The sequence below is a fragment of the Zalophus californianus genome, chromosome 10 (genome assembly GCF_009762305.2).
Source record: "Zalophus californianus isolate mZalCal1 chromosome 10, mZalCal1.pri.v2, whole genome shotgun sequence".
Taxonomy (NCBI): domain Eukaryota; kingdom Metazoa; phylum Chordata; class Mammalia; order Carnivora; family Otariidae; genus Zalophus; species Zalophus californianus.
In genome coordinates, this window is record NC_045604.1 from 17,341,285 (window position 1) to 17,413,373 (window position 72,089).

The 72,089-nt window shown below is 34.2% G+C and overlaps 1 pseudogene; it reads left to right on the top strand.

Moving 5' to 3' along the window:
* Positions 1-6,022: 6,022 nt before the first annotated feature.
* Positions 6,023-44,329, top strand: LOC113932640 (annotated as a pseudogene).
* The last annotated feature ends 27,760 nt before the right edge of the window (positions 44,330-72,089 follow it).

A 72,089-nucleotide genomic window follows, 5' to 3' on the forward strand; every position in this document is an offset into this window, starting at 1 on the left:
AAAATTATGTTTCCTAATGGTAAAGAGGAAATTCACCAAGAGGACATAGCAATCTTAAAAGTTAATGTACCTAATAAGAAACAGAACTTAGAAATAAATGAAGAAAAAAAGTCAATACTTAAAGGAGAAATAAACAAACAAATTATAGTTGAAGATTTTGATAACTCTTTTCCAATAATTGATAAATCAAGTAGACAGAAAATCAGTAAAAATATGTAAATATTCATCAATGCTATTAGCCAATGTGAACTAATTGACATTTATGGAATAATCCACTCAACAACAACATAATATATATTATTCTCAAGTTGTACATGGAACATTTACCTAATAGACTTTTTGTGGGCCATAAAACAAGTCTCAATAAATGTAAAAAGAATCAATACATACAAAATATATCCTTTGACCATGATGAAATTGAATTAGAAATCAATAATAAAAAGATGTATGAATATTCTATAACACATGTGTGGGGCTTTTTTAATTATTTTTTTCTAATTTTATCCTGAAAGCACACAGGAAGTATTCTGTATCAGAGACAGATTTTTTACTAATTACCTACAGTAAAAACCTATAGTTCATCAGCTTCTCCATATGACTTAAAGCAACTCAATGAAAAGCAGGTCAAATGTCCTACATGACTAGCCAGACAGTCTATAGGTAAGGAATGGAAAAAAATAAATCTTTTCCATTTATATGCAGGAGAGAAGCAGCTCACTTTCCTTCCATAAAGGAAAGAAAAAAATGGTTTTTCTCTTTCGATATGGGATGGAAATATGTCTTTCCAAGGGCCGGATAAACCCTCAGCATCTGTAGCTTTTATGACATAAAGATGTCTTTAAGTTCCTGGAAGATCTTACCTAGGAAGACAACACTCTGATACTAGGAGCTAACTTTGGTGTCTATCAGGAATGTAGCCATTTATCTTTTGAATAGCTAAGGTGAGTTTTATTATTCTTTTGGAGCAGAGCATTTAACTAGATAAATGGCTACAAATCTAATTCCCGTAGTATGTGAGGAGTCTCAAAAGGCTAGAATTTTTTACAGGAGCATTGAAAAATCCCAAGAGGTTTTATTTTCCCTATATTATGAAAATTAAATAACAACATTTTAAAATACCTCATGAGTCAAAAATAGGTTGAAAGAAAAATTTAAAATATCTTAATTGATTACAAAAATTCCCCACAACATATTAATATTTGCTTGAAACTGGTGAACAAGAAAATATAAAAAAAATAAAGAAAATTTAGGGCACCAAACAACTGTTACAGAAGAATAAAGGTTCCAAACTAGGAATACAGCTCTATATTCAAAAGATATACCAATAAGAACAAATTAAATCCAACAAAAGTGGATGAAAGGAAATAATAAAGATCAGAGTAGACATCAACAAAATATAAAACAGATTAAAAAAATTTAAAAGTCAATGAAACCAAAACTGCTTCTTTGGAATCAATATCAGGGATAAAACTAACCAGACTGATCAGGAAAAAAAGAAGAGAAAAATATACAAACTGCCAATATCAGCTATAGAAAAGATGATATTAGTATAGATTCTACAGAAATTAAAAGATAAAAAGGGGGTAGTATCAACAAATTTATGACAATAAATTTAAAAACTTAGATGTGACAGACAAATCCCTTATAAGACACAAACTACCAGAATTCACTCAAGAAGGCAGAACATAATATAAATAACCCTATAACTATTACAGAAATTGAAAAGAAAACTTTAGCCCCAGATAGCTTCACTACTAAATTCTACCGAACATTTAAAGGAAAAATAATGCCAATTATATAAAAATGCTTCCAGAATGTTGGAGAGGAGAGAATAATATCCAACATATTCTGTTACACCAGGATTATCCTGATACTAAACAAGACAAAAAGATTTAAAGAAAAGATAACTACAAAATAATATCCTGTGTGAATATAGATGCAAAAAAATTCTTTTTTTTAAAGATTTTATTTATTTATTTGAGAGAGAGAGAATGAGAGACAGAGAGCACAAGAGGGAAGAGGGTCAGAGGGAGAAGCAGACTCCCTGCTGAGCAGGGAAGCCTGATGCAGGACTCGATCCCGGGGACTCCAGGATCATGACCTGAGTGGAAGGCAGTTGCTTAACCAACTGAGCCACCCAGGCGCCCAGATGCAAAAAATTCTTAACAACATTTAACTATTTGAATTCAACAATATGTGAAAAGGGTAATATAGCATGGCCAAGTAGAGTTTTTCCCAGGAAATTAAAACCTATATCCCTTATAAAGACTTGCATATGAACGCTCAAAGCAGCTTTATTTTTAATATCTAAAAACTTAAAATAGTCCAAATGTCCATCGACTCACAGATAACGTACAATGTCGTGTATGCATATAGTAGAACATTAGTCACAATCAGAAGTAAGGGATTACTGATAAACACAGAACATAGAAGAATCTCAAAGTAATTATCATGATTGAAGGAATTTGGACAACAGCAACAAAAAAGAGTGCATACTGTATGATTCCACTTGCATAAAATCTAGAGATTATAACTAGTCTATAATGAGAGAGTAGATCTATAGTTGCCTGAGAGAAAGTTAGACAGTAAGGGTAAAATGTGAAGGATAAAAATGGTCATGAGAAAACTTTTGGGGTGATGGATTTGCTCATTATCTTCTTTGTGGTGATGGTTGCAAGGGTGTATACATATTTCATACATATAAAATTTACACTTTTGGTAGATGTAGTATATTATATTATACAGCATGGCTGTTTACAAAAATATGGCCATAGGTTGGGAATGCATCTGAACTAGTGTCTATAAAGTTTAACTAAAGTTGATGGAAACTAGTTTGTAGATGGAACAGAATACGAGTGAGGAATATGTATGGATGTATGGACTTGGATGAATGAAATGTGTATGCCAATAGAAAAAAAATCATTAAGAATGTGAAAGTGGAACATATAGTAATAAAATAGATAAGAAGAGAAAGAATATCTTGAGAGATGAAATCCAGAGCAAAACCAAAATTAGCTTTGAACAGAACTATGGAAACCACTACCTGAAAATGTTAGAATAGTAGGAAAATGGTGTTAAAAAAAAAGTCTCTGGCAGATGATCAGGGGTGATAAAAATTAAGGCCTGACAAAGACTTTTTTCTGACATCTATTTTTCCTATGGCCCCTGTTAGAATAGATTGCTTATTAGATTGCACACAAACACAAACAAAAAATATGCTACCAGTACAAATAAAATCTTATTTATCTTTTGCTTTCTATATTGTCTATCATGCCTTAAGATGATGTTAAAAATAATTTTTGCAATTAATTATTTGGGCTCAAATATAGCTATTATGTGTATGAATGATCACCAGAAAAAAAGATGACTACTTTCTAGAAAAATACAACCTAGAAATTATCTGTAACATTTATTTCTAGCTTTATCATCTGTCTAAAAAAATCACATGAAAGGAATGTTTGGTCTACTGTTGGCTCTCATCAACAGTTTGAAAAGACAAATTTAATTTTTAAAAATAATTTTCTATTTTCTGTCTAAGATGAAACTCAGGTTATATGTAGCCAAAACTTTTTTAATTCATTTTTAAAAATACAATTTAATTCAATCCACCAGGATTCCTTATAGGTGGAAGGGGGCAGGACTGCTGTGCCCTCCTAGAAATACCAAATTAGGTACCGTGGAAAAACATATTTAAGTTACTTCTATAAAAAGATCTTTAAAAGTTGTAAATATCTGAAGATCAGAAAAAATGCCTTGCACAAGTTTATGGGTTAGTAACTACAAGAGTTTTTCCAAAGATGATCCAGATGTTGGAAATATATTTGAATACAATATTCAAAAAATAAATAATCTCATATTCACCAAAACTTTTGTAAGAATACAGATACAAGCAAACACATTTACATGATAAAAAATCTATTTTCCATTACATTTCATGTCAGTTGGAAATATTCAACCACAACAAAAGGAAAAGATGTCATCTTATCTTTTATGATAGTTAAGCATCTTTTTATGTTTAACATATCATATTATTCTAGCACAAATAGTCTCTTTTCTGAAATATCAGTTATCCACTTACTTTTTTAAGCATTGTTTATTGAGAATATGTTGGCTGCTTTGCTTTGTTCTGGATCTAGGGATACAAAAAAGAAAATGAGATATAATCCCTGCCTACAGGAATACAATTGACTGAACATTCATATCAGTTATTTGACTCATATACACATTCTTGTAGTATGGCTGTTTTATATTATTTGACATACATATGCACTTGTATTATTGTTATTTTTATGTATAAAATATATAGATATATATTTCCATGTTTATATAATGTAGATTATATGATATAGAGGTGTATAGGTTAATATTTATATATTTATATATTTATTTATTTGTTTATGTATGTATTTCAAGGTGCCTAAAGACTGTTCATTAAAGTTTATTCTTCTTTCCCACTCCTATTCTGGTACAAAAATATAAATATTATAAATATTTGCTAAGTGATGCAATTTGTAAATCCATATGCTGAAACTGTCTTTCTACAACATGGTAATCTAATATATAAAAGCCTGCATTCTTTAATCACTATGGCCAGTTGTGTGGTGTGATGATTTTCCCTTTGACTTAGACTGCTGATGCTGAGCACACCAGATGAAAGGTAAACCTGAGATGGTGGTGGTGCCCATATTGGGGACATTGGTGGTAGAAGGTGGGGGGGAGTACTGTATTATCCCCAACAGCTGTTTAATGAGCATTAGAGATGCTTGGCTGATGTGAAGCAAAAGCAGTACCCCCCTTCTAAATCAATAGATGGTATCTACCATGTACACTCGGCTAAGTGAAGAAAACTTTTTTCCAGAAATATAAAGTTCAGCTCCTGAGTTGATGGTTTATTTTAACTTAGTGTTTTACAAGTCAAACCACTGTTTGGCTCAAGCCAATGCTCCTGTGTTTTCATATCTGTTGCACATATTTTAGTGTCTAGTAGTACTATTTAATCATTACTTATAGAAATTTATATCAATTAAAAAATTCCCCATTTAGAAGACTATTCAAATTCCTACATATTGGCATTGCAGGCACACATGCTGATAAATCTTTTGGCAGTCTTTCAAATATTTATTATTTACTATGTTCTGGGTATAGTGCTAGGCACTGGGGATAAGTATAACATTAAACAAGTAGATATGGGCCTCTAGTCTTGAAGTTTACAATGTAAAAAAAGGGGAAGAAATATTATAGAAATGAATAATACTGGCTAATTAGGATCATGAAGTCAAATGTGGGAGAGCTGAAGTTTGATTTACACCAAAGTTACAATCATAAGAATAATACTACACTTGAAATAGCAGAGGAGCCTCACAAATACAGTGATTGTCCTATATCTCCGAGGGGTAATACTTAATAAGTCACTGTTCAATCTCTTCCTCCTCAACATCTCAGTACTAATTGCCTTTAACTATGAACATCAGAGGAAGGAGTGGAATTGACCCACACAGTACATAGTGGGGAAAAATAGATGCTATGTAAATAAGAAATAGAATGAAGAAGACAGAGATATAAGGAAAGTACATATTTAATTTTTTCTTTCTAATCAAACAACTTGAATCCACCCGTCTCCTTATTAAAACCTGAATGCAGTACACTAACATTCACTTAAGTGCAAAGCTTTTAATTAGGACCAAGCCAGTCAGAAATGGGGCAGATGACAGTGTCCTGGTCAACAGAGAGAATGGTCGTACTGATTTAGGTGACAAAGCTGCTACTGCAGTGTCACCTTTGAATAGAGTGACATTGGTGACAACTGGGGGGAGACACCTATCCCACAGTCAGGGCAGTGACTTTGATGAACACCAGCAGGAAGACATAACCTGAAATGAATTAAAAGGAGGGAAAGAGAGAGCTACTAAATTGTGGTTTCAGAATAGTTTCTGGGAAGAATAAGCAAACTATTTTCCTAAAATTAGCATTGATCTTTGTTGTTGGGCCAAATGGACTCCACTAAAAAATGACAGCTTAAAGGATGATCAAGTATCACATTGCTGCAATTAAACAGATAACTATGAAGGTAATTCTTTAAATCTGGTGTTTGATGGTTTTATCTTTCAATCACATCAGTAGCATAGTCACAGTCCCCGTGATACGTTTAAGCTGCTCAGAATTCTGTACGAGATGATGACACATAGGAAGTATTTTCCTCTATGGCTTTCTTCAACCACAGAACATCAATGCCTGCACTGAATTTTCACTCTGCCATTGCTTTTCATTTGTAAGTACCAGTTTAAAAATGCATTTCATGTTTTCTCTCAATAGGAATCCCATTTTATATGTCTTTTATTTATTTTCTTCATTTCAATTTATTACTGCATACCATCTCATGTGGGCCTAACAGATTGTGGTGACAAACACAGCCAGATACAAAAATAGAAGGAAAAATAAAACTTTATATTTATTGAGGTATTTTCTGTTACTATCACTTCTTGACACAAAACCGTGAGGAACATAAGGCAGGAATTATTATCCCTGTTTTATAAATGAAGGCACAGATGCTGAAAGAAGTATTATATCCTACACAAAGGGACACTGGTAAACTTTGCTACATTTTAACACAAAATGTTAATGGAATCCATAAGAGTTTCAACCTAAATTTTGCCAGAGCCCACTCATGGAACTTTATGGTCCTTCTCTCTAATTATGACCTGCTTTTGCTTCTCAGGTGTGCACATGGCAAATGCAAACTTCCTTTAACATTGCCTTGTATTAGTACTTACATTCATTTCATATGAGCAGCTAGGTCAAGTGAATGCTTGGTTTCATGGACATAACCCTTACCTTGGAGAAGACAGAATTGCTGACCCGTAAAGAAATGTGTGTGTATGAATATACACACACACACACCCATATTACAAATATATAAATATATATTTTAATACCACCACACACCTACATATATGAAATACTTGTTGGAGTTTTCCAAAAAGTACCTGCAGAGAGAAATTTAAGACTTTATTTCATTAGTACAGGACAGTTTTTTTTTAAAGATTTTATTTATTTATTTGAGAGAGAGAGAGTGAGTGAGAGAGAGCACAAGCAGGGTGAAGGGCAGAGGGAGAAGCAGACTCCTCCCTGAGTGGGGGGCCCGATGTGAGACTTGTTGCGGGACTTGATGCAGGACTTGATCCTGGGACTCTGGATTCGTGACCTGAGCCAAAGGCAGTGGCCTACCCAACTGAGCCACCCAGGTGCCCAGTACAGGACAGTTTTATACTGTAACAGTATAACAGCTCTGATTCTCTCTCCCTCCCGGGTGTGTGTGTCTGTGTGTCTGGTAACGAGGCATAATTAAAGTTTAATTGTGAGAAATTTCCCCGATAATTTCTGATTTATCTAAGTTCATCCAAAATACAATTCCTACACATTAACAGTGTCAGTCCTTTTGGATTTAGCCTGATTGGAGAAGTCATTTCTAATAACCAGAGGAAATATGTTTCTTTGGAGATTTGAAAAGACCCTGGTAAAATTTGGAAAGAAATGTAATAAATGAAATTTTCATTATACTATTTATATTTCGTTTTCTATAAATGTCCTTTTTAGAAGTAGTATATGTATTCCAGATACACCATAAAATTCCTAACATCCATTGCTGAATTAAATCAAAGCCAAACGACCATATGGTTAAATTATTCACAATGGAATACTCCTTTTTAAAATTCTTTTTACTTTGGCTGCAGCAGTCCCCAGCCAATCCTGATGCATTAAGAATGTCTGACACATTAGCATATTTTATAATTGAGCTGAGAAATGATGCTACTATTAATTTATTTTTGAAATATTAACTTGCTTTTAAAGTAAGTATAATGAATATACGTCAGAAATATTTATGACAACACATTGTTATATCAGGTATGCCCTTGAAATTCTAAGCTACATTAACATGAAGATTACTGTGCCTTTGAAGAAAGTTCTCATTGTATTCAGGTAAATTGTGGTTTGAATCATGTTATGGAGCAGTCCAATATGAGTAAATAATGAATGACATGGACTCAAAATAATTAGCCACTATTATATTAGTAAGAATGATTCAAAAGAATTGGTAAATATTGACATTTGTACTGATACTGATTTTCTTTGAAACTGTAGTACACTTCTAGTTTATAGAATGATGCTTAGCATTTAGTTATGCAGTGTAATTTTTGTGGTCTCATAATTTCACATAAATCTTGTTTTTCTCCAAAATTTCGAGGTATTCCTGTAAGAAAATGTTATATTCTACACATTCCTCATAGCATTTATGTTTGTTAAATATTTAAACGAAATTCTCTTTTAGTCACTTAAATAAATTTTAAAGTGGCTTAGATAATAGCAGTTGATTATCTGACTATAACTACAAAAATACTGGTGCCTTGCCAAAGTCTATACCAATAAGTAATTGGTCAATTAATATAAGTATTTATATTAACTATAGGCAAGCATGTGGACTTAATATATAATTGTCATACTTGAGTTATTGGATTACATATATAGAGTGTACAGAAGAATGGTATTTGAGATAGTAAGACTTATGTCCTTAATGAGATTTGCTTGAACTCTAATATCTGAGAACCAACAGCAGCACTTTCCAAAGTGTAGAGAACTTATTATATATTTTTACACATACATATTTATAAATCCTTGGTAAAATAAGTCAGAGGAATACAAAATAAAACAACATGTAAGAAGAAAATTAAGATTTATTAAAACAGGCGTTCACATTTACATTGTGGATACATAAACAAGAACTGGGATAAGTGATGTGGGAGGAAATACAGCATGTCCTGTAGTCTCTTACTTCACTCAGTTTTAAGAGCTGTGCAAGGACTAGTGTTTCCACAGAGTATAATTTAGGAAATAATGACCAAGAGGATCTCTAGTGTTTCTCTGTCGTTTGGAAAAATCCATACTTCTACTTCTTCTGCTTCTTCAGTGATATATTTAATGCTTGCCACAAAATAAATAAATAAATAAATAAATAAATAAATAAATAAATAAACGAGGAGCTTACTACTTTACAAATGAGATGGTCACTAGATAGATGATCAGTGGAGAGGTGGTTAGATAGATAGACCTTGGAAAGTTATGTGTCCATCAGAGGACCTTACCTTGTTTTAGCTATAGTACTTTTTATACGTTTTATTTTTTCCATTTATCAGAGATCATTCTAATGATATCAAATGATTTTTAAAAAGATAATAGCAACTGATAATACTGTAAAGTTGAATGCAAAGTGTATTCAGTTTATTTCACTTCAATTTTTAAATCATAAAAACACCATTTAAAAATCAGAACTTTTTTTTCCCCTTCTTCAGAGGCTTACAATACTTTTAAAAAAGTATCAAAGGTCACGTCTGTATTTAGGAGGGTGTCTGACATGCCACAAGGTGTCTTAATTTGGATTATTGGAGAAGCTATCTGTACGACAAGAATTCCAGTGAAAACATTTTATTATTTTTATTTTTTTTAAGATTTGATTTATTTATTTGTCAGAGAGAGAGAGAACAAGCAAGCACCGCAGGGAGAGTGGCAGGCAGTGGGAGAAGCAGGCTTCCTGCTGAGGAGGGAACTCGATGTGGGACTCGATCCCAGGACCCTGGGACCATGACTTGAGCTGAAGGCAGACGCTTAACCGATTGAGCCACCCAGGCACCCAAAAACATTTTATTTGAGAGAGCAAGAAACAATGGCAGGGACCTTTGAAAGAAGGGAAGAAGTCGTCAAAGGATGTCTTATTCAGTCACCATCCATAGTGTTTGACCGGAATTTAAACTCATAGGAAAACTTCAGGAAATGGTGTAAATTATATTGCATCAGAATTATCCCACTGGATGGATGAAGAAGCTAACTTGTATACACCAATCCCTCTCAGTCAACAGTTGAGGATGATCCCATGCTATTCATTTCCAGGCACTTAATGTCTGCCATGAGCTGATAGTGGTCTTCAATAGTTGACAAAAGCCCTAGGACACAGAGAAAAAGACCCTGGAACTTGGAAATCTGCTAAAGCATGTTGAAATTTGTGAGGGGTTTGAGTCTGGCACTATCAGCCTCTGGTATGGTAGACTTTTTCATCACTCAGATCCATTTGTGCTCCATATTAAATTCCTTCCATATTAATTATGCAGCCAGGAGAGTAACTCTTTCCTTTGCCTTTTTTTTTTTTTTTTTTTTTTTTTACTTGTATGAGGATCCACCACATTCCTTCTCAGAAGCCATACTTTTAGGTTTAGTAAAATCCTTACAGTGTCCATTGTAGAGCTATTTCTCCCATTGGAAACAGGACTTCTGGACCGGTTTTGATTAAAGTTGAGGTGACAGGAAGAACAAATTCCCCAGATGAGTCACTGGGATTAATGGTGAGAGAAGACATTCCAATTTCCACTCCTTGGTTCCCAGACACATGCATTCTGTTGTTGAGAATACATATGATGGTTCAAGCATATATTGTATCTCATAGGACAGCATGTCAATCCCATAGTAGGCCATTTTAACCTTTATCCTTAGGGAGGTGTCTTCATCAGCTCAGGCTGCTATAACAAAATACCATAGAGTGGGTGGCCTGAACAACAGATATTTATTTCTCCTAGTTCTAGAGGCTGGGAAGTCTGAGTTCTAGAGGTAGGATTTCAAGATGATAAATCAGACACTAGGGTGAGTCTTCAGAGGATTTTCTGGCTGAGACATTACAAGCAAGAGAGGCCTACTTATACTCAGAATGTTTGATTCCAATAAACATGTATGCCTTCATCCTCTCTGGTGGAAGGGCTGTAATATAATCGTGTTACCACCCAGTGTGCTGGTCCAGTATCATAGGCTTAGTCTCTATATGTTTCGTAGGGTTTGGGCATTCAGTAACATTTGTGCTACATATTTTGTGAGAGGAAACTCAATGTTGTTAGATCCATGAATAGCCTCTTTTCCCACCACTAGGACTACTCCATTCATGAATAATTGTGCCATCACTAGGGTATTAGTGTTAAATCAGGCCATGTATCCAGAAGCTTTAGAAATAGCTGGAAATTTTATTTTCTCCAGTGAATTACTCTCCGATAAATGGCTATAGGTTTCTTTGGGTGAAATATCTGGGAAATTTCTGCTCTGTATTCTTCCTACGGTATTATGGGATTCTTCTTCAAGATGATCTTCACTCTACTTAATTTGTAGAGTTCAAGGTGTGAAATTAGTTCAGGTCTGGAAACTTGCTAAGGTGCCATGATTTCTTATTTAGTTGGCATTGGATTTAGGTTATATAGGTCAATATGTATCCTTGTTGGCTGCCCATCTATTCTGCCACTAGAAACACCAAGGCATATTAGTCACAGGTACAAATTACTGGGATTCATTGTTCCTGGCTTCCTATTTGCTTCTTATAGCACTATGTCCATCTTCCTTCTGAAAATAAAATGTCACCACTTGGCCTCTGCTATTGCAGAATCCTATTATCCAAAGTAATTTTAATTCAGTAATTCAAAATAAGTTCTTGTAACAATACTCCTACCATCAACCTTGGCTTCTCAGTGATGTCCATGCCCCTATAGCATAGCCATTATTATATGTTTTATGGAAAAGAATGTCTCTAGTGCTTCTTGGGAGACATAGCTATCTGTTCCCTGGTCTTATGTAATATACTCATACTGGCATGTTTACCTCATTGAGTCTTTTGATTTCCTTTTAATACTCTACCCAAGTTAATATTATAATTTTTACTTCATTAATTATACGCCATTGATTTTTCAATGTGTCAAGTAGCAATTCCAGTTGTGAATTAGTACTAGCTCCAGGCATATTTGTCAGTGTGTAAAATCCTGAGACACATGAGCGTATGCCTCATCAAGAAATTCTCTAACCTTTACTTTATTAAAGCCTTAGATAAGTAACTCCTAAAGAGTTGTGTATGCTGTGGTGAGTGCTGTGAATTGTGTAGAACTGTTGGATCACAGACCTGTACCCCTGAAACAAATAATATATTATATGTTAAAAGAAAAAAGAAAGAAGATAGCAGGAGGGGAAGAATGAAGGGGGCGGAAATCGGAGGGGGAGATGAACCATGAGAGACTATGGACTCTGAAAAAAAACTGAGGGTTCTAGAGGGGAGGGGGTGGGGGATAGGTTAGCCTGGTGATGGGGGCACGTTCTGCATGGAGCACTGGGTGTTACACACAAACAATGAATCATGGAACACTACATCAAAAACTAATGATGTAATGTATGGTGATTAACATAACATAATAATAAAAACAAAAGATAAAAAAAGAGTTGTGTATTTTCAAATATCCAATCCTGTGTAACTGATGCAAGAGAATACCATTACAGTGAAAAGATGAGTTCCAGATGGAAGGAAACTGTAACGCATATATCCAATAAAAGTCTCATATTCAGAATATATAAATCAATAAGGATAAAAAAACAGAAAAAAATAGTCAAAGGACTTGAATGGGAATTTCACATTATTGATTTTACAATGGCTAATAGTCATGAAAAGGTGATTAATTTCATTACATATTATGGAAATTAAAAAATTAAAAATAACACCAAATACAGTACTGATTCCTACTCACTAAGATTGCTTAAATAAAGGTTTCAGATAAGACCAAATGTATGTCAAGGATGGGGAGCAACCAGGACTATCATGCCTTGCTGATGGGAATAACATTGGTTAAAAAAACAAAAGAAAAAGAAATTATTATCTATTCCTCCCTATTTCATCCTCTCTCTCATCCAGCTCCCTCAAAATCCATTCTTAGGCATGTTCTGTTGGCTCTGGAAACTTACATGAGGTGTAACAGCTTCTCTTTTATTGCTATCATACTGTAAAATAACAAAAATTCAACGAAGTAAATTTTAAAGATTTAATTGGTTTTATTAATCAATTCATGATTTGGGCAGCATCCTGTCTAACAAGTAGAGGGGAGCTTCAAAGGACTACAGAAAAGGAAAGGTTTTTAAAGGAAGTAAAGGAGTGGAAAAAAGAAAACTGTTAGCAAATAATCCATTGTTTTAGACAAGGTCACCCTACTAAGGGGAAAGGAAGAGGTCTATTAGTAAATTTTCTAGTGCTGACCAGGAAATTCCCATGTTGCCTGGTTAAAGGTTACTTTTCTTGGGGATGGAAACTGCAGTTAGGTCCTAACTGAACCTCGTTTACTGATTTGGTTTACTGACACCATTTTGGAGCTATGGTTTTCTTTTTAATAGTCAGATTCTGGAACTGGTTATTCAGGCCAATCTGCTTTCTAATTGCAGGAGATAAAGAGTCTTATATGCTATCATAAAGGCTTTGTGACATTTACACCACACTCTGATATGACTGTGGGGGTGACTTAGACCTTAATGTTCTTTTTTCAGGGCATTAATGATACTTAACAACAACCAACTACACATCCTTATAATTACCATTGCCAGCTTATTTCTTAAATATGAGTAATGGTACCTATATCTGTTACATCTAATAAGTTCTGGTGTAGATTTTCACCATATCACCATACTGCAGAACATTCGAGATTCTTGGTTATTATAAAATTATAGCATGTTAGAGATCCCATGATCCGAGGATATTCGTTAACAATACCATCCTTTTTATCATTAGGTTAGTAAATTATTCAACCTTATACAATGATATGTGTAAACGACTTGGAAGGTGCAAGGAACATAAGTTACGGAGTAGGTAATTGATAAAGGAAGGAAAAAATAGACAATTAGAGACAATAAAGTGTTAATTACTAAGCCAACTGACACAAGTGACTGAAATTTATTCCTGTAGGGAGACATTGGGAAACAGTTTAAAATATATGGTTCAGAATCCTCCTTCTCAGAGAAAATGGAGGTAGAGGACGTGTGTGTGTGTGTGTGTGTGTGTGTGTGTGTGTGTGTGTGTACACATATACTTACACATACACACACTATATATATTCTTATAGCCTTTGGTTGAAAGTCCCCAGGGGTTGTTAATACTAGTACTTTAAGCTTCCTGTACTCACAAAAGCAAAGTGGCTTTCCATGGTGTTGGAAAATACCTCAGGCACAGAGATGCAGATTCTGACGACTGAATGTTGTTATTTCTAATTCTAAATAACTTCTTGAAAACATAGCCCACTGCTGCTTATAAACTGACTTGTGTGGAAAAAAAAATGTTTTTCTTTATAAAAGTATCATGTAACATATATATTTTTCTCTAAAACCACTATCCTGGGTGCCTGGCTGGCTCAGTCACTGGAACATGTGACTCTTAATCCTGGGGTTGTAAGTTTGAGCCCCCCCCATTAGGTGTAGAGATTACTTAAAAATAGAATCTTTAGGGGCACCTGGAGGGCTCAGTTGGTTAAGCCTCAGACTCTTGATTTCAGCTCAGGTCATTATCTCAGGATTGAGATAGAGCTCCATGTGGGGCACTGCACTGGGTGGGGAGCCTACTTGAGATTCTCTCTCTCCCTCTGCCCCTCCCTACCTCTGAAAATAAATAAATAAATAAATAAATAAATAAATAAATAAATAAATAAATAAAATCTTTAAAAACAACAACAATTTATTCTCAAAAATTATTTCTTGTTAAATTTAAGTGGTAGGTAGGTAGATATATCTATCTTACAGTTTTCATAAAGAATATATACAATTTTGGGGCACCTGGGTGGCTCAGTTGTTAAGCGGCTGCCTTCGGCTCAGGTCATTATTGCAGGGTCCTGGGATGGAGCCCTGCATTGGGCTCCCTGCTCAGCGGGAAGCCTGCTTCTCCCTCTCCCACTCCCCCTGCTTGTGTTCCTGCTCTCGCTATCTCTCTCCCTGTCAAATAAATAAATAAAATCTTAAAAAATATATATATACAATTTCATAAAGAATATATATATTTCGTAAAGAATATATACATTTTGTAAAGAATATATTTTGTAAAGAATATAAAGGAGTACCTGGGTGGCGCAGTTGGTTAAGCATCCAACTCTTGGTTGGATCTCACCGTCATGAGACTGAGCCCCATGTCGGGCTCCATGCTCAGAAAGGAGTCTCCTTCAGATTCTTTCTCCCTCTGTCCCTACCCCCATGTTCTCTTTCTAAAATAAATAAATAAATAAATCTTAAAAAAAAGATTAAAAAAAGAATATATACATATGTAATCTTAGAAAACAATACTATTTTCAACAATCATTTTTATAAGGAGATATATTTACCTATAAAATTATATAAGTATTACACTTATAATTACAAAGTAGAGATTGAATACAATTTCTGAGATTTCTTTTACAAAGCTTTACAACACACACAAAAACACTATGCATTTATGGATACTTTGCTCTAATCTTTTTTTTTAATTTAATTTAATTTTATTATGTTATATTAGTCACCATACATTACATCATTAGTTTTTTTTAATTTTCTTATTGTTATGTTAATCACCATACATTACATCATTAATTTTGGGTGTAGTGTTCCATGATTCATTGTTTTCGTATAACACCCAGTGCTCTAATCTTTATTTACTTTATGGTGAAGTAAAATTAGAATAAAATTCATTCACATTTTTAAAAACAGACACATTAAAAAAGAAGCACTTATTATATCCAAATTTTTAATTATATCAAGATTTCTCAGAACAGAAACTAAAACTTTTCTAACCCTTGCCATATTCAGAAGTCTTACATTATGTCATTTAAAAACACAATTTCTAAGTCCTAGGCACTCTTTTGTTTCAAATTTCAGTTCTTTAAGATACAATATCTGGGAACATTTTGAAGATAAAAACACAGGCAACTGAATGATTGTGACTCCTTTTTACACAGTGGAACCATCTTTCAAAGATTTATTCTAAAATGCCTTCTTTATTGATGTCCTTAAGCATTTCAGTTCTGGTAAGGTTTAGATTCTTATTTTAAGAAATGAAGAAATGCTGTTGACCTTGAGCTTATTCTACTGTTGCAATAGACAAATACCATTTTTAGAAATTTTAATACCTTTTAAGGCAAAATGACCTTGGGACAAATCTTTTGAGTGTTCACATTTCTTTTCTTTTTTTGGAATGTTCACATTTCTACTACCATGCTCATCTACCAGGTAATGTTGGCTTCCAAGGAATTCATACAAAAAGTCATAAACATGATATGTTACTCTGATATCTTCTACTATATAGGATTTGTATTGCAATTTAATAAAGAAAAATAATTTCTTAGATTCCATATCTGTATATTACTTATTGTTATATATTTCAGTCCTCTCCAAGGATGAATGTATGTTTCCTGAATATACAGTTATTAGGTTTCTGTGTAAAGCTTTCAGAGAGGAGAGAATAACAAGTTGTAGGAAAATTTAAAAAAAACATACAAAAGTTAATATTTTTAAAACTGAGAGATTTCTATAGAAAAGGAAAATCTTGAATATATAAAAGGAGCATACTCTTTCTATATGTTCTAGAGTTAAAATGATATTAGAGAATTTGTTGTTGTTTTTCCTGATATAATAAGTCAAATTTTCTGTTGAATTTCCTTGGATAATTATTACCTACATACATATGTAATATGTTACATATATATAAATATTGCATATATATAATTTATATATACATACAACAAATGACTATTACCATCTTGTGAAGATATTGATTCACCAGTCAGAGGTCTATGTTCACATCCCTGTCCTTCATGACATCAAACATTCTTTGATATTTGATTCTGAGTAGGATCTGACTAGGAAGCATTCATAAGATGTTTGAAAGCAGAAGGGAGGGAAAGTCCTTCTGGCTGTGGGCAACTCCAGCAGTGTCAACGACGGTGGCCCCAGTATCATTTTTCATAAGGCCACAGCAATGTTACCAATGATGGCAGTGGCTCAAAGAGCAGTAATTTTAATTTCATCAGTCTAGCCTAGGGGGAAGTAGCAGCTTCTTATATTCTGGATAACATCATGTTTCCACTTTTGCCCCTTTGTGACCATTTTTTAAATTAACTTTCCCTCTTTTTTCTTGACACTGACTGAACAGGGAGGTTGAGAAAAAATTTAATGGTTGTTTTAAACGAATAAAGTTTTCTTCTTTCTTTCCTTCCTTCCTCCTTTCCTTCTAAGTTGGCTGAATATCATATATGTTTCATATATATATATATATATATATGCTAGGAAACATACTAGCTTTCAAAGAAAAAAATGAACAATGTGTGGTCCATTTTTCTAAGTACATAGTCCATATTGAGAAACAGTTCTTTATCCAAATACTTTTCACACAGTTACATAGCAAATATCATAGTAGGTATAGAAGTAAAATGACAAATGAAGAAATAATGGAACAGATTTATAGGTGAGTGCTAGAAATAAATCTGAAAGAACAAGTTCAATTAACAATTAATTGGGCAGTGTACTATTTTTACACTGTTTTGCAGATCTCTGTTCTTCCCAGAAATACTGAAAGATAGGCTTAAAAGAAATATTCTTGTGGAGGTTCCGGTTTATAAAATTAACATGAGTCACTTAGCTCTACGTTTATGACAGGTGTTATTGATCTTTGTCATTCTCTAGATGTTCTTACTGCTTATTCCCTTCAGTTTGACAAAAGTCATTTAAACAAAATTTTTGTATGGATATATTTTTATAATTGTATATTAAATACACATTATATGTAGGTACATAACATATACATATATAATGTATTATATGTGTGTTTGTGAATATATAGTGAGATCACATTTTCTCTTTAAAGATATGTCGCTTTTTGCACACATTACTGTGATGAAACTTAAAAAATATATATTGTAGTATATTTTAGTGTTATTTTATTCAAAAAACCTTTAAATAACTATTTTTCTTTTTAAATATTAGTTTTAAACAAAAATTTTTAGGAAACTATTTCCTCTTAGTTTTTTTTTTTTATAAAAGTAATCTAGTTTATTTTTTAGATCAGTTTTAGTTAACAGAAAAATTGAGCAGAAAATGCAGGGTTTATGTAAGAATGTTATACTAAGTTTTGGGCCATCTATCAAACTGAAGTTGGTTTCAAGGGTGCTATATACAATTCAGAGCAGGGTTTCTCAACTTTGACACTGTTGATGTTTTGTTGTAGGCAGCTGTCCTGTACTACCTATAATGTAGAATGTTTAACAGCATTTCTGGCCTCTACCAACTCTAGAGTAGAGTGTACCAACCCCCTCCAAGTTGTAACAACAAACTATGTCTTTAGATATTGCCAAATATCCCCTGGGAAGCAAAATCTTCCCTGGTTGAAGAAAACTAATTTAGAAAACTTCTGTAAATCTCAACAATTTTTAATGAATTCTAAAACTATAGATTATATATATCAGGAGATTCAGATGTAAATAAATGTAAATACATATACTATTTCTCTAACATATTACCCTCAAGTAAAGTAAAATTAGTACAAATTAAATTTAATGTATAAGCAAAGCAGTTTTGTCTTTGAATAATACATTGTTGCTTCTGGAAAAATATTCATTCTATCGTATGCATGTAAATTCATTTCAAATTCATTAAGATATTATCCTTTCAGAACAGATCTAAAATGCCTGGGATCTCCAATCTGATATCCAAATTACTTTTAAGTGTTTGTCTATAAATGGAACCTATAAACCTTAAGGAACTATTTTAATAACTGGTTGATAAACTCACATTGAGTCAAAATACACATTAAATGTTAATGATTCTCTGCCTTTACCTAATTTGGTCAACCAAAATGAGACAGCAGGCAATTTAACAAAGCTTCCAATAAAATAATACATCAGCTTGCTCTGCTTTCTCAAATCTTCTTTACTGCCTCTAACATTTCTGCAGCAATAAGCTACTCCTCCTATAAGCATGCACATGTCAATGAATTAATAAATCGGCAAAAAAATCAAAATAATCGTTCATGTATATAATAAACGGATAGTTATTAAATTGAAATAAAGGGATATAAATTAAGAAATGGCGAGAGTTCTATACCTTAAAACCTGAACAACCACTCCTACAATTCCTACCAGAGAAAATCCCAGGAGTAATATGTATCTTGAGATAAAAGTTAAGCAAGCAGGGGTGCCTGGGTGGCTCAGCCGGCTAAGCTCCCAACTCTTGATTTCTGCTCAGGTCATGATCTCAGGGTCATGATTTCAGGTTAAGGGATGGCCTCTGTGCTCAATGGGGAGTATGCTTCCCTTCCTATCCCTCTGCCCCCCTCCCTGCTCACACTCTCTCTTTCCCTAAAGTAAATTACTGGATCTTTAAAAAAAAAAGTTAAGCAAGCATACTAGAAAACTGTTATTTACAAACTTCAGTGGTGAACCTTAATAAGCAGGGCTGAATGAATGAAAAATCACTGCCTGAGCTAGAGCTTAGCCTTGCACCTGGTATTAAAGCGAATTCTACCTGTTCCTGTCCTTGCTTCTTGATTGTCTTTGTTTTGCTACCCAGAAAGATGAGAAAACAAACAAAAAGGTCCAGCCAAAGATGCGAAACAATATATAAAAATTCACTTGGTTATAAGCTGCTTTCCCAACACACTACAGACTGACTCCTTAAGAAATGTGTCATTGCCATTAATAACATTTCCCTATTTATGCCTACGAAAAGTTTTTTTTCTTTTTTTATGAAAGTCTATACAGTGTCATGTTAGTATAACCGTTCCAGGCTTGTTATGGTTGTTATTTGCATAATATATCTTTTCCCATCCTGGTAACATATAATTTGCTTGATTAAATTTTGCCTAAAGAGAGAAAAACTTTAAAAGAGAGGAACATTAATTTGAGGAAAAAATAATGTCTTTAGAGATCTAGAACAGACTGAGTTGCAAAAGATTCTGGAGATTACAGGTAAAAGGATTACTTTGGAGAACAAATAGGTAAAAAAAAAGGAAGGGTTTTTATTCAGGAAGGTAGGAGTGGTCTCTCAGTCAGGCATAAGCACCATTTCCTTTTTGTTTTTTTACTTAAGAGGTGCCAAAATCTACATCATGGACAGGACCAAAGAAGGGGGCATCCTGATGTGTGGAGTTTTAAATGAAGGTAGAATAGGGAAAGATACGGGAATGTTACACTTTTCATGTAGTATCAGGAACAGGTCATTGCCTTGCATGTTAATAACTGACTTTACTTCTCTGACAGCTTTGGTGGCAGGAAGTACACTCAACAAGAACAGGGGTTTTGTGTCCTACACATCTTATTTCCAACAGCTAGTATGGTCAATGCTTACTACATATTGGGATGCGACAAAACTTGAGATTGTAGAAAAAGAAAGGAAGAAAAAAGAAAAGCATAAGAGAGGAGATACATTAAATTTAAAATTACATGTATAAACATTTCTGAAGGAAAAAAGCACAAGCTTCTTAAACATTTTATACAGGTGACCCATGACTATGACTCATTATGTGGCAAAAATATATTTAATCTTTCTGGGCTTAAGTTTCCTTATCAGTAAAATGAGGAGGTTGGACTGGATGATCTTTAAGTTTTCTTCAGCTCGAAGGCATTCTGTCTCCATAATTCATTTTCAACATCCCACTTCAATGATTCTGAAATTTAATCATGTTTAGTGAAGTTTTTTTTCTCCACAAAAGGCAAATTTCTGTGTATTCATGCCTAATCTTAAAAGTTGTGTGAATGAATGAGCACTCTGGATACGTTCTGGAAACCTAATGCACAGTGTTGTGATTATAGCCAACAATACTGTATTATATACTTCAAAGTTGCTAAGAGACTGGATCTCAAATGTTCCCAACACAAAATAAAATGATAATTATGTGATGTGACGGAGGTGTCAGCTAATGCTATGGTGGTAATCATAACTGCAATACATAAATGTATCAAATCAACACTTTGTACACCTTAAACTTACACAGTGTTATAAGTCAATTATATTTCAATAAAAATAATTCCATTTATAATGGCATCAAAAAGAATAAATACTTAGGAATAAATTTAATCAGGGAGGGAAAAGACTTGTATACTGAATGCTATAAAACATCGCGAAAAGAAATTAAGAAGACACAAAAAAATGGAAAGGCATCCTGTATTCATGAATTGGAAGATGTAATAATGTTAAAATATAGATACTACCCATAGTGATCTAAAATTTAATGCAATCCCCATCAAAATCCCAATGACTTCTTTTTTGAGAAATAGATAGAAATAGGATAGAAAGGGAAATGGGGAGCGTGGATGGCTAAAAGGGAGGTACAGACCTCTAGTTATAAAATGAGTCATGAGGATGAAATATACAGCATGGAGAATATAGACCAATAGTATTGTAATAGCACTGTATGGTGACAGTTGGTAGTTATACTTGTGAGCACAGCATAATGTGTAGAGTTGTTGAATCACTATGTTGTATAACTGAAACTAATGTAACATTGTGTGTCAATTATACTTCAATTAAAAAATGTCAACTGAAAAAAAATAGAGTGAAATAGATTCACTCAAATTCATATAGAATCTCAGAAATAGCCAAAACAATTTTGAAAAAAAAGTTGATATCTCACATTCACGATTTAAAAACTCATTGTAAAGTTACAGTCATCAAAACACTGTGGTACTGGCATAAACACAGACCTCTAGACCAAAGCAATAGAAGAGAGAACTCAGAAGTAAGCCTTTGCATATATAGTCAAATGATTTTTGACAAGGTGCCAAGACCATTCAGTGGGGAAAGAATGGTCTTTTAAACAAATAGTGTTGGGGAAACTGGAAATCCACACGCAAAAGAATGAAGTTGGACCCTTATCTTATACCATATACAAAAATTAACTCAAAATGGATCAAAAACCTAAATGTATGAGCTGAAGTATACACGAAAACATAGGAGAGATGCTTCATGAATTTGGATTTCAATGATTTCTTGAATATGACACCAAAAGCACAGCCAACAAAAGAAAACATAGATAAATTGGACTACATTAAAAACAAAACAAAACAAAACCTCCATACATTAAAGAACAATCAACAGAGTATCAAGGCAACCTATGGAATGGGAGAAAATATCTGCAAATCATATATTTGATAAGGGGTTAATATCCAGGATATATAAAGAAATCCTGTAACTCTACAACAAAATAAACAACCTGTTTCAGAAATAGGCAAAGAACTTTAATAGACATTTCTACAAAGAAAATACACAGTCAACAAACATGAAAAGATACTCAACATCACTAATCATTAGGGAAAAGCAAATCAAAACCACAAGATAACACCTCACTCCCATTAGTAGAGCAACTATAAAACAAACAAACAAACAAAAACCCAAAAAACAAAAAAACCAAAACCCCAGAAAATATCAAGTGTTGTGATGATGTGGAGAAATTGGAACCCTTGTGCCCTGTTGGTGGGAGTGTATGATGGTCCAGCCGCTATGGAAAATAGTATTAATCCTTCCTCAAAAATTTAGATATAGAATTACCATATGGTAATTCTACTTCTGAATATACTCAAAAAAAGTAACAGCAGAGTCTCAAAGAGATATTTCTACACCTGTGTACAGGGTAGCACTTATTCACAATAGCCAAAGGGTGAAAACAACCCAAGTGTTCATTGATGGCAGAATGGATAAACAAAATATGGTATATACCCTATAATAGTATTCACCATAAAATAGTATTCAGCCTTAAAAAGGAAGGAAATTCTGACACATGCTACAACATAGATGAACCTGAATTTATGATGAGTGAAACAAAGCCAGTAACAAAAAGATAAATACTGACCACTAATGATTCGACTAATATGTTATGAACCCACTATATGAATTCACCCTTCAAATGGGAAAAGTGATTGAACAGATCAGCATGGGAGGAAAAAAAGTAGAATGGTGATTGCCAAGGACTAGCTGGAGAAGAGAATGGGGAGTTGTTTGATGAATATTGAGTTTCAATTTTGCATAATAGAGAGTTCTTGAAATTGGTTGCACAATAATGTGAATGAATTTAATGCTATTGAACTGTGTACTTAAAAATGGTTCAGATTTAAATTTTATGTTCTGTGCATTTTATCACACTTAGAAATATTCTTTAAAGACTTAATTTAAAAAAGAAAGTTGTGTGAACATTTTTTCTACCTTTTCCTATTAGTTTCACATACTTTTACCAAATCCAAACTTAATTTAAAATGAGTGAGATATTTTCTACTTACAGCTTTGTGCAAATGGCAATCTGCTCACTGTTCTGCCCTTTTCCTAATTTATGCCTTGAACAGTATGTGCTAGCTTAAGTTGAGGGTAAATTTCACTGATTTGTTCAGTTTTCTCGTTGGAAAGGTGAGTTCATATAGAGGGGAGAGGCACAAACACTGGTGGTATATGTTTGCTCATTTATTTTGCCGAGGGGAAACACTGGTGTCTCCTCTACCAGTACAGAACTGAGACTGGACGATCCGGTTCTCTGGAGGTTCAAAGAACATCAAAGGCAAAGCATTTTCTTATGTCTTGGATTGACAGTTGAAACACATGACATAGAGAAGCTGGAGAAGCTGTGATTCCAGCTGAAACTCCTCAAAAGACTTCACTGAGGAGAGAATTTAGATCCCTCTCACCACTTTCACTTGACTTGTGTTATTGATAAGGTTTTATTCTGATCAGCTTCTTGGGTAAGGACTAAGGCAGCTCTGTCCTTCCTCTTCATCTGTACTTTCTTTATGAGTTTTTGGTCTTGAAAACAGCACCACTAGCAACTGGTTTGATTTTCTCTTCCTTAAGATGTAAGTTGCTCACTACTTGGCTGCAATTCCTGCTCATCTACTTCCAGGGCTCAAAAGTAGATGGCTTTGGTAGAGGTTGCAGGGTTGCTGATGGGACATTCCCCTCTGTGAACTTGCCACCTGACTCTGTAAGATGAAGGGCTCCAGGAGTCAATGAAAAGACTCAACAAAATAATTTTTAACATTAGATCTCTAATAATGTGTATTGTTTCCACTTATAAGTTAATAGATTTTTTTTTTTTTCTTGGCTGACTGTAAAGAACTTTTCCCTCTGAGGTTTTCAAAGGAAAGAGCTGCTAACGAGTAGTCCCTGTAGGGGACATGTTTTCTAGTAGGGTCTTCCCTCTTCTCATCTACCTCCCAGGGCCACCTTAGCATCTTTAAATGAGTAATTAGCACTCTTCCTGCTGACTTGGAATAATGAAAATCTCAGCTAAAGAAGGCCAAAATTTCAGAACAGATCATATTAGTTTCTAACCTTTTTTGGGAAAAGTTTATTCTTTAATTTACACTAGCCTATGAAGAAATTAATCACTCTCATTTCCAGTGTGCACACATCAGTATACAATAGGACTAAAAGAAGATTAAATTCACAATTAATTTTCTTTGAATAGTGGAATTTGTTGCAAAATTTAGCACACTCTCCAATTTTCAAGCCTTAACTTAGATACTTGTGTAAATAATATTTAAATCAAACATCATACATGATTTTCTTAATATAGTTTTCTATGATTTCTTATTACAGTAAAATCTGTATCTGATTTTCATTGAAAAGTATTTTTGTATACATTTAAGAATGTTAACATTTGTTGTATATATTACATATAAATCCAGAAAAATATGACTGTCTTATATTATGAAACCAAGGATGATACACAATTTATTTACTTGAAATGTATTAACATGTTAGCATACTTTCATCAACCAGATGTAAAAGTACTGAGCAACTCATTTACTCCTTCATTTAAGTTTTTTTCCAAGTACTGATCATGTATAGAAATGTACCCTGAAAGAAAAATAAAACTGATCTTTTGATGGTCAGCCAGGATTCTCTATAGTATCTTATACTGACATATCATAGAACATATTTGTAATTCTTTTCATTTTTCTAACAATAAATTAATGATTACTATTTACTGACATATTTCTTATATCTAATATGTATTTAATGTTTTTATAAAATATATACCAAAATATATGTTAGGACTTTAGATTGCTGTGACATGTAATGATATATTTTTTTATTAAGTCTTTTCTTGGGGCGCCTGGGTGGCTCAGTTGGTTAAGCGACTGCCTTCGGCTCAGGTCATCGTCCTGGAGTCCCGGGATCGAGTCCCGCATCGGGCTCCCCGCTCAGCAGGGAGTCTGCTTCTCCCTCTGACCCTCTTCCCTCTCGTGCTCTCTATCTCTCATTCTCTCTCTCTCTCAAATAAATAAATAAATAAAATCTTTAAAAAAAGTCTTTTCTTAAACCAATATAAATGCTAATTTTGTTTCAGTAAAATCTTAAAGCATATAGTCCTATAACGACCAAAGAGGCACATATTATTTTCCTCATCTTACAGATATAGAGACCAATACATTGATTGGTGAAGTAACTTAACCAAGATTATAACATGATAGAACTCAGCTCCAGAAACTGCTTTTCCTCTTTGTGTTGTCTTGCTTCTACAAGCAAAAGTTGGGAAGGTTAAGGATATAGACAATAGTCATCTAGATAAAATAAAAAGCAAACTAGAAGTTCTGGACATGGGAAAATCATTATTCCTTAAGTCAGGTTAGTAAGTAATGTGAAAAGGAACAACAAATTGAACCCAGTTTCAGAATACAGACATTGTAAAGTACTTTAAGAAGACTTGATTTCAGTGTTACAGCAGTGGAGGTTGGAGGGAGGAAACATTTTCTTTGGCAGTAGGAAAGGAAATGTCACATTAGTTACATTTATTAAAAAACAAAAGGACTATGAACAGGGGGCAAGTTTCGTAAAATATAGTTCAGGTATCCAGGTGTGACAGGATGGTGGCTTTGACCCTGGAAATTGCAGTGAAAAGGGAGGAAGTAAATGGATGTGAGATCTTGATGAGGTGGAATTTAGGGGCTTGATAAGTTGGATATAGGGATGGAGGGAGGAGCAGTAAAAGGTGATTCCGCTTTACTACTTAGTGAAGGGTAGAGAAGGGATGCGGGAGGAGAAACAGGTTGGCAGAGTTCGGGAAACAGTCTATTAAATAGTTTAGCTTTATGTTGAATGAGGTATCTAGCTCATTCATTAAACTGAAGAGTTTAAGTATGTAGTTTGGTGTATGAGTCTCTCTTTCTCTCTCTGCACATACACACACACACACACACACACACACACACACACACACACACACACACACACACACACGACAGGTAAGGTATTGCTGTTTTATGACCAGTATTGCTATGGTAAAAGTTTAAAGCAGACATTAAGAATTCATTCTCTGGTTAATTCAGATCTGAGTTCTAATCACAGGTAAGTTACTTTGGCAAGTTACTCAAATTCTCATCTGTATGATGCTATGTTACTAAGGATGATATAGTGTTAAAGTGAGAATTGAAATAGATGATCTATGTAAAGTACAAGATTTGGTATGATTTGTACAGTGAATGACAGTGATATCATTATGATTATTATTTTATAGAAAAAAACAAAATTAAGGCTTAGCAAGTTACCAGATTCATGCAAAAGTTAGTTGCAAAGCAAATACTTGAATTCATATCTGTCTGAAATCAGTGCATAAATTCTAACTATTGTTCTGTCTTGACAAATGCTAGTTTAAGATCAAATATAATGCAAGCCCTTGGAACTGATGTGATTGTTAAAAATGCACTATATAGTGAAAATTGAATGAATGAGGGCCTAGGACAGAAACCTGAAGAAAACCAAAATTGGGAGATGAGAAGAAAATAAAATACAAAGCAAATTAATGTGTATTCAGCTATGTATAAGGAAATCTAGACTCTTCATAGATTCTGAAACAAACAATGTTCCATGAGGAAGAATCATCAGTGTCAAAGGTGACCAGGATGACAAGATAAGGTATGAAAAATGTCCATTGGGCTTAAGAAAGGCCTCGATAATTTTGGGGAAAATACTATAAGATATGAAAAAATGGGTACAAAATGCTTTCTGAGTAATAATGTAGTACTCAAAAGCAATGGTGTCTATTATTCAGAGACCGGGTTTTTGTCAAGTAGACAATCTTTAATTATAATGGAGAAAGAGCACTTGAGAAATGATTGTGTCCATGTCCAAGAGCAAGTGCAACAACAATTTTATTCACAAAAGCATTAAAATGCTAATGTTTCATCCTTATTATAAAGCTTCTAATGAAAAACTGAAAATGAAATAATAAGACTTCATTCCAATTATAATGACTGAAGCTAGAATGAGACATAGTGATATCACTTTTCCAATTCGTTTCTACAAATTAATATTACACTTTTGCAGCGTTCTGCAGGAGTTGAGTAGCTTAACTTAATAGACTTCATTGTAATACGTTGTACATATTCATAAATTCAGCTAACCATTTCACTATACTTAAACATTGTTGTCAAAATATAGAATATTTTTACAAATTCCATTTATTAAATTAATTTTCCAGGACTTACATATGGTTAGAGATTGGCATTCTTGGAGATAGGTATTATTATTTATTTACTGAATTTTCACAGCTTTGTTAGTCTTAGTGTGTTCCTCTTTGTTTCCTCCTCAAAGTTTATTTTCTCCTAACCAAGGCTGTCAGGTCTAGTTGAATATTATTCTTTCTCACTAGATATTTAAATTCTAAATGAAATACTGTCCTGTTTTATGATATTCTAGCTGACTACGTTTCTTCTGTGAACCAGAGTCTGGGACTCTTCTTGTGAAGATAATTCAGTATAAAGTTTTTTAAAAGCTACTAGGTGGACTTGGTCTGGTCTCAGGAATTCAGGTGGATAGGGATCAAACCATTCTGAACACCTACAAACTCAACGGGAGATCGAAGAAAAGAATAGCAACAACTCTGAACAGAAAAGCGACCACTTTCTGGAAGGTAGGACAAGCGGAGAAGTGAATCCAAGGCAATATTCAGGAGGGTAGATGGCGGGGGAGGGGGCCTCCATCAGCCACTTCTGGCAAATGATAGAGCAGCGGAGCAGAAAATCAGAACTTTAGAAGTTGGCTCTGCTGAGGGACGTCGCTCCAGTGGCTAAGCGGGGGATGGAACCCTTGCGGGACAGTGTGGTCTCAGGACCCTCGGAGTCACAGAAAGACCGGGGTGCCTGAGTGCGGCAGAGCTCCCAGGTATCGGAGCGGGGAGGCCAGCTGCAGAGACAGAGCCAGCGATCGGGCTCTCAGCTCAGGGTTGCCATAAACTGTGATCGGCGACACAGTCGGGCCACTGCTCCTCCAGCAGGGACCCAACAAGCACCAGATCCAGGGAGACTCCCTTTCCTCCCCTGGGAGGAGCGACGCGGGAACGCACCACAGGGATCTGCTGGGTTTGGAGACTCCACACCGAGTCGGGTGCCAGAGATAGAAATGATCGGGCACAGGCTGGGTGAGCACGGAGTGCGGCCAGAGACCGGGGAGATGGGAGTGACTGCTTTTCTCTGGGGGCGCACTGAGGAGCGGGGCCCCGAGTTCTCAGCTTCTCCAGGGTAGAGATTGGGAGGCCGCCATTTTCACTCTCGTCCTCCAAACCTGTACCAAAAGCTTGCAAGGAACAAAAGCTCCGGAGAGCAAACCTGAGCAGATTACTTAGCCTGGACTGACAAGGTCGGGGCAATTCTGCCTCCGGCAAAGACATTTGGGAACCACGGCAACGGCCCCTCCCCCAGAAGATCATCAAGAACAGCCAGCCAAGACCAAGTTTACCAATCAATGAGAACGGGAGAACTCCAGCGCTAGGGGAATACTGCACACAGAATTCATGGCTTTTTTACCATGATTCATTAGTCTTTCAAAGTTAATTTTTTTAACTTTCTTTTTTTTTTGATTTTTTTCTTCTTCCCTTTTTCAACCAAAATCTTATGAATCCCTTTTATAAAAAAACATTTTTATTTTAAATTTTTAGAGTCATATTCTAACCCTGCATAGTAGTTACCCTTATTTTTGGCATATATATATATATATATATATATATATATATATATATATATATATATAGTTCTCTCTTTAAAATTTTAAGATACAGTTTCTCTTAACAGATTAAAATATACCCTGAATCTCTAGTGTATGGCTTTGTTCTAGTCTCCTGCCTGATCACATTCTCTCCCCCTTTTTTTTTCTTTCATTCTTTTTTTTTAATCCTCTTCTTTCTTTTTTCAAACAAATTCTTATCAATTCCGTCTATAAAATTTTTTATAATTTTCATCTTTACAGTCATATTCCATCCCTTCATCATATCAACCCTTATATGTATATATATAAGTCTTTCTTTCTTTAAAACTTTGGGAGGCACTTTCTTCTAACAGACCAAAATACACCCAAAATCTAGTGTGTGGCACTGATCTATGCATCAGCCTGATCATATTTGATCATATTTTGTTTTTTTTGTTTTGTTCTGTTTTTGTTTGTTTTTATCTTTTACTTTTTCTTTTTTTTTCTCTCTCTTTTTTCTTTTTTTCCCTCTCTTTTCCCCTGGTTTCAGTTCCTTTCTGATTTGTTTAGAGTATATTTTCTGGGGACATTGTTACCCTGTTAGCATTTTGTTCTCTCATTCATCTATTCTCCTCTGGACAAAATGACAAGATGGAAAAAATCACCTCAACAAAAAGAACAATAAGTAGTACTGTCTGCCAGGGACCTACTCAATGCAGACATTAGTACGATGTCAGACCTAGAGTTCAGAATCATGATTTTAAAGCTACTAGCTGGGCTTGAAAAAAGCATGGAAGTTACTAGAGAAACCCTTTCTGAAGAAATAAAAGAACTAAAATCTAACCAAGTCAAAATCAAAAAGGCTATTAATGAGGTGCAATAAAAAATGGGGACACTAACTGCTAGGATAAATGAGGCAGAAGAGAGAATCAGTGATATAGAAGACCAAATGATGGAAAATAAAGAGGCTGAGAAAAAGAGAGATAAACAACTACTGGATCACAAGGGCAGAATTCGAGAGATAAGCGATACCATAGACGAAACAACATTAGAATAATTGGGATCCTGGAAGAAGAAGAAAGAGAGAGAGGGGCAGAGGGTATATTGGAGCAAATTATAACAGAGAACTTCCCTAATGTGGGGAAGGAAACAGGCATACAAATCTAGGAGGCACAGAGAACCCCTCTCAAAATCAATAAAAATAAGTCAACACCCCGACATCTAATAGTAAAACTTACTAGTCTCAGAGACAAAGAGAAAATCCTGAAAGCAGCTTGGGAGAAGAGATATGTAACCTATAGTGGTAGAAATATTAGACTGGCAACAGACCTATCCACAGAGACCTGGCAGGCCAGAAAAGACTGGCATGATATATTCAGAGCACTAAACAAGAAAAATATGCAGCCAAGAATACTATATCCAGCTAGGCTGTCATTGGAAATAGAAGGAGAGATAAAAAGCTTCCAGGACAAACAAAAACTAAAGGAATTTGCAAACACAAAACCAACCCTCCAAGAAATATTGAAAGGGGTCCTCTAAGCAAAGAGAGAGCCTAAAAGCAGCATAGCCCAGAAAGGAACACAGACAATATACAGTAACAGTCACCTACAGGCAATACAATGGCACTAATTCATATCTTTCAATAGTTACCCTGAATGTAAATGGGCTAAATGCACCAATCAAGACACAGGCTATCAGATTGGATTAAAAAACAAGACCCATCTATATGCTGTCTGCAAGAGACTCATTTTAGACCCAAAGACACCTCCAGATTGAAAATGAGGGGGTAGAAAACGATTTACCATGCTATGGACACCAAAAGGAAGCTGGGGTGGCAATCCTTCTATCAGACATATTAGATTTTAAACCAAAGACTGTAATAAGAGATGAGGAAAGACACTCTATCCTACTTAAAGGGTCTATGCAACAAGAAGATCCAACTGTAAATATCTATGCCCCTAACATGGGAGCAGCCAATTATATAAGGCAATTAATAACAAAAGCAAAGAATCACATTGACAACAATACAATAAGAGTGGGGGACTTTAACACTCCCCTCGCTGAAATGGACAGATCATCTAAGCAAATGATGAACAAGGAAATAAATACTTTAAATGACACACTGGACCAAATGGACTTCACAGACATATACAGAACATTCCATCCCAAAGCAACAGGATACACATTCTTCTCTAGTGCCCATGCAACATTCTCCAGGATAGATCACATCCTAAGTCACAAATCAGGTCTCAACTGGTACCAAAAGTTTGGGATTATTTCCTGCCTATTTTCAGACCACAATGCTTTGAAACTAGAACTCAATCACAAGAGGAAAGTCGGAAAGAACTCAAATACATGGAGGCTAAAGAGCATCCTACTAAAGAATGAATGGGTCAAACAGGAAATTAAAGAAGAATTAAAATTCATGGAAACTAATGAAAATGAAAACACAACTGTTCAAAATCTTTGGGATACAGCAAAGGCAGTCCTAAGAGGAAAGTATATAGCAATACAAGCCTTTCTCAAGAAACAAGAATGGTCTCAAATACACAACCTAACCCTACACCTAAAGGAGTTGGAGAAAGAATAGCAAATAAAGCCTGAACCCAGCAGGAGAAGAGAAATAATAAATATCAGAGCAGAAATCAATGAAATAGACACCAAAAGAACAGTAGAACAGATCAACGAAACTAGGAACTGGTTCTTTGAAAGAATTAACAAGATTGATAAACCCCTGGCCAGACTCATCAAAAAGAAAAGAGAAATGACCCAAATCAACAAAATCATGAATGAAAGAGGAGAGATCACAACCAACACCAAAGAAATACAAACAATTATAAGAACATATTATGAGCAACTGTATGCCAGCAAATTAGATAACCTGGAAGAAATGGATGCATTGTATCAACTACCAAAACTGAACCAGGAAGAAATAGAAAACCTGAACAGACTGATAACCACTCAGGAAATTGAAGCAGTCATCAAAAATCTCCCAACAAACAAAAGCCCAGGGCCAGATGGCTACCCAGCGGAATTCTACCAAACATTTCAAGAAGAATTAATACCTATTCTCCTGAAACTGTTCCAAAAAATAGAAATGGGAGGAAAACTTCCAAACTCATTTTATGAGGCCACCATTAACTTCATCCCAAAACTAGACAAAGACTCCATCAAAAAGGAGAATTACAGACCAATATCCTTGATGAACATGGATGTAAAAATTCTCACCAAAATACTAGCCAATAGGATACAACAGTATTTTAAAGGGTCATCCACCATGACCAAGTGGGATTTATCCCTGGGCTTCAAGGTTGGTTCAACATCCACAAATCAATCAACGTGATACAATACATTAACAAAAGAAAGAACAAGAATCATATGATCCTCTCAATAGATGTAGAAAAAGCATTTGACAAAGTACAGCATCCTTTCTTGATCAAAACTCTTCAGAGTATAGGGATACAGGGTACATACCTCAGTATCATAAAAGCCATCTATGAAAAGCCTACCGCGAATATCATTCTCAATGGGGAAAAGCTGAGAGCTTTCCCCCTAAGGTCAGGAATGCGGCAGGGATGTTCCCTATCACCTCTGCTATTCAACATAGTATTAGAAGTCCTAGACACAGCAATCAGACAACAAAAAGAAATCAAAGGCATCCAAATTGGAAAAGAAGAAGTCAAACTCTCACTGTTTGCAGATGATATACTTTATGTGGAAAACCCAAAAGACTCCACCCCAAAACGGCTAGAACTCATACAGGAATTCAGTCAAGTGGCAGGATATAAAATCAATGCACAGAAACCAGTGGCACCCTATACACCAACAACAAGACAGAAGAGAGACAAATTAAGGAGTCAATCCCATTTACAATTGCATCCAAAACCATAAGATACCTAGGAATAAATTTAACCAAAGAGGCAAAGGATCTGTACTCAGAAAACTATAAAATACTCAGGAAAGAAATTGAGGAAGACTCAAAGAAATGGAGAAACATTCCATGCTCATGGATTGGAAGAACAAACATTGTGAAGATGTCAAAGTTACCTAGAACAATCTACACACTCAATGCAATCCCCATCAAAATACCATCCACTTTTCTCAAAGAAATGGAACAAATAATCCTAAAATTTGTATGGAACCAGAAAAGACCCTGAATAGCCAGAGGAATGTTGAAAAAGAAAAGCATAGCTGGCGGCATCACAATTCCGGACTTCCAGTGCTATTACAAAGCTGTCATCATCAAGACAGTATTGTACTGACACAAAAACAGACACATAGATCATTGGAACAGAATAGAGAGCCCAGAAATGGACCCTCAACTCTATGACCAACTAATCTTTAACAAAGCAGGAAAGAAGGTCCAATGGAAAAAAAAGACAGTCTCTTCAACAAATGGTGTTGGGAAAATTGGACAGCCACATGCAGAAGAATGAAACTGGACCATTTCCTTACAGCACACACACAATAGACTCCAAATGGTTGATAGACCTAAATGTGAGACAGGATTCCATCAAAATCCAAGATGTCCATCGAGAGATGAATGGAATAAGAAGAAGTGGTATATATACACAATGGAATATTATGCAGCCATCAAAAGGAATGAGATCTTGCCATTTGCAACGATGTAGATGGAACTGGAGGGTTTTATGCTGAGTGAAATAAGTCAATCAGAGAAAGATATGTATCATATGACCTGACTGATATGAGGAATTCTTAATCTCAGAACACAAACTGAGGGTTGCTGGAGTGGGGGTGGGGTGGGAGGGATGGGGTGGCTGGGTGATAGACATTGGGGAGGGTATGTGCTATGGTGACTGCTGTGAATTGTGCAAGACAATTGAATCACAGACTGTACATCTGAAACAAATAATGTAATATATGTTAAGAAAAAAAAAAGAAGATAGCAGGAGGGGAAGAATGAAGGGGGTGGAAATCGGATGGGGATACAAACCATGAGAGACGATGGACTCTGAAAAACAAACTGAGGGTTCTAGAGGGGAGGCGTTGGGGTTTGGTTTAGCCTGGTGATGGGTGTTAAGGAGGGCACGTTCTACGTGGAGCACTGGGTGTCATACACAAACAATGAATCATGGAACCCTACATCAAAAAATAATGATGTAATGTATGGTGATTAACATAACAATAAAAAATTTAAAGTAGATAAAGAAAAAAAAAGAAATATAGTCTTGGGGCATCTGGTTGGCACATTAGTTGAGAGTCTGACTCTTGGTTTCGGCTCAGGTCATAATCTCAGGATCATGAGATTGAGCCCTTTGTCAGTCTCCGTGCTCAGTGCAGAATTGGCTTGGGTTTCTTTTTCCCTCTCCCTCTGCCCCTCCTCCCTCTCTCTGTGTCTCTAAAATAAATATATAAATACATCTTAAATAAAAAAAGCTATTAGGCGGACTTACTTCTGAACAACTATGGTTAGACCAATAAAGACTGGTATGATGCAGATGTTAAAAATCAAGTCAGGTTACCATTATGAAAATAAATGTTATTATTAGAACTGTTTTCAGTTTTCAGAACTATTGAAAAGATAGTACAGAAAGTTCCCTTCTGCCCCACACCCAGTTACTTCCATTAGTATCTTTTAACATGGTGCAGTTGTTATTCTTAGACAATGTTGATACATTATTATTAACAAAAGTTCATAATTCATTCAAATGTATTTGATATTTACCTGTGGTTCATTTTCTGCTTCAGGAGATGCCTTCCAGGAAACTATTACATTACATTGATCATTATGCTTCCATAAGCTCTTCTTGACTATGACAGTTTCTCAGACTTTTTTTTTTTTTTGCTTTTGATAAACTTGACAACTTTTAGGAATAGCAGTCAGGTATTTTACAGAATGTCCTAAATTGGCATGTGTCTAACGTCTTTCTCATGATTATACTGAGGTTATGGGGTTTAGGGAGGAAAACCATAAAGTGCCATTTTCACCACGTATCACTTGTATATGCCAACATGATATCACTGTTGATGTTGACCTTGAGATAATGTTGCCATATTTCTCCATTGTAAATTTACTCTTTTCTACCCCTTTCCCATGCTGTATTCTCTGGAAGTAAATTACTATGAGCAGCCCAAACTTAAAGAAGTTATGTTTGAACTCCTTGAGTGTTGAATATCTACATCAGTTATTTGGAATCTTCCATGGTAGAAATTTGTCTTGTCTTTTCCATTCATTCATTCATTTGTTTATTTATTTATGATTTTATTTATTCATCTGCGAGAGAGAGAGAGAGACAGAGAGAGCACAAGCAGAGGGAGAGGCAGAAGGAGAGGCTGAGCTGGGAGCCCGACGTGGGGCTCAATCCCAGGACCCTGAGATTATGAGCTGAGCCAAAGGCAGATGCTTAACCATCTAAGCCATCCAGGCGTTCTTCCACGTATTTATTTATTGAATCATTTACTTATATCAATATAGACTCATATGTATTTATTTAATATTTTAGATTATAATCTAGTACTACTTAATTATTTCATGATTCAAGTTGTTCTAGCTTTGGCTACCTCTGTCAGAGTTGGTCCCTTGATCCCATTGGCATATAACACTGTGATTTTTTTTTAATATTTCCTCACATTCTGGCTTATGCTGTATATTTTCTACCCCAGTCCTATAATCACCCATTTTTCCAAAAAGCATTGTCTCCTTTTATTGGAGAATGCTATTGGAAACCTAGATCTGAGTACCAGGTGTTTTCATTTCTCTGGGCTTTTGTTGTTTCTAAGCTCTTTCAGTTGACAGAAGAAGCAAATACACATGTGTATGCTAACCCATTTACATACACATTCCTGTATATACTTCTAGATGTTATCACACGTATCTTAATAATCTAAAACATGGTTTTGTAGAGATATCAATTTGGTTAACCAAATAATAATCCATTATTACATGGATCATTCTAGCCTCCTACCCTTGTTTGTCTATAGACACCTCCAACAGTGAGAAGCCTGTTTGCAACCATCTATCATCCATTTACCTAATTTTTTAATTCAAGTATACAGGCAGGGTTATCATAATTGATAGCCAGTACTCCCATGGAAAACAACTTGATCAACTAGAATAGAATGCTTCTGTATAGCTTCTTTTAACATTAATCTTCCATACATCACTAATTTCCAAAGTTAATTAGGTCAGCACTTCTTTCTCCCAACCCCTTGCTGAGACAGTTTTGTATGTACATTTATAATACAGTTAGATTATAACTCACATTCTGCATTCCATCTTGGGATCCCTTGACCTCCTAAATGATTTTTTATACATTAAGAGTCACTCTTCATTCAGTAAAGTTCTATGGGCTTCGACAAATGCCTTGCGTCATGTATCTACTAACTACTACAGTATCATGAGAATAGTTTCCCCAAACTAAAATGTTCCCTGTGCTTCATTTATTTAAACTTTCCCCCTCCCCCTGAGTCTCTGTCAAAATATGATCTTTTCTACATCCCTTCGTCTTTTGCAAAATGTCATATAATTAGAATTATACAATAAGTATAACTCAGACTTGCTTCTTTCACTTAGCTATACATATTTGTTTTACCTATGTATCTTTGCAAACTGATGGTTTATTTTCTTTTACTGAAGAATAATATCCTATTGTATGGATGTGCACAATTTATCCATTCCTCTATCAAAGAGCATTTTGTTATTTTTCCAGTTTGGGTGATTATAAATAAAGCTACTTTAAACATTGATATGCATGTTTATGTGAGGACATATGTTTTCAAAGCAGTGGATAAAGTTGATATTTTTCTTCAGAGATATTTTAAGATAATAAAAACTTCAATAGAAACCAACTAATGAGAAATCTGTGCTTGAAAACAGCCCGTGGAATAGGTTCTTTTAGCCAAGAATCATATTCTGGTTACGGGTGCCCTCAATGAACCTGAGATAAGGTGTCTGAGATCCAAGAAACAAATAAAAATAAAAACAAAACAGGAGCAAGCCAGGGAAAAACCATCTGGTAATTCTTTAAGCAATATTGTATGAAACCACTGGATTTGATACTTCTCTCTCTCCACTGTTAAACAAAGCAAAGCAAAACAAACACAAAGGGAGGGAAAAAAAGCGTAGAGATTTTTGAATGGTAGCCAAAATTTGTGAATTACTTTCTAAAATAATGCATGATCTTAATGGAAGGCAGGTAGATACCCATAAAAAGGACCTTTTATGATGTGAAATATACTATACTACTTCCAGAGAAAACCTATCCTTTCATGAAAATTTTGTCCTTAGCAAAGTTTCAATTTTCCAAATAAAGCCTTAGACATGCTTGCCTTCAAAGCACATCCAGATACCTACCATTAAAGTGAGGTGCCCTCTGGGAGAAGACCTACACAAAGACAAAGAAAATAAACCATAGCTGACTATACTTAAAAAGAACTCTCTTTCATGTATAAGTTTGTAACAATTACATCCATGGGGAAAAAAGAGACTTTATATGTCTGTAGTGTAAGCTCTGACAGTTGGCTTTTCTTTTTGTAATGCAAGTGCCTTGTTTAAGCTTTGATAGTGGAAGCATCTACTTCAAAGACTCATCCATTTCAAAGAGACCTCTGCTTCACCAAAGGGTATCTAAAATAAACATTTTGTCAACCACACTACTAGATAAAGATTCAAGCCACTTTCTCCCCCTGAGTTTCCTTTGTTTTAGATATCTTGGTTGATTTCTATAACTGACCATTTGGTCCACTCGATTTTCCTCTTCCCATGTTTCAAATTCCTGCTCTTACGTTTTTAATTCACTAATAGTGAGCCTGTGAAATACTAGCCCCTCACACTTGACCCCAATAAACACAGAAACCCAGGCCAGTCTGTATGTTTTATTTCTCTCTTTCTCTCTCCTCTGTCTTCTCTTTCTCTCCTTGCCCCCTTCCAAATTTCTCTCCACCTGTGACTTTTCAGTGTGTATACCCTGGTAAGCCTTTTACTCTCCAGGGCTTATAAGTAATAAATTCTATTTTTTCTTCAAAGTTTCCTAATGGTTATGGCTGAAGGACATCTTGCAATCATAAAAAGAACCACAAAGGTTAGTTCAGTTGTAACACTGGCTTAGAAGGGGAAGTGTCTGAATGAAGTTCGCTTTATCTAGTTCTTTTTCTTCCAAATTGCCCAGGCATTTCTAGTCCATAGCATTACTACTGATAGGCTCAGACCAGCACAAAACAATGTATAATTAGATTTCTAAATAGTTTCAAAAGAATTTTGTATTTAGAAAAAGAAACATCTGTCAAAAGTACTCAGAGAACCATAAGTTTAAACTTGTACACTATAAAATAAAACCAGTTGATACATTAAATAAGATAACATGATTAAACACACATTTTTGATTTGTTACAAATCTCCAAAAAATATTTCCAACATATTTATTGAAAAAAATCCACATATAAATGCACCCATGCAGTTCAAACCTATGTTATTCAAGTGTCAGCCATATAAGACATTCTTGGGAAGGCAAAAATATGGACAGTAAAAAGATCAGTGGTTGCCAGGGGTATGTGGGGGAGCGGGGCAGGAGATGAATAGGCAGAGCATAAAGGATGCTTATGGCAGGGAAAATACTCTATATGATCTTAAAATGATGGATATATGTCATTATACTTTTGTCCAAAGCCATGGAATGTACAACATAAAGGGTGAACTGAATGTAAACTATGGACTTTGGGTGATTATGATATGTGAATGTAATTTCATCCTTGGTAAAAAATACCCCATCTGGCTGACTGTTGTTGATACTGGGGGATGTTCTGCAGATATGCGAAAAATCTCCCTATCTTCCTCCCAATTTTGTTATAAACATAAAACTGCTTTTAAAAATAAAGTGTTAAAAAATAAAACAAGACTAACATGGTATTATTCTTTTCTTCCAAATTGCTTTGGATATTCTTGGTTATTTGTATTTCTGTATAAATTTTTGAATCAACATACAATATCAACAGAAATACACTCTGGATTATTAATTCATAACACATGGAACCTATCAATTAGTTTGGGGAAAATTCACTTCTTCCCAAGATAAATATTTCCAATCCATGAAAATATATATTCCACATCAACAATAATGCGATGAGCAAACAAATAAAATTATTTTCCCTTTCTATTTCTTATTTTATTTCTTTAAATTTTATTTATTATCTTTTTGTGGTGGGAGGGAGGGGTAGAGGGAGAGAGAGAAAATCTTAAGCAGGCTCCACACCCAGCACAGAGCCTGACATGGAGTTCAATCTCACAACCCTGAGATCATGACCTGAGCCGAAATCAAGAGTCCGACACTTAACCAACTGAGCCACCCAGGCACCCTGCTATGTCTTATTTTTGAGATTTATTGTTCCAATCTTTTAAAATAGATTTATTATTATTTTAAAGATTTTATTCATTTATTTGAAAGGGTGAGACACAGAGAGAGAGGGAACACAAGCAGGGGAAGTGGGAGAGGGAGAAGCAGGCTTTCCTGTGGAGCAGGGAGTCCAATGAGGGGCTCGATCCCAGAACCCTGGGATCATGACCTGAGCTGAAATCAGATGCTTAAGGACTGAGCCACCCAGGTGCCCCCAAAATAGACTTATTATTTTATTAAAGTGTACAACTCACTGATGTTTAGTGTAGCTACAGATTTGTGAAACTATCACTTCAATCTAATTTTTTAGTATTACATTATCTATTAGCAATCACTCCCTATTCCTCCCACTTCCTACTCAGTCCTACGTAATCTAATCTACTTTCCCTATAGATTTGCCCATTTTACACATTTCCTATCAATGCAATGACAGAAAATGTGTTCTTTTTGATTACTTCTTCCATTTGAGTTAGTACTTTCAAGGTTCATCTATATTTGTGTGTATCTCTACTTCATTTTTATAATTCCTAAATAATATTTCATCATATGATATACAACATTTTACTTTTCCATTCATCAGTTGCTGGGAATTTGGGTTGTTTCCATTTAGGGGCTCTTATAAATAATGTTGCTATATACTTTATGTGGGCACATTTTTAATTTCCCTTGATTACATAACTAGGAAGAGAACTCTTGTGTCTTAAAGAAACTCTGTGTTTAAGAAGTTTGCCATTTTGATTTCCAAAATTACTGTTATCATTTTATATTCCTACAAGCAGTATATGTGGGTTCTAATTTCTCTAATTAACTCTTAGTTAATCAATATATCTTTATGTCAGTACTATATTGTCTTGATTACTATACCTTTATAGTAAATTGTGAATTTTTGTAATTTTTATAGTAAATTATGAAGTTAGGAAAGTTCTCTAACTTTTTTCTTTTTCAAAATAGTTTTGTCTAATATAAGTCTCATCTTCCCATATAAAATTTTAAGATTTGATTGTGAATTTCTACAAAACAGCCAGCTTTGATTTTGATAGCAGTCAAACTAACTTTCATAGTATCTTTACAGAATTCTAACTCACCTCTGAAGTAACTTTATAGTAGCCAAAATCTTCGTTAACAATCATGTTATTAAAATGCATAAATTAAATATGCTTATATTATGCTGGAAGTCATGGTTAAAAAGCATTAGTTCAAAAAAAAAAAAAAACCCAAACAAAAGAAAACACATTAGTTCCATTTAAAACATATCAACAAATCTAATGGCCAGGCAATAAAATTTAATGTTTTTGGGTCTCTAAGTAGGATAAGTCTTAAGTTACTTAAGTGTAAATGAATATGGATGTTAACCAATCTTTAATTTAGAGTAGTAGGAATAGAGTTTCCATCCAATTTGAATAAGAAAATGTCACAAAGTTCCACATGTAGAGAAGGCAGGTATTCTACTCGTGATATCAATTATTTTATATCTTTTGTGAGAGACCCGAGAATAGAAATATCATCAGAACTGAGGGTGAGTTTATCGGTAAAATATAGGAACCCAAAAGTATGTGGATATTTAAAACATATTTCAATCAGTGTACTTCTCCCATTCATTCTTTTTTTTTAAAGATTTTTATTTATTTATTTGAGAGAGAGGGAATGAGAGATAGAGAGCACGAGAGGGAAGAGGGTCAGAGGTAGAAGCCGACTCCCTGCTGAGCAGGGAGCCCGATGTGGGACTCGATCCTGGGACTCCAGGATCATGACCTGAGCCGAAGGCAGTCGCTTAACCAACTGAGCCACCCAGGTGCCCTCCCATTCATTCTTTATGATATTCCTCGTACTGGTGCGTCACAATAGTCTGCATTTTCAGCTGTGGTTGGAGCCATGATTCTTTTATTATGTTCCCTGATCAGGACCAGCAGCCTTAGAACCAAAGGTGAAAGAGAAATGCAAATTCTCAGGCCCCAGCCACACCTACTAAATCAGAGTATTTGATGGGTTGGATCCTTCAATTTGTGTATTAACAAGCTTTCAAGATGACTCTGATGGAGATTAAAGTTTGGTAACCTCTGAGAAATGGTTTGAGAAAAGGATATTATAAATTTACCATATCTGATTTAACACATGCTTTGCTTTATTTTCTCGTTTCCTCTCCTGGATTTTGTGCTTATAATGTTATTTTAAAATTCTGCTTAGCACCTATTGTAACATCCTGCATGCCTTTATCTATGGTTAGTGTTTTACTACTTAAGAGGCTTTTGTAGAGAGGGTAATTACATGTTGTATTCAGAGCACAGTTAAATAGTTAATGTTTTATCCTTTTAAAAATTTTACCCGTTATTATGTAGTTTTCATTTCTAGTAAGATTTGTTTAGTATTTATTACTTGCAAGGCATTACAAACAAGAACTTAATGTACATAAACACACATGCACACACATATGTACAAACATATACACACAGAACATTATATGTGTATGTATATTAGACATGTATACATTTACATATATACACACATGCATATATATGTATTAAGCAATTTACATACATACATACATATTATTTTAATCCTAATGGTCAACTCAGGAAATAAAATTATTAATATCCCCACTATACAAATGAGGACACAGAACAACAGAGAAGTTAAAGAACTTGCCCAAAATTTGGATCTGTTAAGAAGGCAGAGGGATTTAAAAAAAGGCAGTTTGGCTCCAATTCATGATGCATGCTGGCTAATATACACTGAGTAAGCAGCACATGTTTGCTTTTTCCATTAGGCATGATGTAAAATATTGGCATAGAACATATCTGTGGCAAATGAATTTGGATTCATAAACCACCCTTTAACTATGTGGGAGTGATTTCCTACACACTGGTTCCTTCTAAGCCAGTGAAGTTGCCCCTTGTAAAGAAAACAATCCTAGATATGTGGTGAATACACTTTTAGCAAAATATGGCCATGGTTATATTTCTTACAGAATAAGATCAAAATCAGATAATAGTAAGAGTATACCTCATAACCAAGATACGCTGTGATATCTTTGGAAAAATAAAATCCAAACTCAAGATGATGAAATGTTTTTTTCTTTTCATGTTATAGGAAAAATGATGGTTTGCTACCTCTGGTGGGGAGAGCACTGCTTTAATTGCTGGACACTCCTCCCCAATCAGAACACAGAGATATCTGGACAAATAAAATCCTCCATCTGACTTAAGCCTGAGATGGCAGAATGATCAGACGCAAGGAGGAACAGAGCACTCACACATCTTTATCACAGTAGAAACAGACCGTGTCAGCAAAGAGTGGGGACAGATTTATGAACTGGCACATGTTAAGTACTAAATAAAGGTTGTTACAAATAAACAAAATTGCATAATAACAGGTAAAATTTCTTTTTTAAAAAGTCAAAAGAATCCTATTATAGGGGCACCTGGGTGGCTCAGTCAGTTAAGCCGCTGCCTTTGGCTCGGGTCATGATCCCAGGGTCCTGGGATCGAGCCCCACGTCAGGCTCCCTGCTCGCAGAGAGCCTGCTTCTCCCTCTCCCTCTGCCTGCTGCTCTGCCTACTTGTGCTCTCTTTCTATCTCTCTGTTAAATAAATAAATAAAATCTTAAAAAAAAATCCTATTATAACTATCTAATTGTGACTGAAGAATTATGGGAAAGTAGAATTGGAGAAGTCACAGAATCCATTCAACACTATATGTGACAAAAGAATGAATAAGCTAGATATTATCACAATTGTGCTCCTCTGATTCAGTAATGCTTTGGAATGCTTATCTGAACCATGCAACAGAAGCACATCAAAGTGTGTGCATTCCTGGTTTTAGGAAATAATGCAAGGAGTTCTCTATATCTTCTTCAAGTACAATATGCCCTCCACTTCTCCCCTATTAGATGGAAAGTACTATGAATGTGGAAAGTACCACATTCTTCAGTATGTAAAAAACTCCTCAACACATTTTATGAGGCCAAGATTACACAAATGACATGAAATACATAAAACAGATAAAGATATTACAAGAAAGGAAAGCCAAAGACCAATATTCCTCATGAATATAAATACAAAAATCCACAACAAAATGTTAGTAAATCAAATACAACAATTTATAAAAAATAATTATACATCATGAACAAGTGGGGTTCATTCTAGTTATATAAAATGTTTCAAAAAATAAGAATCTAACAGTGTATTCTTCCACATCAAAAAGATAAAGAAGAAAATCACATGATGATATTAAATGAAACAGAAAAGTATTTGGCAAAATACAACAACCACTTGTGATAAAAAGTTTCAGCAATTTAGGAATAAAAAGGAACTTTCTCAACTTGATAAAGAACATCTACAAAACAAACACAAACAGGCAAAAAACCTAGAGCTAACTTTATACTTAAGGATGAGCATGGACACTTTTCACCTATGATTGGGAAAAAGTAAGGAAGTTCTCTTTAATTATACCTATTCAATATTGTACTGGAATTCTTAACTAGTGCAACGAAACAAGAAAAGAAAAAAATGGGTACAAATTGGGAAGAAAGAAATATAAATGTCTTTATCCATGGATGACATGATTGTCTATATAGAAAAACTCAAAGATTCAAGTAAAAATTCATGGGAAAATAAATGAATATATCAAGAATATAAGATAGAAGATAAAACTTCTAAATATAAATATAGGATTAAATGAGCATTGACGGGTTTGGTGATGAGTTTTTATAAACAACACAAGAAAACATGATGCATGAATAATGAAAGTGATAAATTGGACTTTAATTAAAAACTTCTTCTGTATAAGAGAACCTATTAAGAAAATTAAAATACAAGCCACAGATTAGAAGAAAATATTTGCAAAATACATATCTTCTATAGGACTTGTTTACAAAATATACAAGTAACTATTAGAACTGAACAATAGACCGCCTCTTCCGAGCGGGGTCACGGCCCGGCGGCGCGAACTCGGACTCGCAGTGTGCGGGCCTCGCAGCGGGTCAGGGCAGCCCGGTGCCCAGCGCCATGTCCCGGAACCTGCGCACCGTGCTCATCTTCGGCGGCTTCATCTCCCTGATCGGCGCCGCCTTCTACCCTATCTACTTCTGGCCCCTAATGTGGCTGGGCGAGTACCGAGCAAGCCGTAAATCGAGCTGGTATTATTCAAGAAGATGTGCAGCCTCCAGGGTTAAAAGTGTGGTCTGATCCATTTGGCAGGAAATGAGAAGGCTATCACCACCTCGATTATGAGAGACATCTTTGTGCTTTCCATTCCGCCGCAAGTACAATAAATTGCCTCACTACAGAAGTGATGGCTGGAGAAGAAAACTCTATAAAGCTGAAAATAAGAGTACTGTGCACAAGGATTAATATTTCCCTTCTTAAGTATCAAAAGAACCCTGGAGCAAATCACACCATTAAGGAGGTTTTCATGATTCGCTTTACTTTCCAAAAATGAAACTCTCTCACCCAGCTGTGTTTGGAGGAGGATCTACTTATTATTCAGTCCCTCCTGCTTCCCCAACCAAGCTGTGATGTGAATGCATGCGGCCAGGAGACGTGGGAAGATCCTAGTCTGTCTTGCCATCCACCAAATAGGAAATTTCAGTGAAAAGCCAGCGTGCTGAGCAGCCTCATCGGGCTCTTTGGAAACATTAAAGTTGATAAGACTCTGAGGACCCGGTACATTGTACTCTTTAAGAATAACCAGTTCAGCTTAGCCATCTTGTCGAAGGTTGCTGCATGTTGGAAAATAAGTAAATAGCAAGTTCAACCAAGTGGCTATGCATGCATAATAGAAATCAGCGTTGAATTAACAGAAGTGAAAATAGGTATATTAAATGATCTATTTAAAAAAAAACTGAATAGAAAATATCCAACCCAATTAGAAAACGGGCAAAAGATTTGACGAGGTACCTTACCAAAGAAGGTATGTGGACAATAAATAATCATAGGAAAAGATAAGAAACATCATTTGACATTAGGGAATTGCAAATTAAAACAGTAATTTGATACCACTACTTACATATAATAATGGCTAAGATCCAAAAGGAGTCAAGACCAATTGCTGGCTATACAGTGGAACAATTCATTCTCTGCTGATGGGATTGCAAAATGGTACAACCACTTTGGAAGACAATTTGACATTTCATGACAAAACTAAATGTAATCTTGCTTCACGATTCAGCAACAGTGCTCCTAGTTATTCACCCAATTATTTGAAACTTACATCCACATAAAATTTACAACCACATAAAATTCTGCATGTGAATATTTATAGATACTTTATTCATAATAGCCAAAGATCAAAAGCAACAAGATATTCCTCAATAGAGAACTGGATAAACAAGCCATGGTACATCATACGATGGAATATTATTCAGTAATTAAAAAAATGAGCTATAAAGACGAAGGGGATATGGAGGAAACTTGAATGCCTATCTCCGAGTAAAAACGAATCAGTCTGAAAAGGCTATGTACCACACAATTTGACTTATACAACATTTTGGAAAAGCCCAAACTATAGAGACATTACAAAGATCAGTGCTTGTCAGAGGTATGGGGGTGGGGAGAAGAAAGATTTAAGTAAAGCACAGGGAATATGTTAGGGCTATGAAACCATTCCAACGATACTATAGTGATGGATACATGGCACTGTGTATAGGTCAAAACCCAAAGAACTTTACTGAACAAAGAGTGACCCTTAGTATATAAAAAGTAGGAGATCATGTGATTCCTGGTAGAAATACAAAATGTGGGAAAAGAAACTATTACAAATGTATGAAACAATCTCACTTAAAGGAATGGAGCAAAAGTTGGTATGTAAGTAATTCTGGAAATAAACGGATAAAGACTAATGGTAAACCAAACCAAATCAAACCAAACCAAACAACCTAACAAAAAATTTTATACCTAAGCATTGTACTCTTATTCATAGTTATTCACTGTTTAGTTACATGTTAATAATTCTGATACTGCTACACATATATACTGGAAATGAACAGTTAAGTAAATTAATAGTGTTAATAGGAGTCAAGTTCCTCACTGACAGAACTGTCTACAGATAAGCAAGTTTAGGTGTTAAAATGATTCAAGTGGTAATGGATTACAGCTGGACATATGAGCACAAACTCATGTTTATTATAAATTCAGATGGTTACAGATAGAAATACATATATATGCATGTATATACACTGGTTAGTACACACACACACACACACACACACACACACATATATATATATATACTCATACTTAGCTGAGAAAATCTAAACAAATATAACCCAGTGACAATGATCTCACCAGGTGCTAAATTTTTGGTTTCTAATATTATTCTCAATTAAAAGAAAGAAAACCTCCTTGGATAAATATCTGATTCTAGGCTTGAACAGTAATTGTACAAGATAAGGCTGGGGCATCCACAAAATAAGAAAGTGCTAACACACACACACACAGATTGAGGTATGTCAAAGGGACAGAGGAGCTAATTGAAAGAACTCCCAATGACCAAAGCTGAAAAAATTTGAACAAAATAAATAAAATAATATTAAATTATAACTCAAAGTGTGAAATGAATACTATAAGCCTATAGTTATATAAATAAATGAATGCATAAATAGAGAGAGAAGAGACAAATCTTTTCTGAAAAAGAACTGCAAATGATTTATGTTGATACTTCTTCTCCAAGGATGAGAAACACAACTCCAACTTTTTTTTAAAGATTTTAATTATTTATTTATTTATTTATTTATTTATTTATTTATTTATTTGAGAGAGCGAGAGAAACAGCATGAGAGGGGAAAGGGTCAGAGGGAGAAGCAGGCTCCCCGCTGAGCCGGGAGCCAGATGTGGGACTCAATCCCAGGACTCCGGGATCATGACCTGAGCCAAAGGCCGTCGCTTAACCAACTGAGCCACCCGGGTGCCCACACCTCCAAATTTTTTAAGTGTAGACTTCACATAGCAACTTCCTTTCAGAGAGACAGATATACATATAAATTTATAGATATAGATCTCTGTGTGTATATATGTACATAGATATATGGGGGAAAGGGGAAAGTAACTTTGCATTTGAGAAACCTTACAAACACTATTTCAGCTAAGTAATCAAGGTTAACATCAACAATGATAGGTAATGTTGATAATTATGTGTCATTAATAGGATGTGATACGATGTCTTTATCTGTGTTCTTCCTCCTGTAAACATATAATTCCATTCTAATGAGAAGGAAAAATTCAGATAATTCCAAATTAATTCAAAATACCAGCACTCCTGAAATCTTTCAAGGTCATCAAAACCAAGGAAATTCTTACAAACTGTCAAAGCCAAGAGAAGCACCAGAAGATAGGAATATAAAATGCAATGTGGTGTTTTGGATGGTATCTGTAACAGAGTAATGTTAGGTAAGAACAAAGGGAATCCAAATAAAATATGGACTTTAGTTAAAAATAATATATCAGTATTTGTCACTTAATTGTGCCAAATATACTATATTAATGTAACATATTGAAAATAGCAGAAACTGTATGTGGGATATACGGAATGTCTCTGTACTATCTTGACAATTTTACTGTAAATCTAAAACTAATCTAAAATAAAATGTGCTTCTTGTAGTGAAATTTTCAAACATGTTTTGTATTATAGTGACAACCCTTTAATTTTGAACATGAACTTCCTTGACATTTTAGCTTTGAGGTATTCAACAGTTATTACATTGTTCTTGAAACCTTTCATTCTCCCAAGGCAATTTTTTTTTCAATGAATATTTATTATTATACTAGGTAAATCTTTTAATGGGGGTTATTTTAAATAAGATTGTTTCGATGAGGTTTGTAAACCTTTGCTACTAAACAGTTTAAACATATTTTGTACATAATGGAAATGTAAATCAATGAGTATTTTAGAACCAGAGGCCTGTTGACTAGTTTTAAGTGACTAAATCACTTAAAAATTAATTAAATCAATTAAATTTAATTTAAAATTTTTAATTTAATTTAAAATTAATTAAATTTAAATCATTAAAAATTAATAAAATATCACCAATTACAGGACTGTTGAATCAGCATTTCTAATATTTTTCAATTCAATATCTATTATAAAGTTCCTCTAATAATTATACTACAGCATATTTCAAAGTGCAATAAATAGAATTAGAGTATTTTATGTGAGCTTGGAATAAAATAGGATTTTATCTGAAACCTCCTAAAAATATTTCTGAGTTTAAAACACAAGTATGTAATATTCTCCACTTTTTAAAGTTATGCTTACTGGGTTTTTTTGTTTACTTTCTTGCTTATTTTTAATATATGTTGTTAGAGCACTCAGGAAAGCAATTTACACAGAAAATAAACAACTGGCTGACTGCAAGTTATAGTGTTCAAGCAAAATGGCAAGTACTCTTTGAATCACAATTCTAGTTTTTTGGTTTATTTGATTGTAAATTGTACAACATAATAATCACTCTAATTTATTCCTTTCTATGGTTGCTTTTGTGTGCTACCAAACATACAAACAATTTGCATAATGTAAGCCATTGGAACTTTTGACATTTATGACAAATGAGGCTTCTGGGGGGGGCTATTTTCAAGCTGCTGTTAATAAGTGGCATTTGAACACAATCAGAACTATCCAATAATGTGGTTTTTTCCAATATTATTCAGTTTAATATTCCATAGTTTCTAAAATAATTTCCTATTAAAATAATTTCCTATTTGACACATGGGGTAAGTGCATTTTGAAACTTGTAAATACAAAAATTTTCCAATTATAGTGTTACTAATTGCATTACTATCAGCATGATTTTTATTCCATGGAACTTTATTCTGTTGCTCACATCATCAGTTTCTATAAATGTGTCATAAAAAAACAAAAATAAAGTACCTTTTATTGGTCAACATGAAGAAAAAAGTAAGAGCTTGAGAATTAAATATTGTGTTTTAATTTCCATTTGTTTCTACCAACTTCCTGTGAACAATCATTAGTATCTAGTCTGGTGCATGGTAATTGTGTAAGATGCAGGCAAAAGAGGACATGAAGGAATATTTTCTAACCTTTAGATATTTATAAAAGAGAAAAAAAGAGTCAAATTAATGGTTCAGCCATCCCAATAAGTGATGAAGCAGTGTGTTTAAAGATGGACATAGCTCCACTGGACTCACCAAGCACTGGGCTCCCAGAGAAGGATTCTGCTCCCATGTTGTTCTGCATTATTTATAGAGGAAGAGAAGTAGAGAAACATCTAGTTGTTTACAAGAAAAAGAAGAGATGGGGGTAGTTAATCAGTGAAGAAACTGTCCCCCCTCCAAAAAAAAAAAAAAAAGAAAAAGAAATACCTTCACAGATCTGACACTGGCATTAATCTGTTCTTCAGTTGAGTTAAATCAGACTGGATGAGTCAACTTCTTAAGCTACTTGGAAGGAGAAGGATGTGAATCTCCTAGACTTGTGTTTTTTCATAAGAATGATAATCCCAACTGAAAATGGTATTTATTATTGATCTTTTACTGATAAAACTTTATCAAGTAAAGAAATTTCTATTCCGCCTTGAACATTTTTTTCAAGCAATTGCATATAAATGTAATGAGTCTTACTGGTATTGTGAGTTTAGAAATCTGCCCTGCCTAAGTTTCCTGTTTTTTCTGATATCTCATTGGATAATTAGATTGCATTAAAAAATCCCAAGTAAAAGGATTTTATATATGAAGAACTTTGCAATTATTCTTTTCTTTCAGCATTCATTTTGTGATGAAAGTGAGCTTTCTGCAAGTTAACAATTAACTTTCTTTTCTCAAATCTGGATTCTTTTGTTTTTAAAGACTAATTTTTTGGAGCAGTTTACAGTAAACTTAAGAGAAATGTACAGAGATTTCCCAGATATGCCCTGTATTCACACATGCATAGCCTCTTCCATTATCAATATCACACACCAGATCCTACATTGGAAAACGATAATCATCCAAAGTCCATTTTTTTACCTTACTTTATGGGTTTGGACAAATGATGATGATATATACCCATCATTATAATATCATCCAGAGTATTTTCACTGGATACCTGGATATGTGGTTATATTTATACCTTAGTTTTTAATGTTTTTGTTGCTAACATAAATGGTATTGTGGTTTTAATTTCATTTTCCTCTTGTTCATTGTTGGTATCTAGGAAAGCAATTGACTTTTGTACATTAATCTTGTATGCTTCAAACTTGCTATAATTGCTTATTTTTTACAAGAATTTTTATGTTGATTCTTTTGAATTGTCTACATAGATTATCATGTCATCTGAAAACACAGTTGTATGTCTTCTTTTATACTCTTAAATTTTTTATTTCCTTTTCTTGTCTTATTGCATTAGCCAGAGCTTGCAGTATGATGGTGAAAAAGGAGTGATGAAAGGGGACAACCTTGCCTTGTACCTGATACTAAACAGGAAAGCTTTGAGTTTCCAACCACTAAGTATGATGTTTGCTGTAGACATTTTGTAGACACTTTTTATGAAATTAAAAGTTTCCTTCTAGTTCTAGTTTACTGAGAATTTTTAGCATGAGTGGACGTGGATCTTGTCAAATGCTTTTTTTTTTTGGTTCTATTAATATGATTATGTGATTTTTTTTTTTTTTTTAGCCTGTTGATGTGGTGGATTACATTAATTGATTTTCAAACGCTGAATGAGTCTTGCATACCTGGGACAAATCCTATGTCGTGATGCATAATTCTTTTTATACTTTTTTTTATTTGATTTGCTAACATTTAGATGAGAATTTTTGAATATATTTCCATGAAAGGTTGTTTTGTTTTCTTATAACATCTTTATTTTGATATTAGGGTAATGTTGACATCATTAAATGAGTCAGGAAATATTCCCTCTGCTTCTATCTTCTGAAAGAGATTGTAGATTATCGGCATATTGTTTCCCTAAATATTTGGAAGAATTCACTAGTGATTCTATGGATCCAGTGCTTACTGTTTTGGAAGGTTATTAGTCTTTTGATTCAATTTCTTTAATAGATACAGGCTTATTCTGATCCTCTATTTCTTCTTGAGTGGTGGTGACACAATAGCAGATTGTGTCTTTCAGGGAATTGGTCCATATCAGCTAGGTTATAAAATTTGTGGGCATAATTGTTTGTAGTATTCCTTTATTATCGTTTTAATTTCTGTAGATTTATATTGATGTCCCGTATTTCATCTCTGATATCAGTAATTTAGAGTCTATCTCTTTTTTTCTTAGTTAGCCTGGCTAAAGTGTTATCAATTTTATTGATCTTTCAAAGAATAAGCTTTTGATTTCATTGATTTTCTCTCCTGATTTCCCATTTTCAATTTTACTGATTTCTGCTCCATTTCTTATTATTTATTTTCTTCTGCTTAATTGGATTTAATTTGCTCTTCTTTTTCTTGGTTCCTAAGATGACATTGTAGGTTGCTGATTTTAGATATTTCTTCTTTTCTGAGATATGTATTCAATGCTATAAATTTCCCTTTAAGCACTGCTTTTGCTGCACTGAACCAAAATTGTGTTTCATTTTTATGTAGTTCAAGATATTTTTAAACTTTTCTTGAGATTATTTCTTCATCTCATGTGTTATGCAGAAGTGTATTGTTTAATCTCCACTTATTTGGGGATTTTCCAGTTATTTTTCTGTTATTGATTTCCAGTTTAACTCCAATGTGATCTGAGGGCAGACACTGTATGATTTCCAATCTTTTAAATTTGTTCAGGTGTATTTTATGGCCCAGAATGTTAATATATCCATGTAAGCTTGAGAAAAATGTGTGGTCTGCTCTTGTTGGATAAAACAGTCTACAGATGTCAATTATAACCAGTTGATTGATGGTGTTGTTGAGTTCAACTATGTCCTTAGTTATTTTTAGCCTGCTAAAATCTGTCCATTTCTGGGAGAAGAACACTAAAGTCTTCAGCTATGATAGTGTCTTTATTTCTCCTTGCAGTTCTGTCAGTTGTTGCCTCATGTTGTTTGACATGTGCATTAGGCACATACGTGTTAGAAACTATTAGGTCTTCTCGGGGAATTGCCCCTTTATCATCATGTAATTCCCTTCTTTAGTCCTGATAACTATCCTTATTTTGATATCTGTTCATTCTGAAATTAATATAGATACTCCTGCTTTCTTCTTATTAGCATTAAATTATATATTTTTCTATATCCATTTACTTTTTGAAATCTATATGTCTTTATATTTATAGACAACATATACTTGGATTACAGCTTTTGATCTACTGTGAAAATCCCTATCTTTTGGTTGGTGCATTTAGACCTCTGACATTCAAAGTGGTTATTGATACAGTTAGGTTAATGGCAACCATATTCATTAGTTTTTTATGTTGTCTTTCTTCATTCCTATTTTTATCTTCCACTCTTTTTCTGCCTTTTGCAGTTTAAGTCAAGCATTTCATATGATTCCAATTTCTCTCCTTTCTTATCATATCAGTTATGCTTTTTTCCCCTCACTTTTTTCAGTGATTTTCAGTGTTTTCAGAGTTTGCAATATACCTTTACAAATAACCCAAGTCCAATTCAAATAGCACTATACCATTTCCCTGGCAATGTGAGTACCTGACAATAACAAAATATTCCTAATTCTTCTTTCTCCTCTATTCTATTATTGCTGCTATTCATTTCTTGTATATATATATAAGCATACATCCATATATATGTATATATGTGCATAAGCATACAAGACCAAATACACTGTTGCCATTATTATTTTGGGACAAAAATCTGTTGCCAAATCAATTAAGAATAAGAGAAATAAAAGTTTTTGTTTAGTCTTCATTTATTGCTTCTTCAATGCTCTTCCTTCCTTTATGTAGACCGTATATTATTTTCTATCTCCCTAAAGAAGGTAGGCAGCAAATTCAATTTTTGTTTGTCTGACAGTCTTTATTTCTCCTATACTTTTCAAGGATATATATAGAGAGATTTTTTTAAAAATCGATGCAACATATTTAAAAATCTATTGCTCACCAACAAGAAAAATAATAGAAAATCTAATAGAAAAATGGTAAAGTATTAAACAGGAAAGTCATAAAATGATATCCAAATGGTTGATAAACCAATGAGAGAGTAGTCAATGCTATGAGTCATCAGGGAAATGCAATTTTAAAAAGTAATGCAGTATCCATCCACACCCATTATAAGGTCTAAATTAAAACAAGAGAACAACTTATAGAGACTATGGCATAACAGGAGTGCTCATAAAATATTGATTAGAATGTAAATAAATATGGTCATACATAATCAAACTGAATATATGTATTTTCTACTACCCAGCAGTTGTACTTCTGGGTACAAACTCAAAAGAATTGTTCTAAGATGTTCATCAAAAAACATATAGTAGGGGTGCCTGGGTGGCACAGTCACTTTATTTCGGCTCAGGTCATGATCTCAGGGTGGTGGGCTGGAACCCCCTGTCTGGCTCTGTGCTGGATGTGGAGCCTGCTTGGGATTCTCTCTCTCCCTCTGCCCCTCCCCCCCTTTTCTGTCTCTCCCTTTCTAAACAACAACAACAACAACAACAACAACAACAACGAAAACACTATTCATAATAGCCCTCGGCTGGAAAACTCTTAGAAGTTAATATGCAGTAAATTGGATAAAAAAAATGTGTTATATACTCACTGACTAAAAATCTATACTGTAACAAAAATAAACTGAAATTCAAGCAACTAGAAACAATTTAGATAAATCTCACAAACATATTGATGAGAAAGGAGCCAAGCATAAAATATTACATGTTGTATGATACTATGTATATAAAGTTAAAAATAGGCAAAACTATTCTAAGGCAAAAATTACAACAGTATCTGTATTAGTCAGGTTTCTCCAGAACCAGTGTGTCAATTATAGAGTGTGGGTGTTTATATGTATGTGTACATATATGTATATACAATTACACATATATATGTTTATATAAGAAGATATGGATTCCTATATGTGTATACATGAGACATGCATATATATATATATAGGTTTAAAGAGATTTATACATTATAAAAGATTTAAAATACAATATTTTGCATATATTACATAGACAAATACATATATAATAAATCTGTGGTTTTAGGACATGTTCATCATTTAGAAAGTCTATAGATGTTTCTTGTTTTTATAGTTTATTTTTTATTATTTTGTTTCCAAAATGCCTAAAATTATTTCTTCCTCCTCATGAATGTGATTCTCAGGAATCATTTACCATTTCCATAATTTTTTGCTTTTGAAGGAACCGTAATTATTTTAAATAACTTTAAATGTTAGTGTTTTAATTAAGACTTTTAAAATTGAAATGTCATCAGCACTGTTAGCTTCTGAACTAAATTATCAGAAACACTGGGAAATGAATACTTTTTTCAAACATTAAATAAAATAAACTAAACAAATCCTCATATTTATATATATGACATCACATTGAATTACATGTTATTCTCATTTTTAATCATTTTCTGTCATTATTTTGGAATTTTTATAAACCATTTTATTTTTTTATAACCCATTTTAAAGTTCTTTCACCAAAATGAGTTATCAGATACTATTACAATGACTATAAATGGGTAGTATTGAGCTTCATTTCCATTTTGAAGACATTAAAAACTGGAGGACAAGTGAATAAACCATATATTTTTATTGTTAATTTGGACCTCATTATGCAATGACACAAACACCCTTTTATGAGACTTTCCATTGAAATGAACTTCTAGTTCATGAATATTTTTGAAAACTGGTTAGAAATCTTGTTTGTAACCATTTCTTGATTCTGTTATTACAATAAACTAAATTTATTTAGTTTATTGTAACTGGTAGTTCTCTACCTAAGCTCTAAAAGATACCTGAGAAGTGACCTAATACACAGAGAAATGTTGAATGCAAAATTCAAAAACATGGTTAGAAAGAAGATTTTTCCCCTATAAATTATTAAAATACAAATATTTATTTTCCTAAAGTTGCAATCTTTCAGATTAGCAATCTATATCAGACTAATGTTTTCTTCAAGATGTTAAAAAGAAATAATTTTGATGGTTACATAAATTTTAGTTTTATAAAATTTATTAGATACTTACTGTTAAGTACAATCAAGATATATTCCTTCTTTCAATAAATTTTTATTAAGCATCTTCTATTTCTATTTTCATGGTCTGGCTCACCAAAGTGCTTACAACCTAGAGTTTAAAGTCATACATACATGTGACTAAGTATTTATACCTTTCTATCTTTCTTTCTTTCTTTTTTTTATCCTAGACAAGTTTTAACATGGATGAGAGACTATTCTGGAAGACAGAAAACTACAAAATACTTGCAATCAAAGTGATAGGAAAGATATTATTTGTACATTCTAAATAAATAAAAAATAAACTAAAAGATATAGGAAAGCACCACATGCATATGAAATGTCAAAATTCAAAGAATTCTCCTTATTTCAAGTGGCATATAAACCACTGTCTCCTAAAGAGTCACAATCTCCACCACCTATTCTTTGCAAAATTGATTACTGAAAAGAAGTTAAAAATTATATATCAACTATATGAAACACAGCTGATTTTTGCCCACCTGTTCACAGTACATCGGGACATGCTTCTACTTGATAAATGAGCTGGAAAATAAAGCATATTATGCAAATATGCAAGAAAATACAGTTGTGACTGATATTTGTGCATGTAAAATGTGTTACAGTAAAGAATATAAAGTAAAAACTACAGTTGAGTCTGTAAGTATACTTTTGTCAGTCTTCAGAATGCTGAAGTTTGAATCAATATATAAATAAAGCAAAGCACAGCAGATGGTCCTTAACAATACATTTACTATTACCAGAAACATTCTACATCTTACAGTATTTTGAATTATTTGCTATATGTGATCTATAAAGAATAAACCTGACTTTTTTCACTCATATAACCATACAAAAAAAGTTTTAATACAAAAAAAGAATATAAAATATATTTTATATATATATATCATATATATATTGCTTGAGATTCTCTCTCTTCCTTTCCCTTCGCCCCTCCCTCCACTCTCTCTCTCTCTGTCTCTCATATATTATGTATTATGTATATATTTTATGTATATATATATTTTGTTTACAATGAAGTTAAAAAAAGAAAAATATTAAAAGTGTAGCCTAACTCTAGGTTTGCAAACTGTATTACTTTCTAAGCCCATGGCTAATTATCCCTTTGAAAATACTTTTAAATAACCAAGTTGATGATGAGAAACATCCCACAATTACTTAATATCATGCCATTTAACATGGAAAAAAAAACAGTTCACATTTAAGATCTTTTGCCTAACTGTCACAATTAAATGTTCCTCAACTTTCAAATTCTTAAGCTTTTCTTTTCTAAAAGTTTTTGAAACTCATTTTCTTAACAACTCAAATTAATGTATGGATTTCTTAAAGGCTTATATTTGGAGTGTCACTTGCAAGTATTTTCCATCTAACTAAATGTTTTCCACTAACACCAAGAAATCAAAAAAATTCTTTTTCTCAGTAAATACACTACACTTCTAGTATTATAGTTAAACAATCGTTTTCTGACTTACAACTGTAAAATAAAGTCTCTATAACACCCAACTGGAAAAACCCACCACTTTACTGACAATAAAGTCTCCATGTAGCACTGTTATAAAGATCAGTAAGGGATGCCTGCGTGGCTCAGTTGGTTAAGTGTTGGACTCTTGATTTCGGCTCAGGTCATGATCTCTGGGTCTTGGGATCAAGCCCCCCGTCAGGCTCAGGGCTCAGCGGAATCTCAGAATCTCTGCTTGAGATTCTTTCTCCCTCTTCCTTTACCCCTCCCTCCACTCTCTCTCTCTCTCATATAAATAAATAAACCTTAAAAAAAAGATCAGTGAAAAACAATACAAAAGGCTTTTTAAATGTATGCTATTGCATGGTAAAAATACACAATTCATAAAGAGAAAATGTCAATCAAAAATGATGTTATCAGATTTTTTCAGTTGATTTCTGTCCTTGGGATTTCATGCTGTCTTACAGTCCCTTCCCACTATGAATACGGTCTGAAAATAGTGACTGTGTCAAGAAATCACAGAAGCAGCTTTTTATACTCTCAAAAAATGTTTTAAAAAGAAAGAAGACAAGATTTATGCCTACTAAATGAACTAGACCTTTCAAACTTTCAGTCTTCTCTTTCATCATAATTTTGTATTTTTCTACTTTTAATATATTTTAGTCTTTTGCCCTACTTTCAAGTGGAAATAAAAAGGACAAATTCAACTAATACTCTGAAACTCTGAACATAAGTATCCAGAGAGACAATTTAAAACATGAAACTATCTCCTTGGACTGTAATTGTCTAAGGTTAATTTGGAGACAAGTATTAATGGTTTCTTAACCTGTAGGACAACATTGTAGATTACAATTCTCTATAGGCAAAATATCTTCAAACTAACTGTACATAATTTAAGGAATGATTACAAAAGGAAAGAAATTCATTAGCTGGACTTTCTTTTGAAGTAAATCTTGAAAATTTACAATTTTAGGCCATCAGGCATATTATGAACATAGAACCAAATGTGCTAAAATAACTTTTACAGTCTCCTCCAAAAGTGGGAGTTATTTTGTCTTTTCTTTCCACAGGATTAATGAATATTGTAGATTTTCTTTGTAAGACACACTAACCGTCGATCAAGACATGTAAGCAGACTTTCACATGGTCTCAAGTATTCCTGAGTATTCTTCAACATTCAAAAGTATTCTTTTGGCTTCTGTTATTTATTTTAAGAGAGGAAAATCACAAAATCTAACTGAGTAAGAAAGGGTTATTTGCAGATCATGTGTGTTGGCTCCAAGGAGCAACTTTCAATTCTCAAGGAGAATTTTCATTGTTGGATTTATTGTCACTGACTGGGCTCTTTTCCACTGCTATGTCATAGTCCTTCTTTCCTACTGGATCACTCTTCCATTATCCCTTCCCGATATTCCTTTAAGCCCAAGTTCTTGTTTGTTGAAGTAATTGAGTTACTCAAGCTTTTATATTTTATAGTGAAACACATGGTATTTTCAGCATGTATCCTCAAATAAAGAATTTCCAGACTATCTTACCTATTTTTTAGATGCATAGCAACCCCTTTTATTAGTGCTTATAATTTTTTTAATCAGAAAAACTTTCCAACATGCAACTGGAGCTCCTCTTCTTCAGAAATATTTCCTGTATTTTGTTATTGCCCCAGAAGAAGCAGAAGACCTGATTCCAACACCAACTGGTTGAATTGTACCTAATATTGAGCAGCCCTGGAAAATGTATGAGGACATACTCCAGACATTAGTATACGGACAACCACATGTTTAAAACTTATACCTTATGTAAAGGATGTTTCACCTGAATTGTTGGTTGGGATGCAATTCCTGGAAAAAAGTAAACATGTTCTATGTTCTAAACTTACAGCTATATTTAACTGTCATTAGGATACTATGTTATTGATAAGTTTTTAAGTTGTTTTGATGAGGATATGACTATTTTTCATAAGAAAAAAGCATCTGCTAGTGCTTAAGATATAAAAGGTAACATCGACTGTATTCACCTTTGTTGACTAGAACTCTGAAGGCAGTCATAAGAATGATGTAACCCTAGACTCAGAGAATGTAAGTCAGGTCTAAAACACTCAGTAAGCATAAACATAGAGTTTGCCTCACCAGCATCAAAAAACCCCCCACAGTATCAGTCTCTCTGTGTTTCCCTGGAGCGCACTAACTGGCTGTGGACCATTTCACATATGTCATAAGGTCACTCTAACCCCATTACTCTCTTTGAGATAAAGAACATTCATGAACAAAGTATCATTTTGATGCACACACTAGGAATAAAGATCAAAGGATTTAGATAGACTATCAAAACATGGCGGAAAGGCAGCGTCTGCTTCTCCTCTGTTGGTTTGTAAAGTCACTGTTTGGTGATGAAGTTAGTTAAGCAGCCATATTAATTAAGTGAATGGCCCCTTGACCACTTGACTGAAGAGACTATTTGAAAGACACGTGAACAGAAATACATTATGTCGTAAGTAGTAAATGGTTTGTAGTTTTCTTGGTTGCCTCTTTCAATGGCATCCTTGAATTTCATCTTTATTTTGAACCCAAGCCAAAATTCAGAGTTTTCATTCAAATGTAATAATTGTCAGTTGGCTAAAATAAAACATAATGCTGAATCTTATATGGCAGCAGTGACTGAACAACTAAAATCGTCCTGCTGCTGCTTTCTTTTTCCTCTCCATGGTTTAATCTTAATAGATGGATTGCAGTGAACTCAGATTTAGACCCCTGACTAAAATGTTCCTTTGCCTTCCAATCTGAAGCAACCAACAAACTCTAGTTTTTCTCCTTGTTATCTAATATTAAGAGCTAAAAGAACCCTTAACAGGCTTCAAGGAAGAAAAAAAAGAGCATTTTTCTCTTATTTATCTTGGAATGATGAGCCTTGCTGCAGGAAGAGAGAAAGGTACATCTGAAGGGAAGGAGAATTGCTAAAAATAAACTTCAGTTCCTCAAACTGCCTGAGATCAACATTGCATATTACAGAATGTAAATCATTCTGTAATCTTCATATCATGAGGAAAATGTAATAATAATACATACTCTGGGAAAGTTGCATGATGCATATTAAGTAACTTGAAATCTTTAAAGGAATGAGCATTATAATCACAGGTGCTTTACATGGTTTTTAACATTTTGATGACTCTTCACAATTGTATTTTTACTTTCACGTCTACATTTTCAGAATTATATTTACTTTCTTTACATGCCCTAACAATTTAGAGGTGGATATTATCCTAGAGGTTCACATAGTCAGATTTTTACAATTTTTGACGTTGAACCATAGGAATTACCATTTTTGAGGGTTAGAAATGGTTCACGACCGGCAATTTCATGTTGCTTAACTTACTTGGATTTGAACATTGAATCGCTGTCATGTACTCACAACGTGGTTATCCCTTTATTCCGGCTTTCCCTCCAAGAACATATGTAATTCTAGAAATAAAGTAATAAAATTTTCACATTTTCTGTAAGCGCTAAAATGTATGTAGTTTCATAGCTCTGGTGTCATTGTGAAAAGGCAGAATTTATATTATGCTATCTACTCTCGTCCTTTTCAAGATATTTAGCAGTGCTGATCTATTGAAACAGCTGGGCCAACTTCTAAATAGCCAGATTTTATCTCAACATATGAACCATAGAGTCGCAGCCAAAATCTATCTTTGAATATGAAATCTGGTGGCTGAAAATTTGCTATGATCTATAATCTAAAATGTGCCAGTGGCTTTAGGTGTTGATTTGTTGGTTTGTTGGACTTAATTTGAACACACACACACCCCAATTTGTCTAACCAGATCTTGGCCGGACCAATTTCTAAAACAAACAAAGGTAAATACTCACGAGTTATATTCATGCCTATCTGTGTAAGAAAGACATGAGAACTTTCCTTATTAGGAAGGAAAAGAACGGTAATAGGTATAAAACTGTGTTATACAAGGCAGCTCTTAAATGTATTTTGTAAATATAAATTTTATGTATTAAATTATGTCCCTAAAAATGAGCTTCATTGAAAAGACATTTAAACCCCTGTATTCACGAGGCTATATTATCAGGAATTAGAACACTGAGGGCAAGAAAAATATTCTATATATTAGTGAGAACTATATTGAAATTACATTTTAATATACCTTAAAACTAAATCCATAGAAATGGGAGTACATTTACATGAGAACTTTCTAAAATTCTATGCTAATTAAGACACAGGTAGAAATATCTAGGAATGATTTTTGTGACACACCGAAGTATAGCAGTGTAAAAACTGATTTAATTATAAAGATAAATAATTTATAAAATTTTAATATGATCCAATGTCCTATTAAAATCTTTACTTTTATAAAATAAGTCACATTACACAAATCTGAGCTTACAAAAGGCAGAATAACATAGTGATAAAGGCATCATTAGCATCTGCTTGACGGGAAAGATATGGCCCAGCAAAAAAAAAAATCATATGACTTAGCCCAGTGAATTAGGTGTGCACATATTTCTAGGTATTTTATTTGGAACATTCAGGAAAGTTAAGGGTTATTCAAAATGAGACTTGACAAAGAAGATGGCATTTTTGTCTCTGAACCTTTATATGTAACTGGTTAATTCATCCATCATTGATAGCACAGAATAACAATAAAAAAGTCAGCTAAAGCAAATACTTCTATCTCATTATACTTTACTTGCCTTCTTGTTTTCTGTTCATATTCTCCTGTCTTTTTGAGTCCTGTTTTAAATTCTTATTTCTCAGGATCACCCAAATCCACCCTCACCTCCTTATTTAGGAGACTTATGGTATGTGAAATGCCTATTAGCTGGAAATTCAATATACAAGCACAGTGAATTATAATCATTTTGGGATGAGGTGAGAGACGATATAATAAACTGTTGAATACAATTATATGTATCATAAAACTTCACAACAAACCTGTGAGTTACTTTTTAATAAATGAGGAAGCTACAGCACAGAAAAGTTATTTTCATGATGTACATCAAATCTGTCATGAGATTCTCTATTTCATTTTTAGCATATATCCAGAACCAGAACACTTCTCTACCATCACTACCTTGGTCAAAGCCACCACTGTTGCTCAGCTGGAATACTTCAGTGTTCTGCTGCTTCTGCCCCTGTCCCATATGGTGTATTAGAATCATAGCAGGATATTATACAATAAATTCAGATATGTCACAACTCATTTCAAAATCCTCAAATGGCTTCCTCTTTCACTTAGAGAAAAACACAAAAAGCCCTTTTACAGTCTATAAGGCTCTATATTATTTTTACATTCACTCTGTTTTCCATCACTCCATCCTCAGATCATTCTGATCCACTGTTTTTTTGTTTTTTTGTTTATTCTTTCTCAAACAAGCCTCTTCAAAGTTTGATCCTTGCAAGTACTTCTCCCTCTGCATGGGAAGTGTTTCCCTTAGATATCCGTATGACATATTACTTCATTTCTTGCAAGTCTCTGAGTAAAGGTGACGTGGACAATCAGGCCTTGCCTAACTCTCCTATACAAAACAGAAACCCCACCCCCATTCTCTGGCTTTCTGTATTTCTTTTACCATTTTTTTTTCTTCAGTAGCTTTTATTATCAGTTGTAGATTATATATGCTTATTTGCTTACTGTATATCCTTCTGACTAGACTGTAAACTTCATAAGGGGTAAGACGATTTCATGCACTATGTCCCCAGTGCCTGGCCTAATGCATGCACATAGTAGGTAAATGATAAATAACTGTTGAATTAATCCATGATCCATTCCTTACCAGGTATTCAGTCTAAGGCAGTCATGGTAATACCATCTCCTAGGAAAGGTTTGTTTAAAGAATGGTTTTGTGACATCAATATAGCCAATGTCACACAAAAGGAGGTCGCCAGAGGATTCTGACAATTTCTCCTGTTCCTCAGATAGTGAGTCCTCAGAAAGACTGTTCCCTTCTGCCTTTGCTTTTACTTTGTGGAAAGAGATGTCTGGAACTGCTGTTGTCATCAAGTTCTGGGCCTTCACATGCCACAAACACTGTGGATGTCAGGGAGGAGAGGTAGAAGGACTGAAAGAAATTTGATGTCATTTTTGAGCTCCCAAATCAGTCATCTTGGAGAATATCCTATCTCTGGGCTTTTTGCTACCCAAATTAACATATTTCCTTACTGTTTAAACTTGAATTAGAGCTCTCCGATTTGTGGCCAAAGCACTGTTCCCCTATTACAAAAGGTGGAATTTGGCCCTTGAATCAGAGCTTGCCATATGACTTATTTTGGCCAATGAGACATTATAATTGTGACCAAAGCCAGAATTTACAAACCACTGGGAAATGGGGGCTTTCATGCTTGCTGTTTTTGGAATGCTTTAACAGACAGTATGTAAACAATTCCAGGCTAACCTACTCAATGATGAGAGACACTGGATGATGTGAAATGCACAATTACTACCACTGAATCAGCTGACAGCCAACTACCAAACATGTAAGTAGAGCCATTGACTGCTAGATGATTGCCAATGCATGAATGAATCAAGTCAAGCCCAGCAGATATGCTGCTTAGCTGAACTAAAACCAAATGGTCCCCAAACTGTGAGCTAAGGAAGTAGGTGTTATTTATACCACTAAATATTGGGTAGGTTATAACACACCAAATCTAAAAGAAATAGCATTTTGACTAATATATACAGTGACAAAGCGGAATTTGTTTGCTTATACAACTATCCTTTCCATCTTTGCAATATTAAGAGAATTCAATACTTTCATATTCTAAGCCTACATATCTAGACAAAGGTGAAGTTAAAAAGGGTCACCATAAATGCCACAAATAACAGTATGGTGAAAATTCAGAAATAATAGAAAAACTTAGTTCTAGTCCCAATTTGTATTTCTAAGGCACCTTTCTTTCATTAGAGATGATTCTTATGTCACATCAATCCCAATGGGTCCTGGTCCACTGCTTTCCATTTGCACTGGTGCATAAGAAGTAGCTCTTACAGATGTAAAGGAGGCTGCCTATCTGCTAAGCATTTTGCCATTTGGTAAACATGCTGATGTGTAACACAATTACAAAAATAAATCTTGCATATCTGGAATAATGGCTGAGTTATTCAGCATGCCGGTGTTGATTCTTCAGAGTTGGCTGACATGCACAAATGAAGGTAAGCCACAGCCTGGCTTGCTCTAGGCAGCCTGGTATTCCTATTTGACTAAATTTTTTGTTTTTTTTTTACTTTGCTTTCAAATTGCTTTGCTCAGATTAAATCTCTGCTTTTAAGGTTTTCTCTTAGTTGTAAAAAAAACCTTTTTTTTTTTTTTTCCCAACCTCAGGATGAGAAGACCTGGCTTGAGTCAGAACCTATCAATGGCAAAGCTCTTTAGATATTTGCTCTGGGAAAATCTGGATATTTTAAATTAAACATCACAAGTTCTGGACTTTCTAGTAATAACTATGTCATAGCAATACATTCTTTAAAATCAGTGGAAAATATTTGAGTGAAGGAACAAATTGATATACATGTTTGGAGTGGACAGAAATATCACCAACATAGCAAAAATGGGTCATTGACTCAGTTTTAGTTCTTGATAATTTTTATAGTTTTTTTCTGTAATTTTATGTAAATTATTTTAATTCCTTGAGGGTCAATTATCTCATCCATAAAATGGGAATAATAACAGGTCCAAGTAGAGTTCTCAACCTAGTGGTGTGGGTGAGGGCTGGGAGTGAATGTGCTCCAAGGAAGAGAAGAAACTCCTACTTAGAGGCACTTCTCTTGCACTTTTGGCAGAGAGAGCAGAATACGGAAATCAGTCATTCAAGCAAGTATATTCTTTATGTGAAAGAATTCTAACTTGCAAAGTAAATTGTGGGGGAAAGTTATTTTGGTGTTGAGAATAAGAGATGAGCAAAAAGACTTAAACACACACACAGATATCCATAAAAATAGCCTGCAAGCATCTCCACAATTGTTCTTAATTTCAATGACTAAAAACAATGTGAAATTTGTGAAATAAGAAATGGAACAATGGGACATGAAAAAGGAACTAGAAGGCCTATTAAAAATATAACAAAATGATGACACAAAAAATTAGCCATAATTAGAAAGAGGTCTTATTAACACTGCATTCAAAAAATAAACAGAAAAAAATGCTGAAATTAAGGAAGCCAAAATTTACAAAACAAAAGACTGTCTAATTCTAGATTCTGTTGTAAAGGAATGAAGGGAGGAAGTTAACTACAAAATTAAAATGTTGTGGTGAGCTTATTAGACTGTATGATTAAAGAAAGAATCCTAGAGTATCCTGGACAGTGAACCAAGGCATCAAATAAAACAATACAAACACACATCAAACGATACAAAGCAAAACAAAACCAAACCTGGGCCTACCATCAAATTTCCATTCTAAAATCCTATTACCATAAGACAGCAGGGAACAGCTACAAAACTTTATAAGAAAATAAACATAATCTTAGAATTTGCCAAATTGTTTTTATGTGTTAGAATATCTAAAGGCATTTGCAAATAACCAATACTAAGACTCAGATGTACGTGCCAATAGCCATACCTACTGACGAGCATTCTTCACTATACATAGTTCTTTGATTTACTGTTTTGTGTTAGGTGTTATTTTCTATCGCCTCTTTCCACCCCTATTTTCTTTATGTTTTGCTAAAAACAGAACTAGTATTTTCTAAGTTCATTTTCCCCTAATAATTTGCGAAATATAGCCACTAAAAATAACACTATGATTTATTAAGTTCACAAACTGCCTTCCATACTATCCCAAGGGTCAGTTTTTACTAAAAGTTTTTTATAAGTATGTAATATAAATAAGCTTTCTTTATTTCTGTAATTTCCTTGCCACCTCAAGACTTCACACCTAAACCAGTTCTCTGCTTATTTTATATTTGTATTATAACCCACACCTAACTTCTTCGTATCAATTTATGTGTTACTCAGAGAAGGCTCAGGGCCATATTATGATTTGCATGGGTCCTAGGACTTCCATGGTCCCTTCCTTCATAAGAAAAAGAGAGAGAAAGAGTGAGAGAGATAAAGATGAGTATAGTTCAGACTTGATTATATTAATTTTCTTCCGATTTTATTTTTTTAAGAGATTTTATTTATTTGAGAGACAGTGAGAGAGCAGAAGCAGGGGGGCAGCAGAGGGAGAGGGAGAACCAGACTCCCCACTGAGCAGGGAGCCTGATGTGGGGCTCGATCCCAAGACTCCAAGATCATGACCTGAGCTGAAGGCAGAGGCTTAATCGACTGAGCCACCCAGGCACCCAATTTTCTTATGATTTTAAAGAAGTTAAAACATTTTTTCTGGGTCCCCAAACTACAATGGGCCTTAGGCACTGTGTTTATCATGCTTAATGAATGAACCAGTTTTGAATGGACTCTATTATAATATAATAGCAAAAGAAATACCAAATTACCAGGAATTTAAAACAAGAAAATTGTAGTTTTGATGATTATACATGTCTGTGTTCAGTGGGCTAAGACTGTGATATGTAATGTTCTCACTAGGTGACTCAGACTAGAGGGCTGCCCCTATATAAAATACTGCTTGTCAGTGTGGCAGAGAAAGAATGAGAATATCAAAAGTGAATGCTGATCCCAAACTCTGGATAGGAAGCAGGTTGAGGACTCCACTATGGAAGTTATTTCTTCATGTTGAAACTCACCATCTTTGTCCCTCTACCCATTTCTTTGTCCTACAATGATCTTCCATTAGTACTGGAAATAACTTGGTATACCTCAAAGGCAGTCTCAATGAATTTCATCATCATTTCCTTGGATTACATTTGAGACATGAGTTTTCTATACCCAAACTAGTTTAAAGCATTTTTTTTAAAGATTTTATTTATTTATTTGAGAGAGAGAGAGAGAGAGAGAGAACGAACAAAGGGAAGAGCAGAGTGAGAGAACCAAGCAGACTCCACGCTGAGTGCAGACCCTGACATGGGGCTCAATCCCAGAACCCTGAGATCATGACCTGAGCCAAAATCAAGAGTCGGACGCTTAACCAACTAAGCCACCCAGGAGTCCCTATACCCAACCTAGTTTAAACAACTTGCCACTTGGTTCATTTGAGGCTAGAAATAACCAGGAAATCAAATTCCAAAAATCATAACATCATTGCCATACACTTTTGTAACTAAGAAATACCCCTTAATTTCCAACATCTCAAACTTTGTATCTTTTTTAAACTGTGGTAATTTTTTATGCATAGGCATACTTTCTTAATTTTCTCTTCTCCCGTTATTTAATACATTAACTTGTCTTATTTTTATACTTATTCATATGTATTTTTTCTAAGTTTTTTTTCCATCTTCTTATTCTAACTTCACAATAATTTGTGGTGATACAAATGATATGTTGTACTAGGATTAGTTATTTTTTCTTTATCACCCTTACTAAACCGTGAGGGGTTATGATTTATTAATTTATATTCTTAGCTTCTATTACAACACTAGAATACACCAAGTTTTGAATTAAATTTGAACAAGACATCCAGAGATCATCTTTTATTTTAGAAGCTAATTTTATATCTGTGTATCCTGTGGCAAGTCACATTAAATTGGGATGACACAATTTTCAGTTTACAATGAAAATAAATGAGTGGGAGACAAACCATGAGAGACTATGGACTCTGAGAAACAAACTGAGGGTTCTAGAGGGGAGGGGGATGGGGAGATGGGTTAGCCTGGTGATGGGTATTAAAGAGGGCACGTACTGAATGGAGCACTGGGTGTTATACGCAAACAATGAATCATGGAACACTACATCAAAAATTAACGATGTAATGTATGGTGATTAACATAACATAATAAAAAAATAAGAAAATAAATGAGTACCTTACCTCTAGTCCTTGCTAGCCCTAAGACTCACAAAATTCATACTCTCCCACTTTTCCAAATTCAGTTGTGCTCCTGCCTCCTACTTCAACCTGTATGCCATCATTCAATGCAGTTCAATGCTCTGAGAACATTCCATGGTTTTAACAAGTGGTTGTGTCTTTAACTTCTCTTGTCTTCCTGATGAAGTCAATCACCATTTCAAGTATTATCTCAATATGAGGACTTTTCAGCAGAGTTCTCTTGTTCTTATATAACTTTATGCATACCTCTACTATAGTATTTAATATATTAAATTGCTGTTAGTTTATATGAGTTTGTACTTCATTAGGATCACATATAAAACAAGATCGGGAATGCAGAGAGTTTATTTTTTTGTCTTCCAGGTACTGTGTTCAGTGCTTTTTAAATTGTAGGTGTACAATCATACACATTAATGGAATTAATCTATGCATGTCTGATGACCATATGAAAGGACAGGACAAAGCAGAGAAGAATTGTGTGTGCCTATGCTTTTTTTTTTTTTTTTTTTTAGATTCTGAATAACTGGGAATATTCCTCTTCTGAAGTGTCCTGTTCTAACATCGGATCTGAGCACATCAAACCCAAAGAGTGTGAAGGGTCACTAATTGATGCAAGGGTAGAGGAGCTCAGAGGAAACAATAAGAACATGAGCTTTTCAAAATTGGGGCCAATAACACCCTTCAAGCCACATCTAGTAACTACTATCAATCTGCCAAGGGTGACCCTTATCCTTGTTTCTAAAGCTATACAGTAATTTTGCCTCTTTTTGAATTTTACATAAATGGAATCATACAGAGTTAATTTTGTTCACTGTCTAAAAGAAATGATCTTAATCCCCTTCACCTATTTCACCCACCCTCCTCTCAGCATCCCTCTGGTAACCTTCACTTTGGTCTCTAGAGTTAAGACTCTGTTTTTTGCTTTGTCTTTTGCTTTGTTCACGTTTTCTTTCTTAAATTCGACATATGAGTGAAATCATATGGCATTTGTCTTTCTCTGACTGACTTATTTCATTTAGCATTATACTCTCTAGATCCATCCATATTGTTGCAAATGGCAAGATTTCATTCTTTTTTATAGCTGAATAATATTCTATTGTGTGTGTGTACATACACACATACAAATATACACATACATATATACACACGTATTTATATTGTATATGTATTATATATATAATTATATATATAATATATATTATATATATATAATATTATATATATATAATACATATAATATGTGTATATATATATATATATATATATATCACCTCTTCTTTATCTTCTCATCTATCCATGGACAATTGGGCTGCTTCCATAATTTGGGCATTGCAAATAATGCTACAATAAACACATGGATGCATATATCTTTTTGAATTAGTGTTTTCATATTCTTTGGGTAAATACCCAGTGGTGGAATTGCTGGATCACATGGTAGTTCTGTTTTTAACTTTTTGAGGAACCTCAATGCTGTTTTTCACAGTGGCTGCAACAGTTCACATTCCCACCAACAGTGCATGACCATTATTTTTCTCCAGATCCTCACTAACACTTACTTCTTGGATTTATTATTTTAGCCATTCTGACAGGTGTGAGGCGATATCTCATTGTGGTTTTGTTTGCATTTCCCTGATGTTGAGTATCTTTTCATGTGTCTGTTGGCCATCTGTGTGTCTTCTTTGGGGAATTGTCTGTTCATGTGTCTGCCCATTTTTTAATTGGATTGTTTGGTTTTTGGGTGTTGAGTTGTATAAGTTCTTTATATATTTGGATACTAACCCTTTATCAGGTATGTCATTTGCAAACATCTTCTCCCATTCAGTAGGTTGTCTTTTAGTTTTGATGATTGTTTCCTTCACTGTGCAGAAGCTTTGTATTTTGATGTAGTCCTAGTAATTTAATTTAGCTTTTGTTTCCCTTGCCTCAGGAGACATATCCAGAAGGAAGTTGCTGTGGCTGATGTCAAAGAGGTTACTGCCTGTGTTCTCCTCTAGGATTTTTATGGCTTTGGGTCTCACATTTAGGTCTTTAATCCATTTTGAGTTTATTTTTGTGTATAGCGTAAGAAAATGGTCCAGTTTTATTCTTTTGCACGTAGCTCTCTAGTTTTTCCAATACCATTTGTTGAAGAGACTGTCTTTTTCCCATTTGGGGGAGACACTTTTATGATAAGAGGATAGTAATTGCTTTCCTGATTTGTATGGGAAAGGAGGTGTTTCCTTACCTGTATCTTGTTAAGATTTCTTTTAGTAGTGATTAGTAGGGCTCAGTTTCCAAAACCAAATGATGAAATTCCATTCATGACCACTCAGGTTAAAAAGCCAACTAAAGCTCAAAATTTGCAATAAAAGAGACCAAATGGGATGATTAACAGATAGGTATATTAAGTAGAAAAATATAGATAGGAAGGGAGCTGGGATCATACTGTAAAATGGCCAATGGTAAGTTAAACAAATACCATTGCTTTGGTTTGAGTCAGAAAATAACATGAAGAAAATCTTACTTTATCAGATTAATTTGATAGTTACATGCAGGATAAATTATAGGGGAGAGCTAGAGGCAGGGAGAAAGCTTCTAAGTCATTTAAACTTAATGGTTACTCAGAGCAGAAGAATGGGAATAGTGTGTGTGTGTGTCTCTGTGTATTGTGAGCAAATAAAGCTAACAGATACAACAGACAGTGTGAAGGAAGAATTGACAAGACATTACCAGCTGATTGTAAGTTGCAGTGGAGAAGAGTACAACAAAAATTATATTTGATATTGGGTAATGGCAAAGCACATAAATTGGGCATTCAGGAGAGGTGTCCCATTTCACAGGGAGAGTGAACTGGTTTTAGATGCACTGAATTTTGTCTGATCCTGACATCTCGAAATGAAATTAATAACCAAAAGAGAATTGTGGCCTTCACATGAAGACTGAGATAGCAATAGGAATAAGTAATGAGAATAATGGGGACTCTCAAGACACCTTATTTAATTTTAAATAAAATTTAAAATGATTGAAAAATAATTTCACAGATATTCAAAGTATGTTCTTCCCCTGAGACTGATTTGTAGACTCACTGGTTTAATCACATTATATGTTGAGCTAGTTAATATATAAACAGTATTCTAGCAAGAATTCAAAGCTTTCTTGCTTAAACTCCTAGCAAATAATTGCCAGAATGCAAATACAGCTTATACTTTTGAACTTTGGAGGCTGAAGTCAAGTGTATAAATGTGTTTAGTTTAAATTAGCTATAGGATGTCAGGACTAGGCAGATGATTTAATTCTTTCTAAACTAGCTTAATGTTACATTCAATTTTCTATATCCTATATTTACACCTAAGGCCAATTTTACATAAATATGTGTATAAAATGAAGTGTTTATTTTTATAGTTTTTTTCTGTTTATTTTTACTCTCCTAGACTTCTTACTGGTTCACACAATTATCTTTTTTTTTTAAGGATTTTATTTATTTGACAGAGAGAGACAGCGAGAGAGGGAACACAAGCAGGGGGATTGGGAGAGGGAGAGGCAGGCATCCCGCTGAACAGGGAGCCCGATGCGGGGCTCGATCCCAGGATCCTGGGATCATGACCTGAGCCGAAGGCAGACACTTAACGACTGAGCCACCCAGGCGCCCCTACATAATTATCTTTCTACAGGCTCTAATAATATATTTAGAGTTCAAATCTCATTTCCATATGAGTTATTAGTACTGTTTTCATATACAAAATAGATACTTCATGTTAGCATCCTAACCAAAATAATGATTACAGTGACATATTACTTTTCTTAAGCATGAATTTTAAATTACTAAATTCTTAAGTATTAAGATCTTAAAATTTTACATATGAACTTTATTTTTTTAATTTACTTATTATTTTAGAGAGAGAGTGAGAGGGCACATAAGTGGGAGGGGGGGAGGGAGAGGAAGACCTCAAGCAGGCACCTTGCTGAGCTCAGAGCCTGATGCAGGGCTTGATCTCAAGACCCTGAGATCAGGACCTGAGCCGAAACCAAGAGTTGGACACTTAACCAACTGTGCCACAGAGGCGCCCCAAATTTTTACATATGAACTTTATATTCAGCCACAAAGAGAAATATCAATTTGACTAAAAACAAGTACGCTAATTAAATTTCAAAATATTCCACTCATATCGCAATTGCAGTAGACTTTAAGGATTTCCAAAAGCTCATACTGATCCCATTTTTATAACATTTAGATTATATTAACAAAAAGTATATCACAGCAATATCAATAAAAATATGGCTACCTACAAAATATCTGATTTACTTAATGTTATATTTCAAAATTTTCTGATCAAAATTTTAAAAAAACAGGACAGAATTCTAATTAATAAAGTAGAAACTAAGATAGGACAAAATGAACTTAATATAAAAATATATGGAATATATTTAAATTAAATCAATTTTCTGAGAAAAGGATTTGTACAAATATCTAAATGAAGAGGTTGTGAGACATTTCAGAAAAAGATATTATTTTACTTTATTTAAATTGATTAGCATTACAAAATTGCCAACTAACTACTTTATCTTATTTTATTTATCACTGT